General features: G+C 48.4%; 1 protein-coding gene across 2 annotated transcripts; it reads right to left on the bottom strand.

The window, feature by feature from the left end:
* Window positions 1-19,545: 19,545 nt before the first annotated feature.
* On the bottom strand, window positions 19,546-47,203 carry FLAD1 (flavin adenine dinucleotide synthetase 1). 2 transcript variants are annotated; one of them, XM_069768776.1, is made up of 9 exons: window positions 46,636-47,203; window positions 35,719-35,914; window positions 23,606-24,365; window positions 23,135-23,282; window positions 22,966-23,064; window positions 22,387-22,576; window positions 22,239-22,312; window positions 20,684-20,815; window positions 19,546-20,602 (listed from the first exon to the last, which is right to left on the bottom strand). In XM_069768776.1, exons 2-9 carry the CDS (start codon window positions 35,893-35,895, stop codon window positions 20,590-20,592), a joined length of 1,593 nt encoding a protein of 530 aa, XP_069624877.1. In that variant the 5' UTR covers window positions 35,896-35,914; window positions 46,636-47,203; the 3' UTR covers window positions 19,546-20,589. The 2 variants fall into 2 exon arrangements, with proteins under 2 accessions (XP_069624877.1, XP_069624868.1); XM_069768767.1 differs by having other exon boundaries at window positions 20,679-20,815; window positions 46,636-46,768.
* Between the last annotated feature and the right edge of the window lie 24,886 nt (window positions 47,204-72,089).

Here is a 72,089-nt window from a genome sequence, read left to right as displayed (position 1 = left end):
GGTCTTCTTTCTCTTCTCAATGCTCAATGTGGTACACACAAGGACACAGGACAGCGGTTGAGTCAACTTTAATCCATGTCAACAGGCTGCAAGTGTGATTTAGTTATTGCCAACACCTGTTAGGTGCCACAGGTAAGTTACAGGTGCTGTTAATTACACAAATTAGAGAAGCATCACATGATTTTTCGAACAGTGCCAATACTTTTGTCCACCCTCTTTTTATGTTTGGTGTGGAATTATATCCAATTTGGCTTTAGGACAATTCTTTTTGTGTTTTTTCATTTAAGACAAATTAAATGAAGATAATAATGCCAAATAATTTGTGTTTGCAATCAATTTCAAGAAGAAAATGAGTATTATCTGAGAATTGCAGGGGTGTGAATACTTTTGGCCATGACTGTATGCCCAATCCAGGTTCCCCCATATATTGCAGACATGTGCCCAATCCAGGTCCCCCCATATATTGCAGACATGTGCCCCATCCATGTCCCCCCATATATTGCAGACATGTCCTCCATCTAGGTCCCCCCATATATTGCAGACATGTCCCCCATCCAAGTCCCCCCCATATAATGCAGACATGTCCCCAATCCAGGACCCCCCATATACTAGACAGGTACCCCATCCAAGTCCCCCCAATTTCTATGAAGAGGTAAGTTCCGGACTGGACCAAGGGAACCCAGTGTACGTAGTGTATATGGATTTTTCAAAAGCTTTTGATACGGTGCCACACAAAGGTTGATACATAAAATGAGAATAATGGGGATAGGGGAAAATATGTGTAAGTGGGTTAACAGCTGACTCAGGGATAGGAAACAAAGGGTGGTTATTAATGGAGCACACTCGGACTGGGTCACGGTTAGCAGTGGGGTAACACAGGGGTCAGTATTGGGCCCTCTTTTTAACATATTTATTAATGACCTTGTAAGGGGCATACAGAGCAGAATTTCAATATTTGAGAATGACACTAAACTCTGCAGGGTAATCAATATAGAGGAGGACAATTTTATATTACAGGATGATTTATGTAAACTAGAAGCTTGGGCTGATAAATGGCAAATGAGCTTTAATGGGGATATATGTAAGGTCATGCACTTGGGGTAGCACGGTGGCGCAGTAGTTAGCACAGCAGCCTTGCAGCGCTGGAGTCCTGGGTTCAAGCCCCACTAAGGACAACATCTGCAAAGAGTTTGTATGTTTGCTCTGTGTTTGCGTGGGTTTCCTCTGGGTACTCCGGTTTCCTCCCACATTCCAAAGACATACTGATAGGAAATTTAGATTATGAGCCCCAACGGGGACAGCGATGAAAATGTGTGCAACCTGTAAAGTGCTGCGTAATATGTTAGCGCTGTATAAAGATTATTATTATTATGTATAACTATGTGCTTAATTCTAAAACTCTGGGCAAAACCGTCAATGAAAAAGATCAGGGAGTATAGGTGGATGACAAACTCACATTTAGTGGCCAGTGTCAGGCCATGTGCACACGTTCAGGTTTTTTCGCGTTTTTCGCGCTAAAAACGCTATAAAAACTCATTAAAAATGCATACATTATGCATTCTATCATTTAGAATGCATTCTGCATGTTTTGTGCACATGGATGCGTTTTTTTCCGCGAAAAAAACGCATCGCAGGAAAAAAAAATGAGCATGTTCATAATTTTCGCGGATTTTCTGCGTTTTTCCCGCAATTCTATGCATTTGGGAAAAAACGCACAAAAAACGCACCAAAAACGCATCAAAAACGGAGTAAAATCGTGGTTAAAACGCATGCGGATTTCTGGCAGAAATATCCGTTTTTTGTCAGGAAAATTTCTGCAAGAAATCCTGACGTGTGCACATACCCTCAGGCAGCTGATACAAAGGCAAATAAAATAATGGGATGCATTAAAAGAGGCATAGATGCTCATGAGAACATAATTTTACCTCTATACAAGTCACTAGTTCGACCACACTTAGAATACTGCGCACAGTTCTGGTCTCCGGTGTATAAGAAAGACATAGCTGAACTAGAGCGGGTGCAGAGAAGAGCGACCAAGGTTATTAGAGGACTGGGGGGTCTGCAATACCAAGATAGATTATTACATTTGGGGCTATTTAGTTTGGAAAAACGAAGACTATGGGGTGATCTTATGTTAATGTATAAATACATGAGGGGACAGTACAAAGACCTTTCTGATGATCTTTTTAATCACAGACCTGAAACAGGGACAAGGGGGCATCAACTACGGCTGGAGGAACGAAGGTTTAAGCATAATAACAGACGCGGATTCTTTACTGTAAGAGCAGTGAGACTATGGAACTCTCTGCCGTATGATGTTGTAATGAGTGATTCATTACCTAAATTTATGAGGGGACTGGATGCCTTTCTTGACAAGTATAATGTTACAGGTTATATATACTAGATTCCTTGATAGAGCGTTGATCCAGGGAACTAGTCTGATTGCCATATGTGGAGTCGGGAAGGAATTTTTTCCCCAATGTGGAGCTTACTCTTTGCCCCATGGTTTTTTTTTTACTTCCTCTGGATCAACATGTTAGGGCATGTTAGGTTAGGCTATGGGTTGAACTAGATGGACTTAAAGTCTTCCTTCAACCTTAATAACTATGGTACTAATATACTAGACAGGTACCCCATCCAGGTCCCCCCATATATTGCAGACATGTGCCCCATCCAGGTCCCCCCCCCCATATATTGCAGACATGTCCCCCATCCAGGTCCCCCCCATATTTTGAGGACATGTCCCCCATGCAGGTCCCCTCCATATTTTGCAGACAGGTACCCCAACCAGGTCCCCCCCATATATTACAGATAAGTGCCCCATCCAGGTCCCCCCCATATATTGCAGACATGTCCCCCATCCAGGTCCCCCCCATATTTTACATAAAGGTACCCCATCCAGGTCCCCCCCCATATATTACAGACATGTCCCCCATCCAGGTCCTCTCCATATTTTGCAGACAAGTACCCCATCCAGGTCCCCCCATTTTCACATAGACCTAACAAAGAAGAAAAAAAAAGATTCTTCTCACCTGTCCTCTATTCCCTCGGCGTCCTCTCTGCTCCTGTGGCCCGCAGGCACATCGACCCCTTGATGATCGCAGCCTGGTCCAGCAGCCGCTGACATCTGTGCTGTAGTGCAGTGTATTGCCGCGCAGAGACCGGCTCTCTGCACAGCAATACTAGTGTCAGCCGCCGACCTATCAGAGGCCAGCAGCTGATATCTGCGCCTCGGCGCAGCGGTGTATGATGTCACTGCCATGCGTAGATGTCAGCTGCTGGCCTCTGCTGTGCAGAGATATATAACCTACAACAAAGGCTGTTCCTGGGGCTGTGGGAGAGGGACACACCTGGTCACAGCTCGGTCACCTCGTGGCTGCGCTATATCGATGATGCATTATTTATCTGGTAGGGCTTCACGTCGCAACTCGATTTATTCCTTGGTCATCTTAATGACAACTCACTTAATATCAAACTGACCTGGAAATATAGCCAAACTGCAATTGATTTTTTTGGATCTCCAAATTCTAAAATCCAGTGATGGAACTGTCTGTACAGACATTTTCAGAAAGACCACCGCGACTAATGTGTTATTGTATTTTACATCCTCACACCCACCCAAACTTAAGAGCTCTATTCCCATAGGACAATTCCTGTGAGCCCGTCGCATTTGCTCAAATGATGTGATATTTCACAAACAAGCAAAAGATCTACAGCGTAGATTTAAAAAATAGGGGATATCTGACTAAAGACATTGCTAGGGGCTACTCCCGTGCCCTACATGAAAACAGGTCTAACCTGTTATCTAAATATACCCAAAAGAAAACCACATCTACAGATACACGACCGAGATTTACTACTCACTTCAACTCTAAAGGTACCTTCACACTCAGCGACGCTGCAGCGATACCGACAACGATGTCGATCTTTGCAGCGTCGCTGTTTGGTCGCTGGAGAGCTGTCACACAGACAGCTCTCCAGCGACCAACGATCCCGAGGTCCCCGGGTAACCAGGGTAAACATCGGTTTACTAAGCGCAGGGCCGCGCTTAGTAACCCGATGTTTACCCTGGCTACCAGCGTAAAAGTAAAAAAAACAAACACTACATACTTACCTACCGCTGTCTGTCCCCGGCGCTCTGCTTCTCTGCACTCCTCCTGCACTGGCTGTGAGCACAGCGGCCGGAAAGCACAGCGGTGACGTCACCACTCTGCTTTCCGGCTGACCGACGCTCACAGCCAGAGCAGGAGGAGTGCAGAGAAGCACAGCGCTGGGGACAGACAGCGGTAGGTAAGTATGTAGTGTTTGTTTTTTTTACTTTTACGCTGGTAACCAGGGTAAACATCGGGTTACTAAGCGCGGCCCTGCGCTTAGTAACCCGATGTTTACCCTGGTTACCAGTGAAGACATCGCTGGATCGGCGTCACACACGCCGATCCAGCGATGTCTGCAGGGAGTCCAGCGACAAAATAAAGTTCTGGACTTTCCTCAGCGACCAACGATCTCCCAGCAGGGGCCTGATCGTTGGTCGCTGTCACACAGAACGATTTCCTTAACGATATCGTTGTTACGTCACAAAAAGCAACGATATCGTTAACGATATCGTTATGTGTGAAGGTACCTTAACTGGGCTGAGATTAATCAGATCTTTAGGAAGTACTGGTCAATACTGTTAACCGATAAAGACCTACAAGGACAAATAACACCTTATCCCTCTATCACCTGGCGCAAATCTCAGATGTTGGGCGACATGTTGTGTAGGAGTCACTACATACCTCCTAAAAATAATTCCTTTTTGAGCAATAGCAAAGGGCCTCCTTGGGGATGTTTCCCCTGCGGAAACTGCTCGGTTTGTCGCTATATTATCAGGACAAAGGAATTTTTTAACTCAAGGCCAAGGGGAGATAAAACATATAAAATAGTACATCATGTCACATGTAACACAGAGGCAGTGGTTTACCACGCCAGCTACCCCTGTGTTTACATATACATTGGGATGACAACCAGACCCCTTAAAATTCGGACACAGGAACATATCAGAGACATAAAAAATGCGATGGACTGTTCGGAATCACACCTCCTGAAAACTATCCCGAGACACTTCTTTGAAACCCATCAATACAATCCAAAAGGGCTCATAGTTCGGGGTATAGACCATGTCTATATGGGTATCCGCGGTGGGAATCTCAAACAAAGGCTTCTACAAAAAGAAAAACGCGGGATAGTTATACTGAACACCATGAGACCTAACGGCCTTAATGAAGCTAGTCTTTTCTCTAATCTTTTTCTTTAAATCTTATATGTGCGCTATTTTAATCGGGTTATGGATTTTTTGGTTCTTAATTGTTTACTTGTGAAATTAACTATTGTCTTAAATTCCCAGATACGTTTTCCCTTTTACTGGTATGACGAATCATCATCATACGATGTCCCTGGATCAAGTATCAGCATTAACCATCATCCATGGAAAATTTGAAGAAAATAGTCTAGGACATATAATACACTGACATATGACATATTATGACATGTGTTTTGGATATGTGTAAAATTAATGTTACTGCGATATAATCAATATACAATAAATAAATAGTTATATAAATTAAGAGTTGTTTAAAAGGGAACCGGTCACCCCCAAAATCGAGGGTGAGCTAAGCCCAACAGCATCAGGGGCTTATCTACAGCATTCTGGAATGCTGTAGATAAGCCCCGATGTAACCTGAAAGATGAGAAAATAGAATTAGTTCTTACCGGTAATGCGGTTTCTAGGTCCCTCCACGACAGCCACTTCGGAGGTTGTCTTCCCCGCCCTAATAGGGGACAGGAACACAAAGAGGTTAAATACCCCTCCCCTTCCTGCACCGCCAGTGTTTTCCTGGACACAGTAGCATGTATAATTACCACAAAAGTGCAGGAATCATCCAATAAGAATATCAGATAGGGAGGGAAATTAGTGCTGTCGTGGAAGGTTCCTAGAAACCAAATTACCGGTAAGAACTAATTCTATTTTCTCTAGTCACCTTCCACGACAGCCACTTTGGAGTAGTACCAACAGCTAATTTCTCTAGGGAGGGACCATGGCCTGCAGAACACGTCTGCCAAATGTTAAATCCCTATTGAAATTTAGCCGGTAATGTCTGGTGAACGTATGGATGGATGACCAGGTGGCGGCTCTGCATATCTGCTCTGATGAGGCATTCCCCCTCTCTGCCCATGATGTTGCCATCGCTCGGGTAGAGTGTGCTTTCAGAGAGGCAGGTGGATCCAGTCCCTGTGATGAATATACCTGACAAAGAGACTGTTTGATTCAGTTTGCGATAGTGTTTTTTGCCGCCTTCTTTCCCTTGTTTCGTCTCGAGAACTGGACGAATAAATTTTGATCAATTCGCCAGGCTTCAGTCTGTTGTAAGTAAGATAGGACCACCCTGCGAACATCCAAGGTGTGGAAGGTCTGTTCTTTAGGGTTGGAGGGGTTTGGGCAAAATGAAGGTGGTAGAATGTCCTGATCTCTGTGGAAATTTGAGACTACCTTAGGTAAAAAGGATGGGTCTAGTTTTAGTATAATGCTATCCGTAGTGAACGTTAGATAAGGTTCCTGAATTGACAGGGCCTGTAACTCACCAATACGTCTAGCCGTAGTGATTGCGACTAGAAAGACTGTTTTCAAAGTTAAGTTCTTTATGGTTATAGCATCCAGGGGTTCAAATGGATCCTGGGTTAGTGCGTTAAGTACTGTATTGAGGTCCCAGGAAGGCACCCTACTACGGAGCGTAGGATGAATTCGTCGAATCAAAAAAAGCTACTAAGGGTCGATACTTGCACTTTGAGTGTGCTAGGGGTAAGCCCTATTTCCAAGCCCTTCTGTAAAAATTGTAAGATTTTTGCTATATCGGGATTGAAGGGGTCTGGAACTACTGGGGAGCACCAGGACGTAATTTTTTTCCAGACTTTATAGTATAGATGGCATTGGTTTCCGCCTTTCTGCTTTTTTGAAGGGTCTGAATTACGTCATCCGAGAGTCCTCTAGCTTTTAAGATTGTGGCTTCAGTAGCCACGCTGTGCCAAATTCAACCTGTTTAGGTCTGGATGTAGTAGGGGAACCTGGTGTAGGAGATCTAGTTTTTGAGGTAGAAGGCAGGGACCTTCCAGGGCCATATCTAATAGGGCGCCATACAAACTCCTCCCGGGCCACAATGGGGCAATCAAGATTGTGGTCACTCCGTCTGTCCTGATCTTTTGCAGAGTTTTCGCCAGCATGGGAATGGGAGGAAAGGCATATGCAAGGTTGAACTTCCACTGCTGTGAGAAGGCATCTATTCCCTGTGCCCTGTCTTTGTGATGAAAGGAGAAAAATGTTTCTACCTTCGCATTTTGCCTGTTGGCGAATAGATCCACCTCTGGAGTACCCCATTTTGAGGTTAGGGACTGAAACACTGTTTAGTCTAGGGACCACTCTCCTGGATGAACGTCTTTCCTGCTGAGGAAATCCGCCTGAGTGTTGTCCAACCCCCTCAGATGTACCGCTGGGACCGATAGAAGGTTTTTCTCTGCCCAGAAAAATATTCTTGCAGCTACTTCCTTTAGAGAGGCATACTTCGTTCCTCCCTGGTGTCGTAGATAGGCTACCGTGGTCATATTGTCCGAGTAAATACGAACGTGATGATTTTTGATCAGTGTAGATGACGCCTTTAGGGCTTCCTCTACAGCTTTCAGTTCTCTTAGATTCGAGGAGCTGCTGCTGACATTCGATGCCCATTGTCCCTGAAAGTGGAAACCCTCTACCACCACATCCCGGCCTCTTTTGCTGGCATCTGAGCGGAGAGTTTTTAGGGGAAGGTGATTCCAGCTGACTCCTCTCTGGAGATTTTGGTAATCTAGCCACCATTTTAGAGCTGATTTCACGTGGCCAGGGAGAAGAATCTTTTGACTCAATGGAGTCTGTCGTCTCCTGGAATGTAGGAGCACGTACGTGTGGAGAGCTCGTGTGTGAGCCTGGGCCCAGGAAACTGATTGTATGCATGCAGTGAGGGACCCTAGTACAGACATCGATTCTCTGAGGGTATGTGCACACGTCAGGATTTCTTGCAGAAATTTTCCTGACAAAAAACGGACATTTCTGCCAAAAATCCGCATGCGTTTTTTTCGCGTTTTTGACGCGTTTTTGTGCGTTTTTTCCCATTGCGGGAAAAACTCAGAAAATCCGCAAAAATAATGATCATGCTCATTTTTTTACCGTGATGCGTTTTTTTCCGCGAAAAATGTGCACAAAACATGTGCACAAAACATGCAGAATGCATTCTAAATGATAGAATGCATAATGTATGTGTTTTTAATGAGTTTTTATAGCGTTTTTAGCGCGAAAAAAACTGAACGTGTGCACATGGCCTGACACTGACCACTAAATGTGAGTTTGTCTTCCACCCATACTCCCTGATCTTTTTCATTGACGGTTTTGCCCAGAGTTTTAGAATTAAGCACATAGTTATACATAATAATAATCTTTATATAGCGCTAACATATTAATAAATATGTTAAAAAGAGGGGCCAATACTGACCCCTGTGGTACCCCACTGCTAACCGCGACCCAGTCCGACAAGGTTGATTTGATGATCTTTGGGCAGAAACGATGTTCTTACTTCCGAGTCCAGTAGCACCCCCAGAAATTTCCTTTTTGTGGAGGGATGGATCTCTGATTTTTCCAGATTTGGGATCCAACCCAGGGTTTGTAAAATCTCTAGGATCTTTGACACGTCTGTTTCCAGACGGGGGCAGATGGAGCCATAATAAGGAAGTCGTCTAAATACGGGACGATGCATATTCCTTGCTGACGGATGAAGATTATCGCGTCCACCATAATTATCGTGAAAACCCGTGGGGCCGATGAGATGTCGAAGGGGAGAACATTGAACTGGAAATGTTCGATCCGGTGACCCCTGGAGACTACGAATCTGAGGAATTTCCTGTGCTCTGGGTGGATTGGCACATGGTAATACACATCCCTCAGATCCACAGTCGCCATCATCCAATTTTGACCGATGAGGGGGATTACTGATTTGACTGTCTCCATTTTGAATCTGTACTGGACTGATTCATTTAAGGGTTTCAAATTTATGATAATTCTGTTCTTCCCCGATGGCTTGGTTATCAGAAAAAGGCGTGAATAATGACCACGTCCTTCCTCCAATTTCGGTACCTGCGAGATCACATTTGATTGCAGTAGTTTTTGTAGATCTTGTAACAAGGAGTTTTGGAGGTCTGGGTTTTGAAGGGAGGTTATCCTTAAGCATTGTGGGGGTGGTCTCACGAATTCTATTTTTAGTCCCTCTTGAACGGTAAGAAGGACCCACTGATTTGTGGAGATGGTCTGCCACTTGGTGAAAAAGCGTGAGAGTCGAGCCCCGACCGGAGCACAGTCATTGCTTATCTGGGGTTTGCTGGGCCTGAGGGGCCAGGATATTTTTGCCCCTGCCTCCCTTGGGATAGCTCCACCTTCCCGTTTTGCCTTTCCTCTCTGTGAAGATTGATTACGGGAGGGACAAAAAAGCATTTTTTAGGAATCTTCTGCTCAGGGAGAGATTTCTTTTTATCTGCCGCCTTATCCAAAATATCATCCAGAACGGGTCCAAATACATTATGACCCTGAAAGGGTATGCTACATAATTTGGACTTGGAGACAAAATCGCCTCCCCAGGACTTTATCCAAAGTGCTCTCCTGGAGGAGTTAGAGAGGACGGCAGCTTTTGCGGCTACTCAGACCGATTCAGCAGAAACATCGGCTAGGAACCCGTAGCAAGGGTAGGGAGTCTAAAATCTCCTCTCTTGGGGTGCCCTGTGTCAAGTGATCCTCAAGCTTGCATAACCAGACAAATAGAGATCTGGCCACGCAAGTGGAGGCTATATTGGACTTTAGTAAATTTGTGGAGGTGTCCGAGGACTTTTTTAATAAACTCTCTCTTTTACGATCCATCGGATCCTTGAGTTGAGAAGAGTCCTCAAAGGGAAGGGCTGTCTTCTTAGTTACCCTGGACACCTGTACATCCACTTTCGGGGTCTCCCACAAGGAGTTATCCCTGTCCAATGGACACCAGTTTTTTAGCTCTGATGGTACAGTCAGACCCTTTTCAGGGAGGTCCCATTCATGCAGAATTAGATCTCATAAATTCTTATGTACTGGAAACCCTTTTTGATCTTTGGGTTTCAGACCCTCAAACATCTCATCCTGTACTGTGAGTGTAACTTCTTCATCCTCTACCCCCATGGTGCCGCTTACTAAACTGATTAGGTCACCCATGTCCTCAGAATTAAAATAGTATTTTTGGTTTTCTGGTTTAAAGGTGGGGGTAGAAGTGGAGCCTTCATTTTCCCAATTATCCTCCGAACCCAAGGACTGGATCTCTCCCGAGTGTAACAACTCTGCTGGCATCACAGCATGGCCTCACATCTCTCACACAATCTTACCCACTGCTCCAGGCCATGATGTGCTTTCTCTTTAATGCCAGCTCCATGTTCTGTGTCTCTGCTCTCTGCATGCCTCATGGCTATGTGTATAGGAGGCCGGCGCCTGAACTCTCTGGTTCTTATAGGAATCAGGTGCATCTGTCTAATCAGTTTCTGACCAATTACCAAGAGGCCTCCTGTATATAGTGCAGCTCCACCCTGTGGTCTGGCCTGTGCAATGTGTTAGCTCAGTTAGTGTTTAGCTGCTGAGTTTGCCTGGCCTTGCTCTGAGTTACTCCCTCTCTGGAGGCTTTTCTCTGTGCTATTGCCTTGATCCTGTAGTCCGCCCTCCAGGAGGCAGAATATCCTGGTCCCTGTGTCTTTGTCCCTGTGTCTTGTTCTATTGCCTTGTCTGTACTTTGTCTTTTCTCGGTCTCCTTTTCTGTGGCTTCCTTCCCTGCTTTCTTTCCTTGTGTTTTCTGTCTGCTTATACGCCGCACTCTTGCGGCTCTGCACTCAGACCTTGCTTCGCACTCTCTGGCTTTGCTCTGTGGCTCCACTCTTTGCGGTTCTATCTAGCTCCGCTCTTTGCGGTACTATCTGGCTCCGCCTCCTGTGTTTCTGCACTTGGCTCCGTCTCCGCTCTTGGCTCCGCCTCCAGCGTCTCCGCTCTTGGCTCCGCCTCCAGCGTCTCCGCTCTTGGCTCCGCCTCCAGCGTCTCCGCTCTTGGCTCCGCCTCCAGCGTCTCCGCTCTTGGCTCCGCCTCCAGCGTCTCCGCTCTTGGCTCCGCCTCCAGCGTCTCCGCCCTTGGCTCTGCCTTCTCCTTCTCAGTTCCACCTTCTACTTGTTACTTGGTCCTCCTGTGTGTACAGGTCCCTACCTGTTTCTTCATACCTCATTCCTTTCTGCTTGTTTCCTTTCCTGCACCTCCTGTGTGAACAGGTCCCTACCTGTTCCTTCATTCTCCTCTCCTTCTGGCTTGTTTCCGTACCTGCATCTTCTGTGTGTACAGGTCCCTACCTGTTCCTTCATCACACTCACAATAGGACTGCACTCGGGTGTCATCTGAGTGCAGCCTGATTCATACACCACATCAACCAGTCCTGTGTATCCTGTGTTCCTGCCCGTCCTGCCATTCCTGCCCTGCCTTCCAGTCCTGTGTTCTCTGCAGTGCCTCCCAATCCTGTGTTCCTGCCAGTCCTGCCCTGCCTTCCAGTCCTGTGTTCCTGCTGTCCTAGCCAGTCCTGTTTCCTGCCGTGTCTCTGCCAGCCCTGTCTCAGCCGTGCCAGCCTACTCGTCTGTGTTCCAGCCGTGCTCTTCTGCCAGTCCTGCCTGATGCCCGCACCAATCCAGGTGTTCCTGTCTCCCAAGTGGGATCAGCAGCCACTCAGACACCACCCTGGAGTAGCACCTGGCAGCTGCCTGCTGTACAAGCCTGTCCTCACCATCAGAGGCTCCAGTGAAAACCCAGGCAGCTGTCATAGTCACGCCCCTTCCAGGGTAGTCTGGTTTGTGGCAGTGGGGCCACAAACCCCCCGAGCTCACGCCCACCAGTCAGGGCGTGAGCGTGACACCGAGTCTAGGTCGGATTCTACCAGGTCTTTTTTCCTCTTTTTTGGAGGGGGTGGCTAAGGCACCGACATCTGTGGAAAGGTGGCCATAGAAGAGTGGACCTCATCTTTAATGAGGGATCTGATGCTATCCAGCAGCGAGGGTTGTTCAGCGCGTAGGACCTCATCTGTACAGGACTGGCAGAGCTTTTTCCCATATGTTTATGGGAGTTTGGCCGTATACACTTTACATTTGCGGCTTGACTTTTTAGGATCAGAAACCTTTTCTCCCTATAAGAGAAAGAGGGTTTGCTAAGCCACTTAGGCTAGGTTCCCATTGCGTTAATGGGACAGCGCTAACGAACAGCGTTGCATGGCGAAATTAACGCCGTGCAACGCGTCCGTTAGCACGCCCATTAACAGCAATGGGGACACGCATCACTAGCGCGTGCCATTTTCGGCACGCGCTAGCGATGTGCCGGTGTTTTGTGGCGCGCCCCCGTTGCGCACATCACCGCCCCGCATTACCCCACAAGGGAGCGCAGGAGGGGCGGGAAGGTCCCGAGTCCCTCCGAAGCAAGGAGACGGGAGCAGCGTTCTTGAGGAGGGAACGTCCGACCACCAGGCTGCCCGGTTTAATCTCGGTAAGAGGAGCTCCGTTCGCCGGCCACGGCAGCCCCTTCAGAATCTCCTCATGCCCCATAGGGGACAGGAAAACACTGGCGGTGCAGGAAGGGGAGGGGTATTTAACCTCTTTGTGTTCCTGTCCCCTATTAGGGCGGGGAAGACAACCTCCGAAGTGGCTGTCGTGGAAGGTGACTAGAGAAAAAGAGGTTAGATCTGCGCAGAGGCGTAGCTAGAGCTTTTGCCGCCCGGGGCTGATCCCGAGTTTGGCTCCCCCCCCCCCCCCCCCCCCCCCAGCTCAATACACACAAAGGTTACCAAAAATGGTTTTCCTGTTTTGTAGAACTTAAACTGGGCCTAATGGTGTCACCCCCACATGCCACACCTGTGACTTAATACCACCACACCATGACCAGGCCACATAGTGACCGAATAATACTACATACAAGGGACAAATACCACCGCACCATTTCCAGACCACATATTACCACCACATAGTGACTGAATACTACAATACTGATCAGTAATAAAAAAAAAACCCACAATACTATCACCATAAGTGCCAGTATTCACAGGAGATCTGTACTTAGTATGCAGTGTCTGTGTAGAGGTAATACAGAGATCACTGGTGACATTATACACAGGACCTCTATATAGTATACAGTGTATAGTGTCAGTGTATAGGTAACACTGACTCACCAGTGACGTCTCTAGGTGAAGTCCTTCATCTTTCATCCAGCACAGACCGCCATCATTCCTTCCAGCCAGGACTCGTTTCTGCAGGAAATAACACAGTTATCTCGAGCTCCGCTTGCAGAACACATTACTTAATTTTTCACAACTTCTACATTACACCACATGAAGAAAAAAAGGTGATATAGTGTCACTCTGCACAGTAACAGGACCGCCCCCCCATTTAAAACAGTATACTCAAAAAATAAAATAAATACATCACTGCAGTAATAATATCCCTTAATTATCCCCTATGGTAATAATATTCCCCACCCTGGCCACGTTTATCTCATTCCTGGCTCCAGCCATATGTTGTCGTATCCTGCCCTCATGAGTATCCATTCTACCCCATATGATCTCCCCATCCTGCCCCACCAGCCTCCATCGTATCCGTCCTGCCCCATGATCCAATCCTGCCCCGTGTCTCCAATCATGCCCCGTATCTACATTCTGCCCATGCCTCAAGTCCTGACCCCAGTGTGTCCAGCATATTACCCCCATGTTGTCCAGCAATCTGCCCCAGTGTGTCCAGCATATTACCCCCATGTTGTCCAGCAATCTGCCCCAGTGTGTCCAGCATATTACCCCCAGTGTGTCCAGCAATCTGCCCCAGTATGTCCAGCATATTACCCCCAGTGTGTCCAGCAATCTGCCCTCAGTGTGTCCAGCAATCTGCCCCAGTGTGTCCAGAAGTCTGCCCCAGGGTCTCCAGCATTGCCTCAATGTGTCCAGAAATCTGCCCCAGGGTCTCCAGTATTGCCCCAGTGTGTCCAGCAATCTGCCCCAGGGTCTCCAGTATTGCCCCAGTGTGTCCAGCAATCTGCCCCATGGTCTCCTGTATTGCCCCAGTGTGTCCAGCATTCTGCCCCATGGTCTCCAGTATTGCCCCGGTGTGTCCAGCAATCTGCCCCATGGTCTCCAGTATTGCCCCAGTATGTCCAGAAATCTGCCCCATGGTCTCCAGTATTGCCCCGGTGTGTCCAGAAGTCTGCCCCAGGGTCTCCAGCATTGCCTCAATGTGTCCTGAAATCTGCCCCATGGTCTCCAGTATTCAGTGTGTCCAGCATTCTGCCCCATAGTCTCCTGTACTGCCCCAGTGTGTCCAGCATTCTGCCCCATGGTCTCCAGTATTGCCCCAGTGTGTCCAGCAATCTGCCCCATGGTCTCCTGTATTGCCCCAGTGTGTCCAGCATTCTGCCCCATGGTCTCCAGTATTGCCCCGGTGTGTCCAGCAATCTGCCCCATGGTCTCCAGTATTGCCCCAGTATGTCCAGCATTCTGCCCCATGGTCTCCAGTATTGCCCCAGTGTGTCCAGCATTCTGCCCCATGGTCTCCAGTATTGCCCCAGTGTGTCCAGCATTCTGCCCCATGGTCTCCAGTATTGCCCCAGTGTGTCCAGCATTCTGCCCCATGGTCTCCAGTATTGCCCCAGTGTGTCCAGCATTCTGCCCCATGGTCTCCAGTATTGCCCCAGTGTGACCAGCAATCTGCCCCATAGTCTCCTGTATTGCCCCAGTGTGTCCAGCAATCTGCCCCATGGTCTCCTGTATTGCCCCAGTGTGTCCAGCAATCTGCCCCATGGTCTCCTGTATTGCCCCAGTGTGTCCAGCAATCTGCCCCATAGTCTCCTGTATTGCCCCAGTGTGTCCAGCAATCTGCCCCATGGTCTCCTGTATTGCCCCAGTGTGTCCAGCATTCTGCCCCATGGTCTCCAGTACTGCCCCAGTGTGTCCAGCAATCTGCCCCATGGTCTCCAGTATTGCCCCAGTGTGTCCAGCATTGCCCCAGCCCCAGACAGTCAGACATAAAGAAAAAAAAAAAAAAAGTAAAATCCTCACCTCTCCCGTTCCCAGCGCAGGTCCGGTGCAGTCAGCGTCTCTCCGGCTCTACGAAGCTCAGGACAGAGAGGCAGAGCGGCGCGCACAGTAGTGACGTCATCGCGCCCTCTGCTCTGAGACGTCGCAGAGTCAGAGGACGCTGCAGCTGCCGGCGCCGCAGGAACCAGGAGAGGTGAGTATAGAGCGGGGGGCGGGGGCGGGGGCGGGACCCGGGGGTGGGGGGAGCTGGCCCTGGTCGTGGCGGCGGACGGCGCCGCCCGAAGATTTAAAGGGGCGTCTTTTTTTTTTTTTTTCATCTTCTTCTCCTGCAGCGCCGGCCGCCCCCAGCATTGTGCCGCCCGGGGCGGACCGCCCCCCCCGCACCCCCCTTCCTACGCCACTGGATCTGCGAGAGCGGGGATGTTTAACGCGACCCATTTATATCACATTACGTTAGCGCTAGGTGCTAAACGGATTGCACTAACGCAATCTGAACCTAGCCTTAGGGGTATATAGCTATATATACATGCATGCATATACGTATATACGGGATAGCTGGGCCCGACACCTGCTACTTACTTTGGTAGGAGGGGGAACGCTGGCATCTGCAGAGCAAGGGGGTCTGTCACAGTCCATGTCCATCAGGTAGTGTAACAGTCAGACAGCTTACCTTGCTACCCGGATCTCTTTATGTAGGATCGATGGGCCAGCGTCATAGTGCTCCTCCTCCCTTGTTGCCCGATTGGGGTAGGGTCCTTGAAACGCCCCCGAAACGCTTGCTGTATTGCGTGTGCTGCTCGGACGCCATTGCCGGCTGGCGTGCGCTCCATCCTGGAATGCACCTGAGTGAACCGGAAGTGACGCGCGTTAACCCGGAAGTGACCCAGCCATCGGCCGGCCAGACTACAGGACGCACGCCACCTCCAGCGCTGCAGCCAGGGAGGAGGAAACCGGGGGGCTGCAGGAGGCCCCCGTTGCGCACATCACCGGCCCACATTACCCCACAAGGGAGCGCAGGAGGGGCGGGAAGGTCCCGAGTCCCTCCGAAGCAAGAAGACGGGGGCAGCGTTCTTGAGGAGGGAACGTCCGACCACCAGGCTGCCCGGTTTAATCTCGGTAAGAGCTCCGGTCGCCAGCCACGGCAGCCCCTTCAGAATCTCCTCATGCCCCATAGGGGACAGGAAAACACTGGCGGTGCAGGAAGGGGAGGGGTATTTAACCTTTGTGTTCCTGTCCCCTATTAGGGCGGGGAAGACAACCTCAGAAGTGGCTGTCGTGGAAGGTGACTAGAGAAAAAGAGGTTAGATTATACTCACCCAGGGGCGGTCCCGATCCAATGGGTGACGCGGTCCGGCGCCTCTCATCTTCATCACATGACGTCCTCTTCTTGTCTTCACGCTACGGCTCCGGCGCAGGCATACTTTGTCTGTCCTGTTAAGGGCAAAGTACTGCAGTGCGCAGGCGCCTCTGACCTTTCCCAGCCCCTGCGCACTTCAGTACTTTGCTCTGCCCTCAACAGGGCAAAGTACGCCTGCGCAGAAGCGTGAAGACCAGAAGAGGATGTCATCCTATGAAGATGGGAGGCCCCGGACCGGATGCCTACCGGATCGGACCGCCCCCCCCAGGTGAGTATAATCGAACCTCTTTTTCTCATCTTTTAGGATACATCGGGGGCTTATCTACAGCATTACTGAATGCTGTAGACAAGCCCCTGATGCCAGTGGGTTTAGCACACCCTCGATTTTGGTGGTGACAGGATCCCTTTAATACTTTTTAAATATCTCATGCATGTAGCTTTTCGCCATTTGGGCTTGGAAGGCACTCTTTTGGCATAAATGGAGGACTAGTGAAATTTTATAACGTTTATTAACTATACCAGTATTAGGATATTGCTACTATGGACAGCATTGATTATGACATTTATATGATTTATATATTTGACATAGTAACATTATAGTAGTCATCATTTTTATATATTTATAGTTTATGCTGCTAAAAGACCCATTAGATTATATCTAGGATTATTCTAGATTGTGATTGACAGTCATTGTTTATTTACTTTTTACTGTGACTGTTTTATTCTGGCCACTATTTAGTCATCTCTGGTATATTCATTAGACGCCCATATACTATAACATAATGACACCCTGGGGCCCCTATCTGTGAGGTCAGTCGATCCGTACTGGTATAGTGATTTGCTGGGCCTGTTGTTGCAATTTGAGAGATGTACTGCTTTTTTTGCCATAATTAGTACTTACTGATCTGTCTTAGCGAAGTGACAGTGATTCATGCACAGAGGCCCTTCGTGCATGCGCTGCTCTTCCCTCACGGCGTGGCAGATCTGGACACGTCGCCATGGCGATGTGAAGTGATGACGCACGTCCTCCTTCCCATCGTGCATGTCGCACGCCGGCCTGCCTCTCCGGGGGGTGGGGCACGATTGCACGCCGATTTGCTGATGGATCCTTACCATTCCATACATATACCACTGACCCTAACCTTTCAGCTACGCCTCCTGACGAAGCCGTGGGCGGTGAAACGCGCGTCGAGGCTCCTGTGTGTCTCACGGGCATTATAGCACAGTGTGATCATCATGTCACAAGATAAATTACTATGTATTAAAACTTCGGTATTTTTCCTGAGTACTACAGATAGATTGGCCGATTACGGCTATAGCACATAAGACTCCTGATTGTTTCAATGTGTGGCTATTTTAGGCACAGCTAATATATTAACCCCTAAACCTGACCTATCAATCAGCATAACATGATATATTAGACTTAGGCTGGTTTCACATTTGCGCTTTTTGGCGCTGCATTTTAGCGCAAAAAAAGCATGCGTTTTTTTCCTATATTTAACATTAAAAACGCATGCGTTTTTTTTTGTATGCGTTTTGCCGCGTTTGACGACGCATGCGTCGTTTCTCTGCTTGCGTTTTGTTGCAGAAATGCAACATGTAGTAATTTCTAGAGGCTTTTTTTGCGGCAAAAAAAACGCATGCTTTTTTTGCGGCAAAAAAACATATTGCTGTCTATGTAAACGCATGCATTTTTAGCACATGCATTTGGTTGCGTTTTTGAACAAATGCGTTTCCATAGAAAAAAACAAGTCTACACACTGATAAGCCACCCTCCACCATCAAGGTGATAAAAGGGATCCAAACCCTAACCCCCCACCATCAAGGTGATAAAGGGATCCAAACCCTAACCCTAGGGATCCACACCCTAACCCTAGGGATCCAAACCCTAACCCCCACCATCAAGGTGATAAAGGGATCCTAACCCTAGGGATCCAAACCCTAACCTTAGGGATCCAAACCCTAACCCTAGCTATTTCTATTTATAGTGGGTGTTCTAGTTGATTTTGATGATTGGCAGCTGTCACACACTTCTCATCATGCGTTTCAAAAACGCAAATGCAGGAAAAAATGCATGTAAACGTGTCAAAACGCCGCGTTTTTTTTACCGCATACGAAAACGCATGCGTCTAAAAAACGCAGCGTTTGCACGCGTTTACATGCGTTTCTTTCACCACCTGCGTTTGCGTTAACGCTGCGTTTTTAAACGCAAATGTGAAACTAGCCTTAGCCTTTCTTTCTCTTACCACCCGACACAACAAGTGCATAATAGTGCCTATTGAGACACAATTGTTTCTCAATCTCCTGGCATTATATTTTTCAACCTTCACGGTGCCAGTGATTTTATAGCTGCTTCTCACATACGAATGCCCTCTGTAATTTTGTCTGTTTGATATGTTTAATGTGTTTAATAAAAGTTATATTTTTTTCACTAAAAAATCCCCTTATTTTTTATCGTGATCCCTAGACTACAAATTTAAACATGGCTTGATAATATAGTATGATATCTTTACCATAAAGATCAGAGTTTTTGTTTTTTGGTGTAAATTGCTGTGCAGAGAGCAGGTCTCTGCGCGGCAATACACTGCACTACAGCGCGGATGTCGGTGGCTGCTAGAGCGAGTGCGATTGTTACGAGGTCTATGTGCCGGCGGGCCGCATGTGGCCCGCGCGTTTGAGACCCCTGCTACAGACGATATGTAGCTCTTTGTCGCCATCTGCTGTTTACTTTCACACAGACAGGCAGACTACACCTGTATATGCAGCATCACAAGCTCAGATCCCACAGTTCGGAGATTATAACCGCGCTGGACTGTAATAAGAGGATCAGTGAACACATATAGGTGGTCTCAACCCTGGACATTTGCATTTATGGGTGGTTCATACACTCCTTGCTCCTTCCCCTAGTAATAGACCACACTCACCGGCTGCGGTCCCTTCTCTAGTCTGGAGTTGGGCAGTGTCGGACCTTGGGGTGTTAATGATGGCGTCACTTCCCCGCATTACACAGTTCACACACACAGACAGTGGTCATGTTCTGAAGAGGCTTTATTACAACATAATGAGGGCCCGATGTCAGTGCAAGGTCTCCATAGTGCGGGCGTGGTGTCGGTGCAGAGTCTCAATAGTGCGGGCCTGATGAGGTGCAGGAGCTCCATATGGGCAAGCCTCGTGTCTGTGCAGGGTCTCTATAGGGCGGGCTCGTGTCGGTGCAGGGTCTCCATAGTGCAGGCCTGCTGCGGTGCAGGGTTTCCATAGTGCAGGCCCGGTGTCGGGTCTCCATAGGGCCTGTGCAGGCTCTCCATAGTGCGGGCCCAATGTCAGTGCAGAGTTTCAATAGTGTGGGCTTGTGTCGGTGCAGGGTCTCCATAGTGCGGTCCCGGTGTCGGTGCAGAGTCTCAATAGTGTGGGCCTGGTGCGGTGCAGTGTCTCCATATTGTGGGTCCAGTGTTGGTGCAGGGTCTCCACAGATCGGGCCCAATGTCAGGTCAGAGTCTCAAGTGTGGGCCCGTATCGGTGCAGGGTCTCAATTGTGCGGGCCCATGTCGGTGCAGGGTCTCCGTAGTGAGGGCCCGGTGTCGTTGCAGGGTCTCCTTGGTGAGAGCAGCACACGCATACCCACTAGTCCAGCAGCTCCTTTATACACCAGCAGCACAGCAGGAAGTACAGGCACTCCTTCAGGCTCTGCAGCACGTTGTACCCGAGGTTCATGCCCATCACGTTCTTGTAGCGAGGCACCGGCAGCGTCATACTCTGAAGCATCTGTCCCATGGAAAACGGAGCAAATGGGATCACGGACCGATGCGGCTCGGCCTGGCACAGCGGGGCCACAGCACAGTGCTGTCTCTTTCGAGGGATCATCATCTGGCTGACAGCAGTGAGGGGGCAATATATCAGCTGAGGGCAGAGTGAGGGCTCAGCAGCAGGAAAGTGCCAGTGTCTGCGGAGGGAGGAGCCCCTCGTGTGCCGCCGCTGACACAGTGCTGACACAGCGGCATTACCCCGGGTCAGCGAGCAGGTCCCTGGCATGTGACATGCACCCCACCCCCGCTGCGTAGGTTCCTGGGGTGGCATCTATTCCTGCAGACTGGGGAGAGATCACAGAGCGAGAGTGAGGCCAGGCAGCGGGCGAAGGCGGCACACACAGGCAGCAGCAGGCATACGTTACTTTCTGGCCGTGCGCTCCTCCTCCTCGTTCTCCAGCATGTAGGCTGGGTGGAAGCTCTCCACACCCGCCGGGGTGATGTACCGCAGAGCCGGGTTCTTGGTGGTGTTCGCTGTGCTACCCAGAGATGTGTACCTGGCAGAGAGAGGAGGGGTCAGAATCGGAGAGGTGCGGGCAGGGTCGGAGAGGTGCAGGCAAGATGGGAGCAGCACAGGCAAGAACGGAGAAGGCAGGAGCGGAGAGGCACAGGCAAGAGTGAAACAAGTGAGACCGGAGCAGGCAAGACCGAAGCAGGCAGGAAAGAGAGAAGCTTGCAGTTCCGCAGCGGCGTAGGTATGAACAGAGCAAGCAGGAGCCACGCAGACAGGACTGGAGCGGTGCGGGCGGGTCTGGAGCGGAGCAGGCATGATAGGAGAAGGCGCAGGCAGAACCAGAGGGTGCGGGCAGGAACAGAGCGATGCTGTCTGGCCTGGAGGGGCATAGGCATGAATGGAACAACCAGTTGCGATGCAGGCAGGACTGGAGCGGTGTGGACTGGTCCAGAGCGAAGCAGGCAAGACCGGAGCAGGCAGGAACAGAGCGATGCTGGCAGGTGGGGAGCGGCGTAGGTATGAACAGAGCAAGCAGGAACGATGCAGGCAGGACTGGAGCGGAGGAGGCAGGACTGGAGCTATACAAGCAGGTCCAGAGCAGGCATGATTGGAGCTGAAAAGCGCAGGCAGAAACGGAGCGGTGTGGGTAGACCTGGAGCGGCATAGGCATGAATGGAACAAGAAGGAGCAACGCAGGCAGGACTGGAGCGGTGCAGGCAGGTAAAGAGCAAAGCAGGCATGATTGAAGCGGAGCAACACAGGCAGGAACGGAGTGGCGCAGGCAGGTCTGGAGCAGAGTAGGCATGATTGGAGCGTAGAGGCGCAGGCAGGACTGGAACGGGCAGGAGCAGAGCATGCAGGACTGGAGCGGTGCGGACAGGTCCAGTGCAGGCAGGACCGGAGCGGGCAGGAGTGGAGCAGAGAGATGCTGGCAGGTCTGGAGCGGCATAGGATTGAACAGAACAAGCAGGAGCAATGCAGGCAGGACTGGAGCAGTGTGGGCAGGTCTGGTGCAGTGCGGGCAGTTTCAGAGCGGAGCAGGCATGAATTGAGTAGACAGGAGCAGGCAGGACCACAGCGGTGAGGGCTGGAGCAGAGCAGTGCAGGCAGGATGGGAGCAGAATAAGCAAGAACAGAGAAGGCAGAAGCGGAAAGACGCAGGCAGAATCGGGGTGGTGAAGGCATGAATGGAGCAGGCAGGACAAGTCTGGAGTGGCGCAGGCATAAACGGAGCGAGCAAGAGCAAAGCAGGCAGGAACAGAGCGATGCTGGCAGGTCCAAAGTGGCGTAGGTATGAAGAGAGCAAGCAGGAGCGAAGTAGGCAGGACTGGAGCAGGAATGAATGGAGCAGGCAGGATCGAAGAGGTGCAGGCAGGTCTGGAGCAGAGAGGCACAGGCAGGACAGGAGTAGTGTGGGTAGGAACAGAGCGACGCAGACAGGAATGGAGCGGGCAGGAGCAGCTCACCCTTTATCGTACAGGATACAGTAGGGGATGTAGAGCGTCCGTAGGAACTCCCAGATGTCGCGGTACGACCAGTCCTGCAGAGATGCACACGTCAGTCACACGTAACAAAAAGCTCCCACCACATGGCCAGCAGCGGCCGCTCACTCACCAGCAGGGGGTTCACACGCATGTACTGGGGCCAGCCGGGATCCGTCATACACATTGGGGTCAGGGAGCGAGAGTAAGGATCGGTGCGGCGGGTCCCCATCAGAATGGCCTCCAGCTGCGGCTGCTCCGCCTTCAGGTCCATCAGTGCCTGCTTAATATCCCCCTGAATGGTGTAGATCTGCAGACTATACCTGCGGGGAAGGGGAAAGTGAGCAGCTCAGCCGAAGGGGAGCGGAGCGTTAGTGGATACAGAGGGTGCACAACAACGACCAGCACAGCAATAGCAACGTCCTGCACATGCAACACACAGCACCAGCACCACCAACATGCAGCACTGCAACAGCAAAATGAGCACCAACAACACGCAGCACAGCACCAGCACGAGCACCAACAACACGCAACACACAGCACCATGCAGCACCGGTCAACACGCAGCGCAGCACCGGGCAACACGCAGCGCAGCACTGAGCAACACAGCAACATAGCACCAGGTAATAAGCAGCACAGCACCAGCAACACGCAGCTCAGCTCCAGTTAACTGGACTGCGATATGGGGTTGTGATGACTCCGATGCACTGACCGTTTGGTAGTGTCCTGCATGAACTGCTCCATCTCTGGGAAGGCCGATACGATGCGAATGTACAGAGCCTGCAGCTTGTCCCTATGCTCCGGATAGCGCCTGCAGATGAAGCAGAGGCGGGTGAGCTCCTGGCGAGTCTCAACATCCTCCCGCTGAGCCTCCCTCTCACCTCTGCACAGCGGCGTGGTACAGGTGCAGCAGCACGGTGCAGTCCTTGCCGCCATTGAACGCCACACACATATTATCCAGGCAGTACTGATCCAGTGAGTCCTCCACCGTCTGGAGCGCAGCCCGGACCTTCCCTCCAAGAGGAGACCCTGTCCACACAGAAAGGGTTAACAGCAGAGACCCCAGGCCCGTCAAGCTCAATCAGAAGCACTACCAACATTTCAGCAGCTTTTTAGAAGAGTTTTTGCTCTACCTGAAAGACCTGTATTTGCTGTCAGCAGGAAGAAACACAAGGAACAGTTCTTCCAGCTGAAGGATTGCCACATTGTAATAAACCAGCTGGGCACGGGACAGAAACCATGTATGGGTCTACTCCACAGAACTTCCCATCCTAGGATGAGGATGGGTCGCCAGCCCTTTAGTAGTTCGGATGGGGAGTATATAAAACACAGCAAGGGTGGGGCACACCTACCTGACTGCGCCAGCTGGTATACCTCTGCTGACGCCTTGGACATGGGGTCTCTGACAAAAGGCACCACCACACCGGGGGGGAGGCGCTGGATTAGGAAATTATAGGCCTCCTCCAGACGGGGCTCTGAATCCGAGTCCAGGGTGAGCTGCACTCTGTAGTAATTGTTGCCCCAGTCGGGGTAAGAGCCGAGGCTGACGTGCCTACGGTAGCAGGTGTTGGCTTCCTCCAGGACAGCGGTAATGGACAACTCATCGGCATTGACGAAAATCTCACGGCAGTAGAAATGCGTCTTGTCATTACGGAAGAGGTGGTCCAGTCCCTCCAGAGCACGCTCCATCAGGGAAGGGATGCCGGGGAAGACGTAGACATTATGCACGCTGATCAACGGGTACTTGAAGCAGTCGCCGGTGCGCTTGTCCGTGCCGTAGTTCAGCTTGGAGGAGATGGGAATCCGCGCCAGCTTCATTTCAGGGCACCAGGCCTCTGACTTCCCGAAGAATTTCTGCACCAGGGAGACCATCTCTGGGTGCGGGAAGACCCCCTCTCCGAAAGCCTTAGCTACAGCCTCGAAGGTGACATCATCGTGTGTGGGGCCGATCCCACCGGAAGTCAGGACGTAGGTGTAGCGGGAGGAAAATGCCGAAATCTCCCCCGCTATGATGTCCACATCATCTGGGATAACCGAGATCCTGCTCACCTGCACCCCAATGGAGCGAAGCTTCTTACATATGAAGTAGGAGTTTGTGTCCTGAGTGTGGCCCTAAATGAGGCGAGAAAAGGGGGCAACATTACTAAGTGGTAGCACAGCAGCATCCAAAACTCAGCCCGGCCTCCAGGAAATGTCAGAGCTGCGCACGGCTGAGGGACTGAGGGGAGTGTGAAGAGCAGCGGGCTCTAAATGAGGTCAGCACGAAGAGCCAAAAGCTAGGGCGCGGACAGCTTTAGATCAGGGGAGCGGGTGGAGTGGCAGGCTCTAGATGAGAGGAACGCACTGAGCGGTGGGCTCTAGACGAGGGGAACAGCTGGTGTGGCGGATTCTAGATAAGGGAACTGAGGAGTGGCGGGCTCTAGATGAGGGGGAGCCGTTGGAGTGGAGGGCTCTAGATGAGGGGAGCGGGTGGAGTGGAGGGCTCTAGATGAGGGGAGGCGCAGAGCGGTAGGCTCTAGATGAGCAGGTGGCGTGGAGGGCACTAGATGAGGGGAGCAAGTGGAGTGGTGGGCTCTAGATGAGGAGAATTCACTGAGAAGTGGGGTCTAGATGAGGGGAGCAGATGGAGTGGCAGGCTCTAGATAAGGGACTATGTGAGGAGAGGTGGGCTCCAGATAAGGGAAGTGTGCAGAGCGGCGGGCTTTCGATGAGATAAGCATGAGGAGCCAAGAGCTAGGGGAACACGCAGCGTGGATGAGTGTAGCGCACTGAGCGGAGGGCTCTAGATGAGGGAAGCGAGGTGAGTGGCAGACACTAGATGAGGGGAACGCACTAAGCGGTGGGCTCTAGATGCGGGGAGCGAGTGGAAAGCTCTAGATGAGGGGAGTGGGTGGAGTGGCGGGCTCTAGATGAGGGGAGTGAGTGGAGTGGTGGGCCCTAAAAGTGGGAAGCGCGTGGAGCAGTAGCATCTAGGTGAGGGGAGCGAGGAGTGGCTAGCACTAGATGAGGGGAACGCATTAAGGGGAACGCATGGTGGGCTATAGATGAGGGTAGCAGCTGGAGTGGTGGGCTCTACATAAGGGAGTGTGAGTAGTGGCGGGCTCTAGATGATGAAAGTGTGCAGAGTGGTGGGTCTAGATGAGGGGAACACGCAGAGCGGTAGGCTGTAGATGAGGGGAGCGAGTGGAGAGGTGCACTCTACATGAAGGGAGTGGGGGATTCTAGATGAAGGAACCACATGAAGAGGAGGGATTCAGATCAAAGAACCAGCCGCTCTAGATAAAGGGAGTGCGTGGCTCTAGGTGAGGGGACCACAAGTAGTTTCCACAGGAGGATTGGTGAGTTCTAGATGAGGAGCGCTCGCAGAGTGAAGGGCTCTCGAGAGGGCTTTAGATAAGGGGAGAGGGTGGAGCAGCGGTCTATCAACGAGGGGAGAGGGTGGAGCAGAGGGCTTTACATGAGGGAGCTGGTGGAGCGGCGGGCTCTAGATGAGGCTAGCGGGGAGTTCTAGATAAAGAGGGTGGAGCGGCGGGCTCTAGATGACGGAGCAAGCAGAGAGACGGATTCTAGATGAAGACACAAGGGTGGAGCAGTAGCTCTAGATGAGGGTGCCACACAGAGAGGCGGGCTTTAGATGAGGGGAGCGGGTGAAGCGGCAACTTCTAGATGAAAAAGAGAGAGTGGAGCAGTGGGTTCTAGATAAAAGGTAGAGGGTGGAGAGGCGTGCTCTAGATGAACGGAGCTGTAGACTATATGAGGGGAGTGGCGGGCTCTAGATGAGGGGATAGGGTGGAGAACAGCGCTCTAGAGGAGGGGACCATGTGGAGCGGGCTCTAGATGAAAGAAGCATGCAGTGCAACGGGTTCCAGATGATGAGAGAAGGTGGAGCGGCGGGCTCTGGAAGAAGAGAGTGGGTGGAACAGCGGGCTCTGGATGAGGGGAGTGGGTGGAGCGGCAGGCTCTGGATAAGTGGAGCGGGTGGAGTAATGGGTTCTAGTACAGCCCCTTCCTAGTATTTAAGTGGGCACCAAGTTGTTTTCCTCCTCTTCCCCCTCGGGTCCGGGGGGGGTGCTTGTGCAGCGCTGTCTAGAGAAAGAAGATGGCAAACTCCTTCACTGAGGTACTGTGTACCAGAGCAGAGCAGGAAGGCAAATACTGGCTGCAAGCCCTCATCGCAGGGCTCAGTGCTCACCTTCCTGTCCTGCCGCTTTCTATCCCCCTGCCATTGGTGTTTGCGTTTCCCCCCCATCACTAGCTAATTACCGCCCGTCCCAGCATATACACACTAGTCGCCGGCAGCTAGGGATCAGCACGAAGACCGGGAGGTCTGTGAGGCACTCCCGTCCTCTTGAGCGCCTGAGAGAGCACTTCCCAGCTCCAGCCAGAAGCACTCGCAGGCGCCATGTGCCCGCCCACTCTGTCCCCGCCCCTAATCAGCAAATTGGTGGCAATTTTCAAATCTCTACGCCATTACTGATCCCTGCACTCCCACATCAGCCGCAGCAGCCATCACTCAGCTCAGCCCACCATAAAACCACATAGCCAGCTATATTTACGGCTCTGGTCCCTGTATCACCTGCCATGGGATCCAGAAACAGCAGCTCCACATCAGGCTCTGGTGAGGACCCCAGTAACCCGCTGCCTGTAGAAATAAATACAGCCCCTGCAGCTTCTAGTCAGCCCTATTGCACTGTTCTCACACCAGCGCTTCCCATGCAGTGATGTCCAAGCACACAAGCATTCATTAACCCCTTCTGCTGCTGCCCCGTCCTAATATCCCTATTGATGGTAACCTTGTTGCCGCTACCTCTTCCACCCCTCCCCATAGACAGGACAGGTGTAGACCATCCCTCGGAGTCCTTCCACCATCCATTGGAGTCCTTCCTCCAGCTGCAGACATGGGTGAGTGCCTTGTATCAGGCTCAGAAAACAAATGATAGTGCTGATTTGGTAACTTAGGAGAGCAATTATCCACGCCTTCCGGCTCAGTAATGACCACTAATAAAGTGATTTCCCCGTTAGCTAGCATGCATAAAGACGCATTTTTTGCGGTAATATCCCACTTGGCTCTCACTTAGATGAAGAGGGCAGAAATAAAATCTGGAATAATGATCATATCGATATCTGGTCTCTAATTCCCGTGGATCCACATACTGTGGACAAGGAAAGGAGGTCAGTCCAGAGGCCGTTTCATAGACATAGGCAAAAGGTGGAAAAACAATAACCAATTGGTTGCCATCATTTGCAGTTCTAGGCTGTGTTATGGGTCAGAAGCCCCCGGAATGTTGCTCAGAACTAGTCATATATCAGGACATGATATACAACTCGTATAAAGCCCATGACGGCACCGCCTAGTGGTGATATGACAAGGAGCTCCGAGGCGGTTTGCCCTACAACCAGAAACTGGCTGGAGGGTAAAGGCAATCGATGTATGGCTGCGCCTTATGTTGTCCCAAAAGCACTTTCCCTTTCCAGCAGCGACTACTGGACAACCCACAACAGGCCAAAACTCAGTGGTCGTATGCCTGTTGGTTGTTCAACGAGGGACACTGTCGCTTCTATTTACTGTGCAAATACAAGCACGAATGCTCCGCATGTGGGGGATCCCATCCCGTGGAACGGTGTCCTCGCCCCGCAGTAAAACTACCAACCAAACCCCCTCAAGGACCCCGTTGAGCGTAGTCGCGATGGGGTCCGTAGTTAGACCAGTATCCTAACAAAGGCGGCCAGTCAGTTACGCTTTGGCTTTACGTACGGTTTCTTCATCCCGTTTAAACTACCGCAAATAATTTGATTATTTGTGCAAAAAATGTAAAATCTACTCGTGAACACCTGGATATTCTCTGTAATAAGATTGATAAAGAGGTCACACTGGGTAGAATGGCCACTCCTTTTCAAGACCCTTTTTCCAAACTTTAGAATTTCCCCGTCGGGTGTCATTACAAAAAAGACTCTTCATGTTTGGTCTTATTCATCATCTCTCGTATCCTAAAGGGGATTCTGTCAATGTCGGGATTTCAATGGTGGAAGCTTCAGTGTCATATGCATCCTTGGACAGAGCGGTGCACTGGTGTGGAAGCTGGAGCACAGCTAGTGGAATCTGACATGGAGTCTGCCTCTCGCTTATTACCAGTAGATCCTTGGACAGAGCGGTGGCACTGGTGCAGGAGCACAGCTAGTGGAATCTGACATGGAGTCGGCCTCTCGCTTATTACTAGTACATCCTTGGACAGAGTGGTGGCACTGGTGCAGGATGCAGGAGCACAGCTAGTGGAATCTGACATGGAGTCGGCCTCTCGCTTATTACCAGTAAATCCTTGGAGAGAGCGGTGGCACTGGTGTGGGATGCAGGAGCTGGAGCACGGCTAGTCCTCTCGCTTATTACCTGTACATCCTGACAGAGCGGTGGCAATGGTGCGGGATGCAGAAGCTGGAGCACGGCTAGTGGAATCTGACATTGAGTCGGCCTCTCGCTTATTACCTGTACATCCTGACAGAGTGGTGGCACAGCAGGAGCTGGAACATGGCTAGTGAAATTTCTGTCAACTGGTCTGACTGTTTTTTTAGGGTGACACAGTCTTTTCTAGGAATAAAAATCGACACCATAGTAAAGGTTTTCCGCCTGCCTATTGATAAAATCTATAAAAAAAAAAAAAAACTTAATGTGATGGAGGGTTTCTGTTCCATGTGGAGGGTGGCCCTCTCGCAGATGTAGTCTTTGCTAGGGTCACTGGAAGACCGGTAAACCGCAGGTGTAAAACCGCAGTGGAATCTGCACAACAACCACAGTAAATCCACGGTAATTCCACAGGAAATCCGCAGGTAACACACAGTGCCTTTTATCTGCAGTTTTCACAAATCCTCAAGAATACGTGTGCACATACCCTAAGGATCAACAGGTCCTATGTGCTGATCTAGAAGTTTGGAAGACTTTCTTGGCTTCATTTAAATGGTCACATATGCTTTATGTGACCAAAAATTAACATTACTCACAGGAGCCGATGTATGTGGGGGTTTTGTAGTGGTTTTCAGCAAACAGTGGTGTGCGGGCACATAGCCAGCATACTGGAAAAAACAAGGACTATGCCAAAACCAAGACCTTCTCAAACTTTTTTCTATAGTCGCAGCAATAGAACTTTGGAGTTGGCACCTGACAAATATGAAAGTTTGTTTTCAGATGGATGACGTCAATGTCACCCGTTACATAAACAATGTCTTCTTCTTGGCTTCCTGCACTGGGTCTTCTCTGCAGATTAGCACTGCTATGTAATAATGTACAATATATGGCACCGGGCTCGCCATGTACCGGAGGCTAATAATGCCATTGCTATTGCACATTTCGATTAGCAGGTGTTCAGAGAACTCTTCCCCATCGCCCACCCGTCGGGTTCCCCTTGCCCCCATCTCCCCCTGGGAAGCGATAGTGAACAGTTGATGACACTAGTTTGTCCTTCCGTTGCCCCGCTGACCTGGCATATGGTGAGGCATGGGAGTCGTCCTCTTGGTCGGAGACAGGCCTGTGGACAGTAGTTAAAAATCCAGACTGGATGTTACCATTGATTTTCGTTTGCAGCTCACTAATAAGGGTATATCGGGAACATCAGCGATTATCGGGGGTGACGTTTTACTTCCAATTGTTAGGTTGGGCAAATGTTACAAAAGCTTTCATTATTAGACAGACGTGGAAAGGGTGAAGACGAACACAACCTAGCAGGGGATGTAGCCGCCCCATGTCTTTATCCTTCCTGGGTCGCATAATTTCCCTCAAAGCTGATATACACGCTGTTCCCAATTTGAGGAGACACTCGCGTCTGACGCGTTTGGGGTACCCTTTTTGGAGCGCTACGGATTAGTACAAAGAATAGCACGAGCGGTGGTTTATTGTGTGAAGACGCCGTCATGGCCAATAATGTGATACGTCTCCGTATACGCAAATCAAAACCAGAACAAACGAGCAGGGGCACCCAGGTACTACTACACCCAGTGGATGGCTCAGTGTGCCCAGGTAAATTCATTAACACTTAATGGTTAGAGACAGGGGCAGTTTTTCTTGTCCAATTTAGATGGCTCCCCATTATTAAGGTACCGGATTCAAGCATTATTCTGGAAATGTTTAACCCCTTCATGACCCAGCCTATTTTGACCTTAATGACCTGGCCATTTTTTTGCAATTCTGATCAGTGTCCCTTTATGAGGTAATAACTCAAGAACGCTTCAACGGATCCTAGCGATTCTGAGACTGTTTTTTTGTGACATATTAAGCTTCATGTTAGTGATAAATTTAGGTCGATAATTTTTGCGTTTATTTGTGAAAAAAAACGGAAATTTGGCAAAAATTTTGAAAATTTTGCAATTTTCACAAATTTTTATTCTGTTAAACCAGAGAGTTATGTGACAAAAAATAGTTAATAAATAACATTTCCCACATGTCTACTTTACATCAGCATAATTTTGGAAACAAATTTTTTTTTTTTGCTAGGAAGTTATAAGGGTTAAAATTTGACCAGCGATTTCTCATTTTTACAGCAAAATTTACAAAAACATTTTTTTTTTAGGGACCACCTCACATTTGAAGTCACTTTGAGGGGTCTATATGGCTGAAAATACCCAAAAGTGACACCATTCTAAAAACTGCACCCCTAAAGGTGCTCAAAACCACATTCAAGAAGTTTATTAACCTTTCAGGTGCTTCACAGCAGCAGAAGAAACATGGAAGGAAAAAATAACATTTAACTTTTTAGTCACAAAAATGAACTTTTAGCAACAATTTTCTTTATTTTACCAAGTGTAAAAGGATAAACTGGACCCTGAAAGTTGTTGTACAATTTGTCCTGAGTGCGCACAACAGGGCTCGGAATGGAAGGAGCGCCATTATACTTTTTGAATGAAAAATTGGCTCCAATCTTTAGCGGACACCATGTCGCGTTTGGAGAGCCGCTGTGTGCCTAAAAATTGGAGCTCCCCCACAAGTGACCCCATTTTGGAAACTAGACCCCCCAAGGAACTTATCTAGATGCATAGTGAGCAATTTCAACCCCCAGGTGCTTCACAAATTGATCCGTAAAAATGAAAAAGTACTTTTTTTTTTCCCACAAAAAAATTCCTTTAGCCTCAATTTTTTCATTTTCTCATGGGCTACAGGATATAATGGATCCTAAAATTTGTTGGGCAATTTCTCCTGAGTACACCGATACCTCACATGTGGGGATAAACCACTGTTTGGGCACACGGCAAGGCTAGGAAGAGAAGGAGCGCCATTTGACTTTTTGAATGAAAAATTAGCGCCAATCGTTAGCGGTCACTATGTCATGTTTGGAGAGCCCCTGTGTGCCTAAATATTTGAACTCCCCCACAAGTGACACCATTTTGCAAACTAGACCCCCCAAGGAACTCATCTAGATGTGTGATGAGCACTTTGAACCCCCAAGTGCTTCACAGAAGTTTATAACGCAGAGCTATGAAAATAAAAAATCATTTTTCTTTCCTCAAAAATTATTTTTAGCCCACAATTTTTTATTTTCACAAGGGTAAAAGGAGAAATTGGACCCCAAAAGTTGTTGTCCAGTTTCTCCTGAGTACGCTGATACCCCATATGTGGGGGTAAACCACTGTTTGGGCGCATGGCATAGCTCGGAAGGGAAGTAGTGACTTTTTGAAATGCAGACTTGATGGAATGGTCTGCGGGTGTCATGTTACGTTTGCAGAGCCCCTGATGTGCCTAAACAGTAGAAACCCCCCACATGTGAACCCATTTTGTAAACTAGACCCCCCAAGGAACTTATCTAGATATGTGGTGAGCACTTTGAACCCCCAAGTGCTTCACAAAAGTTTATAACGCAGAGCCATGAAAATAAAAAATAATTTTTTTTCCTCAAAAATGATTTTTTTAGCCGGCAATTTTTTATTTTCAAAAGGGTAACACGAGAATCTGAACCCCCAATAGTTGTTGTCCAGTTTGTTCTGAATACGCTGATACCCCATATGTGGGAGTAAAGCACTGTTTGGGCACACGTCAGGGCTCGGAAAGGAAGTAGTGACGTTTTGAAATGCAGACTTTGATGGAATGGTTTGCGGGCGTCACATTGCGTTTGCAGAGCCCCTGATGTACCTAAACAGTAGAAACCCCCCACAAGAGACCCCATTTTGGAAACTAGACCCCCCAAGGAACTTATCTAGATGTGTGGTGAGCACTTTGAACCCCCAAGTGCTTCGCAGAATTTTATAACGCAGAGCCGTGAAAATAAAAAATCTTTTTTCTCCACAAAAAATAATTTTTTAGCCCCCATTTTTTTTTTTTCAAGGGTAACAGGAGAAATTAGACCCCCAAAATTGTTGTACAATTTCTCCTGAGAACGCCGATGCCCCACATGTGGGGGTAAACCACTGTTTGGGCACACGTCGGGGCTCGGAAGGGAGGGAGCACCATTTGACTTTTTCAATGCATGATTGGCTGGAATCAATGGTGGCGCCATGTCGTGATTGGAGACCCCTGGTGTGCCTAAACAGTGGAAAGCCCTCAATTCTAACTGCAACACTAACCCCAACACACCCCTAATCACAACCCTAACCCCAACACACCCCTAACCCTAATCCCAACCCTAACCCTAATCCCAACCCTAACCCTAATCCCAACCCTAACCCCAACCCTAACCCAAACACACAACCAACCCTAACCCTAACCACAAGAATAACCCTAACCTCAACACACCCCTAACCCTAATCTTAACCCTAATTCCAACCCTAACTAGTTCCAGCCCTAACCCTAAGGCTATGTGCCTACGTTGTTGATTCGTGTGCGGATTTTTCCGCACTGTTTTTGAAAAATCTGCAGGTAAAACGCACGGAATTTTACTTGCGGATTTACTGCGGAGTTCTAGTGTTTTTTGTGCTGATTTCACCTGCGGATTCCTATTGAGGAGCAGGTGTAAAACATTGCGGAATCCGCACAAAGAATTGACATGTTGCGGAAAATACAACCCAGCGTTTCCGCATGGTATTTTCCGCACCATGGGCACAGTGGATTTGGTTTTCCATGGGTTTACATGGTACTGTAAACGTGATGGAAAACTGCCACGAATCCATAGTGGCCAATCCGCTGCGGATCCGCAGCCAAATCCGCACTGTGTGCACTCCCGACTCCAAGACTTCTCCCGTGCTGCGCCAATCCTCTGGAATGCTCTACCCCAAGATATTAGGACCATCCACAATTTGCATAGTTTAAGGCGCTCGCTCAAAACACATTTGTTCAGAGCGGCCTATCACGTTCACTAATCAAAGTGTGTGTGATCCCCTGAAGATGGCTGGACCATCATTGTAAATACATCATTGTAAATACACACCTGTACTTTGTATCTCCCCCACCTCATTGTAGATTGTAAGCTCTCACGAGCAGGGTCGTCTTATTTCGCTTTAATTATTGTATTGTCAACGTTGTTACTTATGACTTTTGTGTTTGAAACTGTTAAACTGTAAAGCGCTGTGGAATATGTTGGCGCTATATAAATAAAGATTATTATTATTATTAATTCTAACCCTAATTGCAACCCTAACCCTAGTGGAAAAATTAAAATAAATATATTTTATTTATTTCATTATTTTTCCTACCTATGGGGGTGATAAGGGTGGGCTTTAATTACCATTTATTTTGATCACTGTGATATAACCCATCACAGTGATCAAAATGTACCTGTAACGAATCTACCGGCCGGCAGATTCGGCGGGCGCACTGCGCAGGCGCCCGCCATTTTGGAAGATGGTGGCGCCCATTGAAGGTGCCCGACGGAACTCCGGGACTCCAGCGGTACGGAGGGTGGGATCGGACAGCGGGGGGGGGGGGGTCAGGGCACTGGAGTGGAGAGGAAAGCAGCAGAGCACCGAACGGAGGGTTAGATCGCGGTCTCCAGCAATGGCCGATGATATTGCAGCATCGGCCATGGCTGGATAGTAATATTTCAACAGTTTTCATAGGTGAAATATTACAAATCGCTCTGATTGGCTGTTGAAAGTGAAACTGCCAATCAGAGCGATCGTAGCCACGAGGGGGGGGGGGTGAAGCCACACACCCCCCCCATCCGGGCTGAAGTACCACTCCCCCTGTCCCTGCAGATCGAGTGAAATTGGAGTTAACCCTGAAGTTGTTGACATTGCAAGAGAAGCAATGGGTCCAGTAATCCTGGTAATGACCCGAGCTCATACAAGGCAGCGGAGCTGATGACCATGATGAGGTTTGACATGGAGCGCTTTCATTCTTGAACCCGTCCTCGTGTGGTTTGAAATTGTCCCTAGGGCAGTTTGGCAAGGAGCCAGAAACAGCACGGCCATCAAGCACACTAGGAGGACAATCAACGCTCGCATATCAAAATTCTAAGGGAGAGATTGGGCGTCGTCATACGTCATCGGCAACTGGAAGGAGAAAATGCCGCACTGCTACAGCCTGACAGCGTGCATTTAACAGATATATTCCTGTCCGGGCTCCAGGATGGAGTCATACAGGCACTGAGGTTGATGGCTGGGGGTCACAGTCCAGTGTAGGGACACATAATCCTCCGTGGCATTAAATGAAAGAAAAGACACATGGTTACGTTATGGCTTGTTAGCTGACTTGCCTGTGAACATACAACAGGGCATTTGGCGATGAGCGTGGTGTAAGAAAGTTAAGTGTCTTTCTTATTGTTAAAGGAAAATAAAAGTTAATAGGGCTGTGAACAACCTTCACCCATCAGTTAGCGTACTTGTAATATTGTTATTACACAGTAATTGTGGGTGGGAAGACGCAAAGGTGACATATAGCGGGGTCCTTGCAGTCTACAGACTGCCCACTCATGAACAGAACGTCTAACATTTCCGTGTGGACTGACACAGGCAGGGGGCGCTCCACCCTCTGGACTGACACAGGCAGGGGGCGCTCCACCCTCTGGACTGACACAGGCAGGGGGCGCTCCACCCTCTGGACTGACACAGGCAGGGGGCGCTCCACCCTCTGGACTGACACAGGCAGGGGGCGCTCCACCCTCTGGACTGACACAGGCAGGGGGCGCTCCACCCTCTGGACTGACACAGGCAGGGGGCGCTCCACCCTCTGGACTGACACAGGCAGGGGGCGCTCCACCCTCTGGACTGACACAGGCAGGGGGCGCTCCACCCTCTGGACTGACACAGGCAGGGGGCGCTCCACCCTCTGGACTGACACAGGCAGGGGGCGCTCCACCCTCTGGACTGACACAGGCAGGGGGCAGAGGGTGATACTGTCTATGCTGCACAGAAGGCAAGGGATCGGCCGTGCACGGTATATGGTAGAGCAGTTGTGCACAGAGGAGCGGACATGTACAGTGGAGCTCCTCTCCACTCTCACATCTCCACCCACTGGACAGTCTGAGTACCTCGACACCTGGGCCTCTCCTGTTACTGCCCGGGGCAGATTAAGGTGTGACATATGTGACTGCCGCCACGCCGGATAGGCACTTACCTTTAGGATCTCATCACCGATGATGATGATGCCAGCAGTGACAGCCCCATTTTCAAGCACGCTGCCCTCCACTGAGGTCAATGGCTGGCAGAAGTTGTTAGAAGACATAAGATGAGCCTGCACCCGCCCCAACCGGCAGATCTCTCTGCTGAGCCGCACACCACCGCAGCCCCACATAAGCCACCACAATGGGCCCCTGGAAAGGAAAAAAGAGCTAAAGAACAAAGGTCCGGAGGTGGAGGAGGCAACCCCTTCATCACCAGACACCAGCTACAAGTATATACTGTACTGGGGAAATATTGTAAAAATAAATTACGTACAGGTAAAGTCTACAGGGCCAATATACAGTCAGTATATAGAGTACAGGGGCAGTATACAGCCAGTACAGTAGAGTAGAGGAGAGGAGCAGCATACAGTCAGTGTAAAGGGTACATGGGCAGTAAGCAGCCAGTATATAGAGTACAGGGGCAGTATACGGTCAGTATATAAAGTACAGGGCAGTATACAGTCAGTGTATAGTGTGCAGTATACAGTCAGTATATAGAATACAGGGGCAGTATACAGCCAGTGTATAGTGTACAGGTGCAGTATACAGTCAGTATATAGAGTACAGTGCAGTATACAGTCAGTATAGGGTACAGGGGCATTATACAATCAGTATATAGAGTACAGGGGCAGTATACAGTCATAGTAACATAGTTATTAAGGTTGAAGGAAGACTTTAAGTCCATCTAGTTCAACCCATAGCCTAACCTAACATGTCCTAACATGTTGTTCCAGAGGAAGGCAAAAAAAAAAACCCATGTGGCAAATAGTAAGCTCCACTTTGGGGAAAAAAATTCCTTCCCGACTCCACTTACGGCAATCAGACTAGTTCCCTGGATCAACGCCCTATCAAGGAATCTAGTATATATACCCTGCAACATTATACTTTTTCAAGAAAGGTATCCAATCCCCTTTTAAATTTAAGTAATGAATCACTCATTACAACATCGTACGGCAGAGAGTTCCATATTCTCACTGCTCTTATGCCTAAACCTTCTTTCCTCCAGATGTAGAGGATGCCCCCTTGTCCCTGCCTCAGGTCTATGATTAAAAAGATCATCAGAAAGGACTTTGTACTGTCCCCTCATATATTTATACATTAAAATAAGATCACCTCTAAGGCCGGCGTCACACTAGCAGTAGTTGGTCAGTATTTGTAAGCCAAACCCAGGAGTGGAACAAATACAGTAGAGGACAAGTATAACAGAAACATATGCACCACTTCTGCCTTTCTCACCCACTCCTGGTTTTGGCTTACAAATACTGATGTAAATTACTGACCAAATACTGCTAGTGTGATGGCAGACTTAGTCTTCGTTTTTCCAAACTAAAAAGCCCCAAGTGTAATAACCTATCTTGGTATTGCAGACCCCCCAGTCCTCTAATAACCTTGGTCGCTCTTCTCTGCACCCGCTCTAGTTCAGCTATGTCTTTCTTATACACCGAAGACCAGAACTGTGCACAGTATTCTAAGTGTGGTCAAACTAGTGACTTGTATAGAGGTAAAATTATGTTCTCCTCATGAGCATCTATGCCTTTTTTAATGCATCCCATTATTTTATTTGCCTTTGTAGCAGCTGCCTGACACTGGCCACTGAATATGAGTTTGTCATCCACCCTGGTCTTTTTCATTGACGATTTTGCCCAGAGTTTTAGAATTAAGCGCATGGTTATACATCTTATTACTTCTACCCAAGTGCATGACCTTATATTTATCCCCATTAAAGCTCACTTGCCATTTATCAGCCCTAGCTTCTAGTTTACATAAATCATCCTGTAATATAAAATTGTCCTCCTCTGTATTAATTACCCTGCAGAGTTTAGTGTCATCTGCAAATATTAAAATTCTGCTCTGAATGCCCCTTACAAGGTCATTAATAAATATGTTAAAAAAGAAGAGGGCCCTGTCACGATATGGTATGAAATATCATATAAGTAGTTTCTCTTGTTAGCAGGCTACGGGCTAAAAAAGCACCCCCTTCCCTTTTCCCTTTCACTCAGCCAAGAGCTGCCGTGTCAATGTACTGGGGGAAGTTTTATGGCTGAAAGATATTTACGACTAGGCTCAAATCTTCCTCTAGCAGAGAACTGTTTAGAAGTGTCTAGAAGTTTCCAAAATATTTAGAATTGAGAGTCCTCAGTGGTTGATACCTTTTAATGGCTAACTGAAAGATATATTTCTTTCCTGTATCAAAATAGAAGTTTCCAGAAATCCATGGAAGTTCTTTGTTCTGTTTTTGTAAGATATTATGCAAACCGTTTACGTTAAGAACACGAAAATATATATTCTTACTCTCCCTCGGTGGATCTGTCCATCCCTCTAAACACGGGCTTCTAACTCTATCTGGTAAAGAAGTAGGGATTTCTATGTAAATATGTATCCCAGATAGGACATATTTGATCTCAGTAGAATGCCCACGTTAATCCGAGATGAATGCTGGGTTTGTTATGACTATGACATGTTTTGTAGCGAAGTTATAGAAAGTAGATAAAATAGTTTAAAGTTTAGTTAGACTGAAGAGGTAGGAGGGACGATGTGATCCAACCCCTTTCTGGGATGTCACAGGCTGAAGCTATAACTGTCTGCCAAGATCCCCAGCTCAGTCTTCTTGATTTCTTGTCTTCTCCTGGAAGAGCCCTGAGCACGTCCAATGAACTGGGACGTATGGTTGCCTGCAATGCAATGAACTGAGAACATGTGAGTGTTATCTTTTCTCCTTTAAAGGGAACCTGTCACCCCGAAAATCGCGGGTGAGGTAAGCCCACCGGCATCAGGGGCTTATCTGCAGCATTCTGTAATGCTGTAGATAAGCCCCCGATGTTACCTGAAAAAGGAGAAAAAGATGTTATATTATACTCACCCAGGGGTGGTCCCGCTGCTGGTCAGGTCGGATGGGCGTCTCCGGTCCGCTGCGGCGCCTCCCATCTTCATTACAAGACGTCCTCTTCTGATCTTCAGCCACGGCTCCGGCGCAGGCGTACTTTGCTCTGCCCTGTTGAGGGCAGAGGATAGTACTGCAGTGCGCAGGTGCCGGAAAGGTCAGAGGCCCGGCGCCTGCGCACTGCAGTACTTTGTCTGCCCTCAACAGGGCAGAGCAAAGTACGCCTGCACCGGAGCCGTGGCTGAAGATCAGAAGAGGACGTCTTGTAATGAAGATGGGAGGCGCCGCAGCGGACCGGAGACGCCCGTTTGACCTGACCAGCAGCGGGACCGCCCCTGGGTGAGTATAAAATAATGTCTTTTTCTCCTCTTTCAGGTAACATCGGGGGCTTATCTACAGCATTACAGAATGCTGTAGATAAGCCCCTGATGCCGGTGGGCTTACCTCACCCGCGAATTTCAGGGTGACAGGTTCCCTTTAATCCCCTTTATGTTATAATTACCTTGTACATATTTGCAATTGTCTCATTTGTAACATCTTTATAAAATATTTTGATAAAACACTGCCTGAAACTTTTGATGGGGTTTATTATTTAATACTAGTTTGTTCTCCTGTTCTAAACTGTACCCTAAGTCTCCTGAAGGGAAATACGGTACTGTGTTGGGTTAGCTTCGGACCCGTTTAATCGAAGCTGGTGGCAGCGATAGTGTGCAGGCTTTTGGGGTGATGTTGTAGCGACTGCGGCGTTGATAATTATTGTTCCTGCCTGAGTGGGAGTAGTTTATCGCGTCGCTGCAGCGTGCCCAATAGCCAGTACATAGCAGGCAGCCTTTCTGGTGACTAATTACCCCAGGTGCAGTACCACATCTGACCTGAGTGTAAGTGGGGCGCCAGAGAGCTGCAAGTGTTAAGGGGAACTGTAAGCGGGATATACATAAATCGCTGCAGTTCGTGGTATATTGCAGAGCAGTGGGATACCTAGAATAAGCCCCTGCTGTAAACTAAGAGGTCAATAGCCTTGTGTGTGTTTTTTCATCACATTGTGAAGTGGAGGGATAACTAAGATAAGCCCCCCTGCACATGTGATAGCCGTCTGTTGGCTTAAAGTCACCCCGATCCGTGACGTAGGGGCGACGGTCACAGTGTGAATCGTGACAACTTGGTGGCAGCAGTCAGGGAATCCTGACAAATTGGTGGCAGCGGTCAGGGAATCCTGACAGGCCCAATACTGACCCCTGTGGTACCCCACTGCTAACTGCGACCCAGTCCGAGTGTGCTCCATTAACAACCACCCTTTATTTCCTATCCCTGAGCCAGCTCTTAACCCACTTACACATATTTTCCCCTAATCCCATTATTCTCATTTTATTTATCAACCTTTTGTGTGGCACCGTATCAAAAGCTTTGGAAAAGTCCATATACACTACGTCCACTGGGTTCCCTAGGTCCAGTCCAGAACTTACCTCTTCATAGAAGCTGATCAGATTAGTCTGACATGAACGGTCCCTAGTAAACCCGTGCTGATACTGGGTCATGAGGTTATTCCTTTTCAGATACTCCGACATAGCATCCCTTAGAATGCCCTCCAGGATATTACTCACAGTAGAGGTTAAGCTTACTGGCCTATAATTACCGAGTTCAGTTTTTGTCCCCTTTTTGAATATTGGCACCACATTTGCTATACGCCAGTCCTGTGGTACAGACCCTGTTATTGTGGAGTCTTTAAAGATTAAAAATAATGGTCTATCAATGACTGTACTTAATTCCTGCAGTACTTGAGGGTGTATCCCATCCGAGCCCGGAGGTTTGTCAATTTTAGTGATTTTTAGACGCAACGTACTTCCTGCTGGGTTAAGCAGGTGACATTTAATGGGGAATTTTTATCACTAGTCATTTTGTCTGCCATGGGATTTTCTTGTGTAAATACTGATGAAAAAAAGGCATTTAGCATATTGGCTTTTTCCTCATCCACCATTTCACCTAGACATTTTGTCTGCCATGGGATTTTCTTGTGTAAATACTGATGAAAAAAAGTCATTTAGCATATTGGCTTTTTCCTCATCCTCATCCACCATCTCACCCAGACTATTTTTAAGGGGGCCAACACTATCATCTTTTAGTTTCTTACTATTTATGTAGTTAAAGAATATTTTGGGATTATTTTTACTCTCTCTGGCAATGAGTCTCTCTGTCTCAATCTTTGCTGCCTTGATTTGCTTTTTACAGAATTTATTTAATTTTCTGTATTTATTTAATGCCTCCTCACTACCTACTTCCTTTAATTCTCTAAATGCTTTCTTTTTTGTCACTTATTGCGCCCCTTACAGCTCTATTTAGCCGTATTGGTTTCCTCCTATTTCTAGTATGTTTATTCCCATACGGTATATACTGTGCACAGGTCCTATCCAGGATGCTAATAAACGTCTCCCATTTTCTTTGTGTATTTTTGTGTCTCAGGATATCGTCCCAGTTAATTGCACCAAGATCCTCTCTCATCCGTTGGAAATTTGCCCTCCTGAAGTTTAGTGTCCTTGTAACCCCTCTACTACACATCTTATTAAAGGATACATGAAAACTTATTTTGTGATCACTATTCCCAAAGTGACCCCCAACCCTTATGTTTGATATGCGGTCTGGCCTGTTGGTTAATATTAGGTCTAGCAGTGCCCCCCTTCTTGTTGGGTCCTGAACCAGTTGTGAAAGGTAATGGTCTCTCATAGTTGTCAAAAACGGTTACCTTTGCTGGAACTGCAGGTTTCTGTTCCCCAATCTATTTCAGGATAGTTGAAGTCCCCCATAATAATGACTTCCCCTTGAGTTGCAGCTTCATCTATTTGCTTTACGAGGATATTCTCCATTGCTTCCATTATTTTTGGAGATTTATAACAAACCCCTATCAGTAATTTATTATTTTTTCCCCCTCCCCTTATCTCCACCCACAGGGACTCTACATTTTCATTAGATTCACCTATATTATCACGCTGGATGGGTTTTAAGGACACAGACACATCCCTCCCCCTCGCTTATCCATTCGGTCATTTCTGAACAGACTATAACCCTGCAAGTTAACAGCCTAGTCATGGCACTCATCCAGCCATGTTTCAGATATCCCCACCATGTCATAATTATGCTCCACCAACATTAATTCTAATTCATCCATTTTGTTGGCGAGGTTTCTGGCATTAGTATATATGCACTTTATGTATCTCTCTGAACCTCTATTCTTTCTTAAATTATTAACTGTTCTAAGCCCACCCCTCATGCCACCGCCACCCCCAACTTCCTTATTTGTGCCCAGGTCTCTGTCTGCACTATCTTCCCCTCCTGTAAATTGAATACCCTCCCCCCCAATCCCTAGTTTAAACACTCCTCCAACCTTCTAGCCATTTTCTCCCCCAACACAGCTGCACCCTCCCCATTGAGGTGCAGCCTGTCCCTAGCGTAGAACCTGTAGCCAACTGAGAAGTCGGCCCAGTTCTGCAGGAACCCAAACCCCTCCTTCCTACACCAATTCTTGAGCCACTTATTAACCTCCCTAATCTCCCGTTGCCTCTCTGGCTTGGCACATGGTACAGGCAGTATTTCGGAAAATACTACGTTGGAGGTCCTTGCTTTCAGCTTGCAGCCTAATTCCCTGAAATCATCTTTAAGAACCTTCCACCTACCTCTAATTTGGCATTTGTGCCAATGTGCACCATGACCGCTGGGTCCTCACCAGCCCCTCCCAGTAATCTGTCCACCCGATCAGCGATGTGTCGGACTCGAGCGCCCATAGGCAGCACACCGGTCGACGATCCCTGTCTTTGTGACAGATTGCCCTATCTGTTCCCCTAATAATTGAGTCCCCCACTACCAGCACCTGTCTCACCTGCCCTGCTCTCCTATTTCCCTACTTACTGGAGCAGTCACTCCTCAGGCTTTCAGAGGACATGCCTGGCTGCAGCAGTGCTACCCCTGTACTGGCACCCCCCTCATCTGCCAACTTAGCAAACTTATTGGGGTGTGCCAGATCAGGACTAGCCTCCCTGGCACTCTTCCCTCTACCCGGCCTTCTAACTGTCACCCAGCTTGCTACTTCACTGTCCTGCAGCTCCATCCTACCATCCCCTCATCTATCCCATTGAGCGTCTGCTCAGTGAGCAGAAGACTCCTTTCCATATTGTCAATGGATCTCAGTGTTGCCAGCTGCACATTTAGATCCAGAATCTGGGCGTCCAAATGCACAACGTGCTCACATCTCGCACAGCAGTATGCACCCTTGACCGGCTGCTCAAGGATTGCATACATGTGGCAAGATGTGCACTGGATGGCATTAACAATAGTGGAGCACATTTCCTAATGGGGATTGCACCACACAGACACGTTAAATAAAAAAACAAAAAAAAAAATGCAAAGTATTAATAAAATACAGACAGCAATTCAGTAATTCCTCCCTTGGAAACTCCCTGAATCCAAAGTCACTGAATCACAAGTCACTCTTACCGCCATTCACACTTATGCTCAGATCACACTCAGCTTGTTGACACTCGCTAAGCTGAAGATTTAAAGATTTTTTTTCCCCCTCAGCTGCAATCCACCTTGCTGTTCAATGCACTTCCAAAAAAGACTTGAACCCCAAACAGCTGCCCCTTCTAAACCCCTAATTATAAGTCCCCTAAGTTAACCCCTTGTGAATATAGCTACTCCCAATTCAGCAATTCACACAGGTATTCGTTAAAGGCTTTCCAAATACCTCTTCACTGAATCACAAGTCACACATACCGCCGTTCACACTTACGCTCAAGTCACACTCGCTAAGCTGAAGATTTAAAGATTTTTTTTCTTTTTCCCCTCAGCTACAATCCACCTTGCTGTTCAATGCACTTCCAAAAAAAGGAAGTCAGTATATAAAGTACAGGACAGTATGCAGTCAGTGTATAGTGTTCAGTATACAGTCAGTATATAGAGTACAGGGGCAGTATACAGTCAGTATATAGAGCACAGGGGCAGTATACAGTCAGTGTATAGATCACGGGCAGTATACAGTCATTATATAGAGTACAGGGGCAGTATACAGTCATTATATAGAGTACAGGGGCAGTATACAGTCATTATATAGAGCACAGGGGCAGTATACAGTCAGTGTATAGAGTACAGTGCAGTATACAGTCAGTGTATAGAGCACAGGGGCAGTATACAGTCAGTGTATAGAGTACAGTGCAGTATACAGTCAGTGTATAGAGTACAGTGCAGTATACAGTCATTATATAGAGTACAGGGGCAGTATACAGTCATTATATAGAGCACAGGGGCAGTATACAGTCAGTGTATAGAGTACAGTGCAGTATACAGTCAGTGTATAGAGCACAGGGGCAGTATACAGTCAGTGTATAGAGTACAGTGCAGTATACAGTCAGTGTATAGAGTACAGTGCAGTATACAGTCATTATATAGAGTACAGGGGCAGTATACAGTCAGTGTATAGAGTACAGTGCAGTATACAGTCAGTGTATAGAGCACAGGAGCAGTATAGTCAGTATATAGAGCACAGGAGCAGTATACAGTCAGTATATAGAGCACAGGGGCAGTATACAGTCAGTATAGAGCACAGGGGCAGTATACAGTCAGTGTATAGAGCACAGGGGCAATATACAGTCAGTATATAGAGCACAGGGGCAGTATACAGTCAGTACATAGAGCACAGGGGCAGTATACAGTCAGTGTATAGAGCACAGGGGCAGTATACAGTCAATATATAGAGTACAGCAGCAGTATAGTCAGTATATAGAGCACAGGAGCAGTATACAGTCAGTATATAGAGCACAGGGGCAGTATACAGCCAGTGTATAGAGCACAGCGGCAGTATACAGCCAGTGTATAGAGTACAGTGCAGTATACAGTCAGTGTATAGAGCACAGGAGCAGTATACAGTCAGTATATAGAGCACAGGAGCAGTATACAGTCAGTATATAGAGCACAGGGGCAGTATACAGTCAGTGTATAGAGTAAAGGGCAGTATACAGTCAGTGTATAGTGTGCAGTATACAGTCAGTGTATAGAGCAGAGGGGCAGTATACAGTCAGTGTATAGAGCACAGGGGCAGTATACAGTCAGTGTATAGAGCACAGGGGCAGTATACAGTCAGTGTATAGAGCACAGGGGCAGTATACAGTCAGTGTATAGAGCACAGGGGCAGTATACAGTCAGTGTATAGAGCACAGGGGCAGTATACAGTCAGTGTATAGAGCACAGGGGCAGTATACAGTCAGTGGATAGAGTACAGTGCAGTATACAGTCAGTGGATAGAGTACAGTGCAGTATACAGTCAGTGGATAGAGTACAGTGCAGTATACAGTCAGTGGATAGAGTACAGTGCAGTATACAGTCAGTGGATAGCATACAGTGAAATATACAGTGTATAGATCACAGGGGCAGTATACAGTCAGTGTATAGATCACAGGGGCAGTATACAGTCAGTATATAGAGCACAGGGGCAGTATACAGTCAGTGTATAGAGCACAGGGGCAGTATACAGTCAGTGTATAGAGCACAGGGGCAGTATACAGTCAGTATGTAGAGTACAGGGGCAATATACAGTCAGTATATAAAGCACAGGGGCAGTATACAGTCAGTATATAGAGCACAGGGGCAGTATACAGTCAGTGTATAGAGCACGGGGCAGTATACAGTCAGTGTATAGAGCACAGGGGCAGTATACAGTCAGTGTATAGAGCACAGGGGCAGTATACAGTCAGTGTATAGAGCACAGGGGCAATATACAGTCAGTATATAGAGCACAGGGGCAGTATACAGTCAGTACATAGAGCACAGGGGCAGTATACAGTCAGTGTATAGAGCACAGGGGCAGTATACAGTCAATATATAGAGTACAGCAGCAGTATAGTCAGTATATAGAGCACAGGAGCAGTATACAGTCAGTATATAGAGCACAGGGGCAGTATACAGCCAGTGTATAGAGCACAGGGGCAGTATACAGTCAGTATATAGAGCACAGGGGCAGTATACAGTCAGTGTATAGAGCACGGGGCAGTATACAGTCAGTGTATAGAGCACAGGGGCAGTATACAGTCAGTGTATAGAGCAAAGGGGGGATTACACAGTCAGTGTATAGAGCACAGGGGCAGTATACAGTCAGTGTATAGAGCACAGGGGCAGTATACAGTCAGTGTATAGAGCACAGGGGCAGTATACAGTCAGTGTATAGAGCACAGGGGCAGTATACAGTCAGTGTATAGAGCACAGGGGCAGTATACAGTCAGTGTATAGAGCACAGGGGCAGTATACAGTCAGTGTATAGAGCACAGGGGCAGTATACAGTCAGTGTATAGAGCACAGGGGCAGTATACAGTCAGTATAGAGCACAGGGGCAGTATACAGTGTATAGAGCACAGGGGCAGTATACAGTCAGTGTATAGAGCACAGGGGCAGTATACAGTCAGTGTATAGAGCACAGGGGCAGTATACAGTCAGTGTATAGAGCACAGGGGCAGTATACAGTCAGTATGTAGAGTACAGGGGCAATATACAGTCAGTATTTAGAGCACAGGGGCAGTATACAGTCAGTGTATAGAGCACGGGCAGTATACAGTCAGTATAGAGCACAGGGGCAGTATACAGTCAGTATAGAGCACAGGGGCAGTATACAGTCAGTATAGAGCACAGGGGCAGTATACAGTGTATAGAGCACAGGGGCAGTATACAGTCAGTATAGAGCACAGGGGCAGTATACAGTCAGTATATAAAGTACAGGAGGCGTAGCAGTATACAGTCAGTATGTAGAGTACAGGGGCAGTATACAGTCAGTATATAAAGTACAGGAGGCGTAGCAGTATACAGTTAGTATGTAGAGTACAGGGGCAGTATACAGTCAGTATATAAAGTACAGGAGGCGTAGCAGTATACAGTTAGTATGTTGTGTGCAGTCAGTAAACAGCTGCAGTCAGTTTATCGGGTGTACCGCTCTGTGTCCTGCACGATTTCCAATCCTCACCTAGTTCCGGGGATCCACTGAGGACTCCGAGCCAGGTAGTGAAGTGACTAGAACGGAGTTGAATTTTTGAGGTATTTATGTCACCGGAAGGGGCGGGGCTTTCTTTAGTCCAGTGACAGTGTCAGGCTGTCAGAATGAGACCTGATAGCAGGAGGCTGCGTTCACGTTGTGTTGAGCCTTGCTGGAGAGGACGGAAATGAGGGGCTGCGTCATGGAGCAGTGTGAGGAGAGGACCGAGGGGCTGCAGCATGGAGCCGTGTGAGTAGAGGACCGAGGGGCTGCACCATGGAGCCGTGCGAGGAGAGGACCGAGAGGCTGCACCATGGAGCCGTGCGAGGAGAGGACTGAGGGGCTGCAGCATGGAGCCGTGCGAGGAGAGGACCGAGAGGCTGCACCATAGAGCAGTGCGAGGAGAGGACCGAGGGGCTGCGTCACGGAGCACTGTGAGGAGAGGACTGAGGGGCTGCACCATGGAGCCGTGCCAGGAGAGGACGGAGGGGCTGCAGCATGGAGCCGTGCGAGGAGAGGACCGAGAGGCTGCACCATAGAGCAGTGCGAGGAGAGGACCGAGGGGCTGCGTCACGGAGCACTGTGAGGAGAGGACTGAGGGGCTGCACCATGGAGCCGTGCCAGGAGAGGACGGAGGGGCTGCAGCATGGAGCCGTGTGAGGAGAGGACCGAGGGGCTGCACCATGGAGCCGTGCGAGGAGAGGACCGAGGGGCTGCATCATGGAGCCGTGCGAGGAGAGGACCGAGGGGCTGCAGCCTGGAGCAGTGTGAGGAGAGGACCGAGGGGCTGCACCATGGAGCCGTGCGAGGAGAGGACTGAGGGGCTGCAGCATGGAGCCGTGCGAGGAGAGGACTGAGGGGCTGCAGCATGGAGCCGTGCGAGGAGAGGACGGAGGGGCTGCAGCATGGAGCCGTGCAAGGAGAGGACCGAGGGGCTGCACCATGGAGCAGTGTGAGGAGAGGACCGAGGGGCTGCACCATGGAGCCGTGTGAGGAGAGGACCGAGAGGCTGCACCATGGAGCCGTGCGAGGAGAGGACCGAGGGGCTGGAGCAGTGTGAGGAGAGGACCGAGGGGCTGCACCATGGAGCCGTGTGAGGAGAGGACCGAGGGGCTGCACCATGGAGCCGTGTGAGGAGAGGACCGAGGGGCTGCACCATGGAGCCGTGCGAAGAGAGGACCGAGAGGCTGCACCATGGAGCCGTGCAAGGAGAGGACCGAGAGGCTGCACCATGGAGCCGTGCGAGGAGAGGACCGAGGGGCTGCAGCATGGAGCCGTGCGAGGAGAGGACCGAGGGGCTGCACCATGGAGCAGTGTGAGGAGAGGACTGAGGGGCTGCACCATGGAGCTGTGCGAGGAGAGGACCGAGGGGCTGCAGCCTGGAGCAGTGTGAGGAGAGGACCGAGGGGCTGCACCATGGAGCCGTGTGAGGAGAGGACCGAGGGGCTGCACCATGGAGCCGTGTGAGGAGAGGACCGAGGGGCTGCACCATGGAGCCGTGCGAGGAGAGGACCGAGAGGCTGCACCATGGAGCCGTGCGAGGAGAGGACCGAGAGGCTGCACCATGGAGCCGTGCAAGGAGAGGACCGAGAGGCTGCACCATGGAGCCGTGCGAGGAGAGGACCGAGAGGCTGCACCATGGAGCCGTGCGAGGAGAGGACCGAGAGGCTGCACCATGGAGCCGTGCGAGGAGAGGACCGAGAGGCTGCACCATGGAGCCGTGCGAGGAGAGGACCGAGAGGCTGCACCATGGAGCCGTGCGAGGAGAGGACCGAGAGGCTGCACCATGGAGCCGTGCGAGGAGAGGACCGAGGGGCTGCAGCATGGAGCCGTGCGAGGAGAGGACCGAGGGGCTGCAGCATGGAGCCGTGCGAGGAGAGGACCGAGGGGCTGCAGCATGGAGCCGTGCGAGGAGAGGACCGAGGGGCTGCAGCATGGAGCCGTGCGAGGAGAGGACCGAGGGGCTGCAGCATGGAGCCGTGCGAGGAGAGGACCGAGGGGCTGCAGCATGGAGCCGTGCGAGGAGAGGACCGAGGGGCTGCAGCATGGAGCCGTGCGAGGAGAGGACCGAGGGGCTGCAGCATGGAGCCGTGCGAGGAGAGGACCGAGGGGCTGCAGCATGGAGCCGTGCGAGGAGAGGACCGAGGGGCTGCAGCATGGAGCCGTGCGAGGAGAGGACCGAGGGGCTGCAGCATGGAGCCGTGCGAGGAGAGGACCGAGGGGCTGCAGCATGGAGCCGTGCGAGGAGAGGACCGAGGGGCTGCAGCATGGAGCCGTGCGAGGAGAGGACCGAGGGGCTGCACCATGGAGCAGTGCGAGGAGAGGACCGAGGGGCTGCACCATGGAGCCGTGTGAGGAGAGGACCGAGAGGCTGCACCATGGAGCCGTGCGAGGAGAGGACCGAGGGACTGCCCCATGGAGCCGTGCGAGGAGAGGACCGAGAGGCTGCGCCATGGATTTGTGTGGGAGCTGAGACAAAATTTTTCTTTGTCTGCTTAGCTTCCGCCTGACTGCGAGGGGAAGCTGAGGAGACTTTTAGGGTATGTTTCCACATTCAGGAAATGCTGCGTTTTTGACGCTGCGTTGAGCCGCAGCGTAAAAAACGCAGCGTCCAGAGAATACAGCATAGTGGAGGGGATTTCATGAAAACGCACATGCGGCGCGTCTTTTAAGAACGCAGCATGTCCTTACATTGCAGAAACAACGCAAGGACAGCGCAGGTGACCTGCCAGTGACCTCAGGTGCAGATTTGGTCAGGTTTTTACCTGCATAAAATCCTGATGCAATCCTGAACGTGGAAACATACCCTTAGAGCCCTGTGTTCAAGTGGGGAATGCATGACTTGCTATGCATCCTTTCTTAACCCTCCGTCAGGGGCAACTGATCTGACAGGCGCAGCTCACTTAGTTTCATTTCTCTATTTTCAGTGGTTTGTCTGGGAAACACCATCCTCCCAGTACCTTCATAACTTTAAGGCTATGTGCACACGTAGGAAATGTGGTGCAGAATTTTCTGCACTAAATCTGCATCTCCTGGCAGAATCTGCAGGTGCAGATTTTCTGCAGTCTTTGTGCATTTTTGTTGCAGTTTTAATGCAGTTTTTGTGCAGATTTTACCACTGCAGATCTTTATCATGGAGGGGTGCAGAAACGCAGCAGAACTGCACAAAAGAAGCGACATGCACTTCTTTGAAATCTGCAGCGTTTCTGCGCAGATTTTTCTGCACAGCTCTTTTTTCACATTGATTTACATTGTACGAGGCTGAAGTTGGTTTCTTATTCGTTCAGTTTCTTATTCGGAGCTGAAGTTGGTTTCTTATTCGTCAGTTTCTTATTCGGCAATTTTTTCTTTTCTGTTTTTTATAGGTTTAACAACTAAAAATAATCATCACAATAATAAAACACAATGCAGCGAGTTGCCCTGATGTGAATACGCTTAAAAACGGCTACCAAACCAATAAAACTGGCACAAAAATGGGCATCAAAGTGGGCACCAAAGAGCATTGAAAAAAGGGTTAAATGCCTTTGGGCCACTGATCTCACACTGCAGACATATAGAACAGGGCGCCCCACATCCAAACCAGTTATTTCCAGCCTGGCCCAAATGGGTTCTGGGCACCAGAACTGGCATTAGAGTGGGCAAACAGCCCATTTTCACACATTTGAATAAGTAACTGATGTTTTTAAGGGGTTAAATGCCTTTGGGCGCCTGATCTGACACAAAATACACAGATAGTGATGCCATGCATCAAACCCAGGTCTTTCCAGCCTGGCCCAAATGGGTTCTGGGCACCAGAACTGGCATCAAAGTGGGCAAACGGCCCATTTTTGCTGATTTGAATAAGTAACTGATGTTTTTAAGGGGTTAAATGCCTTTGGGCCACTGATATGACACTTAAAATACACAGATAGTGATGCCCTGCATCAAACCCAGGTCTTTCCAGCCTGGCCCAAATGGGTTCTGGGCACCAGAACTGACATTTTAAGTGGGCCAACAGCCCATTTTCACACATTTGAATAAGTAACTGATGTTTGTAAGGGGTTAAATGCCTTTGAGCCACTGAGCTGACACTTTAAATATACAGACAGCGATGCCCTGCAAGCAACCCAGGTCCCTCCAGCTTGGCCCAAATGGGTTCTGGGCATCAGATCTGGCATCAAAGTGGGCAAACGGCCCATTTTTGCAGATTTGAATAAGTGATGTTTTTAGGGGTTAAATGCCTTTGGGCCACTGATCTGACACTTAAAATACACAGAAATTGATGCCCTGCATCAAACCCAGGTCCCTCCTGCTTGGCCCAAATGGGTTCTTGGCACCAGAATTGGCATCAAAGTGGGCAAACAGCCCATTTTCACGGATTTGAATAAGTAACTGATGGTTTTAAGGGGTTAAATGCCTTCGGGCCACTGATACCACAGTGCATACATATAAAACACGGAGCTCCACATCAAAAACAGGTCCCTCCAGCCTGGCCCAAATGGGTTCAGGGCATCAGAACTGGCATCAAAGTGGGCAAACAGCCCATTTTCGCAGATTTGATTAACCCCTTTACCCCCAAGGGTGATTTGCACGTTATGGACCGGGCCAATTTTTACAATTCTGACCACTGTCCCTTTATGAGGTTATAACTCTGGAACGCTTCAACGGATCCCGGTGATTCTGACATTGTTTTCTCGTGACTAGAGTTGAGCGACCTTGACCTTTTTAGAGTCGAGCCGGGTTTCGCGAAACCCGACTATCTCAAAAGTCGGGTCGAGTGAAATCGGCCGATTATGACGTAAAGTCGGGATCGACCGAAACACGAAACCCAATGCAAGTCAATGGGGGAGCATAGTCGGCAGTGAGTGGGGGCCAGGAAAACACCTAGAGTGCCCATTTTAATGTCAAAACCATCCATTCTTCTTAATGAAGCTTGTCAAGCGTAATTTACCTTATAATAATTGGAAGGCATTTGAAATTGGGGGTCATTTGGCTAAAGTTGTGGTGGGTAGGGCTGGTTCAAGTAATTAGTGGGCCCAGGAAATCTGGACCACGTCACGGCAGTGGAGCAGGGAGAGGTAAGTATTTCAACTTTGCAAGTGCTGTGAACCTGAGCAAGCAGGGGGGGCCCACTCGTTGGCATTGGCACTGGCACAGGGCCCCTCAAAGTACAGCGGTGTGTTTGCACGGCGGGGGCGCCTCCCACCGGCAGCAACACTTTTGCGTACTATGAGAGGCCCTGTGCCAGTGACGTCGCCAACTAGTATTCCTCCCCCCCACCTGATGAAGGAACCTGCACTTTCATCTGCACCTTCCTCTTTGTCCCCGTGTAAGGTGGTATGGTATGCGGGAAGAGCAACCTGACTTTCAGCAGGATCACAATGTTGTGTAGCGTGCACGGGGAATGTTGCGTTATGGGTCAATGTACCAGCAGACTCATCTATCACTGGCTGGGCAATGGGCAGGATGAGGAGGAAACAGATATAGGCCCAAAGAATAAAGTTGGCTAAATGCAGTTCAAAATTGGTAACACAGGAATAACCAGGGGGCATTGCAGTGGAGGACAACTGGAATGAGAGGCTGACGCAGAGAGTAGGCCCAAATCAGTAAGTAGTCGAAATGCAGTTCAAAATTGGCAACCGTAGTAAACAGGCGGCACAGCTTTGTTCAGTGGAGGAGAACAGCAAGGAGTGGCAGACACCGATAGTAGGCCCCAACCCAACTAGTAGGCCAAATGCAGTCTAACATTAACAACTACTTAACGAGCGCCTGAAAACGGAATTTCAGGACAGGAAACCAGGAGAACAGCAAGGAGTGGCAGACACCGATAGTAGGCCCCAAACCAACTAGTACGCCAAATGCAGTTGTTCCGTTTAACCACAATTTAATGAGAGCCTGAAGATAGAAGTTCAGGAAAGGCAACCTGGAGAACACCTTGGAGTGGAACACACCATCTCTCTACACCCCATACCCAATTTGTAGGCCTAATGCAGTGTAGTTTCCAACAACTACTAAACGAGAGCATGAAGATCGAAGCATTGGCGAGGAAACCTGGGGAACACCTTGGAGTGGAACACACCATCTCTCTACACCCCATACCCAATTTGTAGGCCTAATGCAGTGTAGTTTCCAACAACTACGAAACGAGAGCCGGAAGATCGAAGCTCAGGAAAGGCAACCTGGGGAACACCTTGGAGTGGAACACACCATCTCTCTACACCCCATACCCAATTTGTAGGCCCAATGCAGCGTAGTTTCCAACAAGTACTAAACGAGAGCCGGAAGATCGAAGCTCAGGAAAGGCAACCTGGGGAACACCTTGGAGTGTAACAAACCCTCTCTCTACACCACGGAAGGGCTGATTCTTAGGAAGGAAGGCTGTCGGAAAGAAGCAGGGCGCGTCCGAGGGTGATTATATTCTTATTAATTATATACTCACCCTCGGACGCGCCCTGCTTCTTTATTTGTAATGAATGTTTATTTGCAATGTGGTTTTGACTTACTCTATTTTTTTGGTAAATAATGATTTTATTATTTTCATTGTTTTGCATCTTCTTGGCAATAATATAAAGAAGACGCGACAGGACAACACTCGGTGGATGCCATATCTGTGTTTAAAATTGAAAAAACCTTTCAGTTAACTACTTGCAGGAGAAAGTTATTGTAGCTGGTGGCCATTTTTAGTACTGTACCAGATTTTTGTTGTATGTGTTTGTTTTTAATGTTAAAATGTCTGCATTTGATATCTCTCCAGTATTTTCTTTTTTATAAGCAAAATACTTATTTTTATATTTTCTGATGTTGGTTCCAGGGGTACACGGGCAGCAGTGGTGTGGTCAGTGGAGGCCTAGTGGAAGGAGTGACCACAGACAGGCATCGAAGGCCTAAAATAATAACACATGGCTGTAGGCAATTTTAAATTGGTTCCAGGGGTACACGGGCAGCAGTGCCCTGGTCAGTGTAGTAGTAGTTGAAAGAATGGACCGCAGACAGGCATCGAAGGCCTAAAATAAAAAAATTGGGCTGGCTGTAGGCAATTTTAAATTGGTTCCAGGGGTACACGGGCAGCAGTGGTGTGGTCAGTGGAGGCCTAGTGGAAGGAGTGACAACAGACAGGCATCGAAGGCCTAAAATAATAACACATGGCTGTAGGCAATTTTAAATTGGTTCCAGGGGTACACGGGCAGCAGTGCCCTGGTCAGTGTAGTAGTAGTTGAAAGAATGGACCGCAGACAGGCATCGAAGGCCTAAAATAAAAAAATTGGGCTGGCTGTAGGCAATTTTAAATTGGTTCCAGGGGTACACGGGCAGCAGTGCCCTGGTCAGTGTAGTAGTAGTTGAAAGAATGGACCGCAGACAGGCATCGAAGGCCTAAAATAAAAAAATTGGGCTGGCTGTAGGCAATTTTAAATTGGTTCCAGGGGTACACGGGCAGCAGTGGTGTGGTCAGTGGAGGCCTAGTGGAAGGAGTGACCACAGACAGGCATCGAAGGCATAAAATAATAACACATGGATGTAGGCAATTTTAAATTGGTTCCAGGGGTACACGGGCAGCAGTGCCCTGGTCAGTGTAGTAGTAGTTGAAAGAATGGACCGCAGACAGGCATCGAAGGCCTAAAATAAAAAAATTGGGCTGGCTGTAGGCAATTTTAAATTGGTTCCAGGGGTACACGGGCAGCAGTGGCCTGGTCAGTGTAGTAGTAGTTGAAAGAATGGACCGCAGACAGGCATCGAAGGCCTAAAATAAAAAAATTGGACTGGCTGTAGGCAATTTTAAATTGGTTCCAGGGGTACACGGGCAGCAGTGCCCTGGTCAGTGTAGTAGTAGTTGAAAGAATGGACCGCAGACAGGCATCGAAGGCCTAAAATAAAAAAATTGGGCTGGCTGTAGGCAATTTTAAATTGGTTCCAGGGGTACACGGGCAGCAGTGGTGTGGTCAGTGGAGGCCTAGTGGAAGGAGTGACCACAGACAGGCATCGAAGGCCTAAAATAATAACACATGGCTGTAGGCAATTTTAAATTGGTTCCAGGGGTACACGGGCAGCAGTGCCCTGGTCAGTGTAGTAGTAGTTGAAAGAATGGACCGCAGACAGGCATCGAAGGCCTAAAATAAAAAAATTGGGCTGGCTGTAGGCAATTTTAAATTGGTTCCAGGGGTACACGGGCAGCAGTGCCCTGGTCAGTGTAGTAGTAGTTGAAAGAATGGACCGCAGACAGGCATCGAAGGCCTAAAATAAAAAAATTGGGCTGGCTGTAGGCAATTTTAAATTGGTTCCAGGGGTACACGGGCAGCAGTGGTGTGGTCAGTGGAGGCCTAGTGGAAGGAGTGACCACAGACAGGCATCAAAGGCCTAAAATAATAACACATGGCTGTAGGCAATTTTAAATTGGTTCCAGGGGTACACGGGCAGCAGTGCCCTGGTCAGTGTAGTAGTAGTTGAAAGAATGGACCGCAGACAGGCATCGAAGGCCTAAAATAAAAAAATTGGGCTGGCTGTAGGCAATTTTAAATTGGTTCCAGGGGTACACGGGCAGCAGTGGTGTGGTCAGTGGAGGCCCAGTGGAAGGAGTGACCGCAGACAGGCATCGAAGGCCTAAAATAATAACACATGGCTGTAGGCAATTTTAAATTGGTTCCAGGGGTACACGGGCAGCAGTGCCCTGGTCAGTGTAGTAGTAGTTGAAAGAATGGACCGCAGACAGGCATCGAAGGCCTAAAATAAAAAAATTGGGCTGGCTGTAGGCAATTTTAAATTGGTTCCAGGGGTACACGGGCAGCAGTGGTGTGGTCAGTGGAGGCCTAGTGGAAGGAGTGACCGCAGACAGGCATCGAAGGCCTAAAATAATAACACATGGCTGTAGGCAATTTTAAATTGGTTCCAGGGGTACACGGGCAGCAGTGGTGTGGTCAGTGGAGGCCTAGTGGAAGGAGTGACCACAGACAGGCATCGAAGGCCTAAAATAATAACACATGGCTGTAGGCAATTTTAAATTGGTTCCAGGGGTACACGGGCAGCAGTGCCCTGGTCAGTGTAGTAGTAGTTGAAAGAATGGACCGCAGACAGGCATCGAAGGCCTAAAATAAAAAAATTGGGCTGGCTGTAGGCAATTTTAAATTGGTTCCAGGGGTACACGGGCAGCAGTGCCCTGGTCAGTGTAGTAGTAGTTGAAAGAATGGACCGCAGACAGGCATCGAAGGCCTAAAATAAAAAAATTGGGCTGGCTGTAGGCAATTTTAAATTGGTTCCAGGGGTACACGGGCAGCAGTGCCCTGGTCAGTGTAGTAGTAGTTGAAAGAATGGACCGCAGACAGGCATCGAAGGCCTAAAATAAAAAAATTGGGCTGGCTGTAGGCAATTTTAAATTGGTTCCAGGGGTACACGGGCAGCAGTGGTGTGGTCAGTGGAGGACTAGTGGAAGGAGTGACCACAGACAGGCATCGAAGGCCTAAAATAAAAAAAATTGGGCTGGCTGTAGGCAATTTTAAATTGGTTCCAGGGGTACACGGGCAGCAGTGGCCTGGTCAGTGTAGTAGTAGTTGAAAGAATGGACCGCAGACAGGCATCGAAGGCCTAAAATAAAAAAATTGGGCTGGCTGTAGGCAATTTTAAATTGGTTCCAGGGGTACACGGGCAGCAGTGCCCTGGTCAGTGTAGTAGTAGTTGAAAGAATGGACCGCAGACAGGCATCGAAGGCCTAAAATAAAAAAATTGGGCTGGCTGTAGGCAATTTTAAATTGGTTCCAGGGGTACACGGGCAGCAGTGGTGTGGTCAGTGGAGGCCTAGTGGAAGGAGTGACCACAGACAGGCATCGAAGGCCTAAAATAATAACACATGGCTGTAGGCAATTTTAAATTGGTTCCAGGGGTACACGGGCAGCAGTGGCCTGGTCAGTGTAGTAGTAGTTGAAAGAATGGACCGCAGACAGGCATCGAAGGCCTAAAATAAAAAAATTGGGCTGGCTGTAGGCAATTTTAAATTGGTTCCAGGGGTACACGGGCAGCAGTGCCCTGGTCAGTGTAGTAGTAGTTGAAAGAATGGACCGCAGACAGGCATCGAAGGCCTAAAATAAAAAAATTGGGCTGGCTGTAGGCAATTTTAAATTGGTTCCAGGGGTACACGGGCAGCAGTGGTGTGGTCAGTGGAGGCCTAGTGGAAGGAGTGACCACAGACAGGCATCGAAGGCCTAAAATAATAACACATGGCTGTAGGCAATTTTAAATTGGTTCCAGGGGTACACGGGCAGCAGTGCCCTGGTCAGTGTAGTAGTAGTTGAAAGAATGGACCGCAGACAGGCATCGAAGGCCTAAAATAATAACACATGGCTGTAGGCAATTTTAAATTGGTTCCAGGGGTACACGGGCAGCAGTGGTGTGGTCAGTGGAGGCCTAGTGGAAGGAGTGACCACAGACAGGCATCGAAGGCCTAACATAACAAAAATGTCAATACAATGGTATTGTCAGTGGCAGGCATTGAAGGATGTCAGCGCATAGACTAAACATTGGTGGAGCTGTGAGATAATTTTGCAAGTGGTAGAGCACTGTTTGAGGTGGGGTGGGGGGAAACTGTCTTGTGGCCGGCGGTACAGGCCCAGGGCCCCTCATATTACAAAGGTGTGTGTGACGTTGGGTGCGCACCACCACCGCCAGAGACACTTTATTGTACTAGGAGGGACCCAGTGGCAGTGCCGTCGACCAAAAGCGGGCTCACCCACCTCTTCAGACAAACTGCACTCTCACGGGTGCTGTCGCCAAGTGTCGATACCACGGCCCCGTGTGGGGAGTTTGGCCATTTAGTGAGGTGTAAACATGTCGTATGCTGGACAATCAGGTGCAGAAAATTACGAGATTGGAAAAGGCATTCAGAATAGTCCACAGGCAAGACCTTTTCATAGGAAAGCTAGGTGTCAGCCGGGCAAGGTGGGGCAAAAGATTTCGAAATCCAGTTGTGGTTCATTTTAATGAAGGTTAGATCATCTACATTTTGGGTAGCCAGACGAGTCCTTTTTTCTGTTAGTATTGAACCTGCAGCACTGAATACTCTTTCTGATAGGACACTAGCTGCCGGGCAAGCAAGCTCCTGCAATGCATATTCTGCCAATTCTGGCCAGGTGTCTAATTTTGATGCCCAGTAATCAAATGGGAATGACGGTTGAGGGAGAACATCGATAAGGGATGAAAAATAGTTTGTAACCATACTGGACAAATGTTGTCTCCTGTCACTTTGAATTGATGCTGCAGTACCTGTCCTGTCTGCGGTCATAGCAAAATCACTCCACAACCTGGTCAGAAAACCCCTCTGGCCAACGCCACTTCTGATTTCTGCCCCTCTAACTCCTCTGGTCTGCTGGCCCCTGCAGCTCGTGTGAGAACGATCACGGGCGCTGTGTGCAGGGAATGCCAGAAGCAAACGGTCAACAAGAGTTGATTGTTTGGTTGCTAATATTAGTTCCAAGTTCTCATGTGGCATTATATTTTGCAATTTGCCTTTATAGCGAGGATCAAGGAGGCAGGCCAACCAGTAATCGTCATCATTCATCATTTTAGTTATGCGTGTGTCCCTTTTGAGGATACGTAAGGCATAATCCGCCATGTGGGCCCAAGTTCCAGTTCTCAAATCTGCGGTTGTGCTTGGTTGAGGGGCAGTTTCAGGCAAATCCACGTCACTTGTGTCCCTCAAAAAACCAGAACCCGGCCTTGCCGCGCCACCAATTTCCAGTGGCCCCGGAAAAGCTTCCTCATTAAAAATATAATCATCCCCATCATCCTCCTCGTCCTCCTCCTCCTCTTCGCCCGCTACCTCGTCCTGTACACTGCCCTGGCCAGACAATGGCTGACTGTCATCAAGGCTTTCCTCTTCCTCAGCTGCAGACGCCTGATCCTTTATGTGCGTCAAACTTTGCATCAGCAGACGCATTAGGGGGATGCTCATGCTTATTATGGCGTTGTCTGCACTAACCAGCCGTGTGCATTCCTCAAAACACTGAAGGACTTGACACATGTCTTGAATCTTCGACCACTGCACACCTGACAACTCCATGTCTGCCATCCTACTGCCTGCCCGTGTATGTGTATCCTCCCACAAAAACATAACAGCCCGCCTCTGTTCACACAGTCTCTGAAGCATGTGCAGTGTTGAGTTCCACCTTGTTGCAACGTCTATGATTAGGCGATGCTGGGGAAGGTTCAAAGAACGCTGATAGGTCTGCATACGGCTGGAGTGTACGGGCGAACGGCGGATATGTGAGCAAAGTCCACGCACTTTGAGGAGCAGGTCAGATAACCCCGGATAACTTTTCAGGAAGCACTGCACCACCAGGTTTAAGGTGTGAGCCAGGCAAGGAATGTGTTTCAGTTGGGAAAGGGAGATGGCAGCCATGAAATTCCTTCCGTTATCACTCACTACCTTGCCTGCCTCAAGATCTACAGTGCCCAGCCACGACTGCGTTTCTTTCTGCAAGAACTCGGACAGAACTTCCGCGGTGTGTCTGTTGTCGCCCAAACACTTCATAGCCAATACAGCCTGCTGACGTTTGCCAGTAGCTGCCCCATAATGGGAGACCTGGTGTGCAACAGTGGCAGCTGCGGATGGAGTGGTTGTGCGACTGCGGTCTGTGGGCGAGCTCTCGCTTCTGCAGGAGGACGAAGAGGAGGAGGAGGGGGTGCGAACGGCTACAGCCAATTGTTTCCTAGACCGTGGGCTAGGCAGAACTGTCCCAAACTTGCTGTCCCCTGTGGACCCTGCATCCACCACATTTACCCAGTGTGCCGTGATGGACACGTAACGTCCCTGGCCATGCCTACTGGTCCATGCATCTGTTGTCAGATGCACCTTTGTGCTCACAGATTGCCTGAGTGCATGGACGATGCGCTCTTTAACATCCTGGTGGAGGGCTGGGATGGCTTTTCTGGAAAAAAAGTGTCGACTGGGTAGCTCGTAGCGTGGTACAGCGTAGTCCATCAGGGCTTTGAAAGCTTCGCTTTCAACTAACCGGTAGGGCATCATCTCTAACGAGATTAGTTTAGCTATGTGTGCGTTCAAACCCTGTGTACGCGGATGCGAGGCTAAGTACTTCCTTTTTCTAACCATAGTCTCATGTAGGGTGAGCTGGACTGGAGAGCTGGAGATCGTGGAACTAGCGGGGGTGCCGGTGGACATGGCAGACTGAGAGACGGTGGGAGATGGTATTGTTGCCACCGGTGCCCTAGATGCAGTGTTTGCTACTACGAAACTGGTGATTCCCTGACCCTGACGGCTTTGGCCTGGCAAAGAAACCTGCACAGATACTGCAGGTGGTGCGGAAAATGGTGGCCCTACACTGCCGGAAGGGATGTTGCGTTGCTGACTAGCTTCATTGGCCGAGGGTGCTACAACCTTAAGGGACGTTTGGTAGTTAGTCCAGGCTTGCAAATGCATGGTGGTTAAATGTCTATGCATGCAACTTGTATTGAGACTTTTCAGATTCTGTCCTCTGCTTAAGGTAGTTGAACATTTTTGACAGATGACTTTGAACTGATCAATTGGATGTTGTTTAAAAAAATGCCAGACTGCACTCTTTCTAGCATCGGATACCTTTTCAGGCATTGCAGACTGAGCTTTAACCGGATGGCCACGCTGTCCTCCAACAGGTTTTGGCTTTGCCACGCGTTTTGGGCAAGATACGGGCCCGGCAGATGGAACCTGTTGCGATGTTGATGCCTGCTGCGGCCCCTCCTCCTCCGCTTCAGAACTGCTGCCGCCTGCACCCTGTTCCCCCAATGGCTGCCAATCGGGGTCAAGAACTGGGTCATCTATTACCTCTTCTTGTAGCTCGTGTGCAACTTCGTCTGTGTCACCGTGTCGGTCGGCGGTATAGCGTTCGTGATGGGGCAACATAGTCTCATCAGGGTCTGATTCTTGATCAGCACCCTGCGAGGGCAATGTTGTGGTCTGAGTCAAAGGACCAGCATAGTAGTCTGGCTGTGGCTGTGCATCAGTGCACTCCATGTCAGATTCAACTTGTAATGGGCATGGACTGTTAACTGCTTCACTTTCTAAGCCAGGGACGGTATGTGTAAAGAGCTCCATGGAGTAACCCGTTGTGTCGCCTGCTGCATTCTTCTCTGTTGTTGTTTTTGCTGAAGAGGACAAGGAAGCGACTTGTCCCTGACCGTGAACATCCACTAACGACGCGCTGCTTTGACATTTACCAGTTTCACGAGAGGAGGCAAAAGAGCTAGAGGCTGAGTCAGCAAGATAAGCCAAAACTTGCTCTTGCTGCTCCGGCTTTAAAAGCGGTTTTCCTACTCCCAGAAAAGGGAGCGTTCGAGGCCTTGTGTAGCCAGACGACGAACCTGGCTCCACAGCTCCAGACTTAGGTGCAATATTTTTTTTCCCACGACCAGCTGATGCTCCACCACTACCACTACCCTCATTACCAGCTGACAATGAACGCCCCCGGCCACGACCTCTTCCACCATACTTCCTCATTGTTTTAAAAACTTAAACAAACTAACGGTATTTGTTGCTGTCACACAAATTACACGGTGAGCTATAACTTCAGTATGATTTAGCTACCCCTTTACAGGTGAGTGAGACCACAACGAAAATCAGGCACAATGTTACACACTCTGTTGTTGGTGGCAACAAATGAGAGAGATGCCACACACGCAGGACTGTCACTGAAGCACAAATGTAAATATTAATCTCCCACTGATTTGATTTTTTTTTTTTTTTTCAGGGAGACTTTAGGAAAAAAAAAAAATAGAATAAAATGATTTTTTCAGGAAGAATTTAGAAACCACAGAAAATAAAATGATTTTTTCAGGGAGAATTTAGAAAACAAATAAAACAAAAAAAGGCTTTCTATGGCGCACTGAGTGAGAGATGACGCACACAGGAGTCTTGAGTGGCACACAAGCCCAGAGGCCAATATTAATCTCCCACTTTTTTTTTTTTGTTCCAGGCAAATTTTATAAACCCAATAAAAAAAATAATAAATAGGCTTTCTATGGCCCACTATCTGAGAGACAGAGAGAGATGGCACGCTTAGGACTGGCACACAAGCCCAAAGGCCGATATTAATCTCCCTTTTTTTTTTAAGGGAGAATTTATAAAACCAAAAAAAATAAATAAATAGGCTTTCTATGGCCCACTATTTGTGAGAGAGATGGCACGCTCAGGACTGGCACACAAGCCCAGAGGCCAATATTAATCTCCCACTTTTTTTTTTTTTTCCAGGGAAAATTTATAAACCCAATAAAAATAAAAATAAATAGGCTTTCTATGGCCCACTATCTGAGAGAGAGAGATGGCACGCTTAGGACTGGCACACAAGCCCAAAGGCCAATATTAATCTCCCACTGATTGATTTATTGATTTTTTCAGGTAGAATTTAGAACCGAAATAAAGCAAAAAAATAAAATAAAATGGGCTTTCTATGGCCCACTGAGTGAGTGATGATGCACACAGGAGTCAGGAGTGGCACACAAGCCCTGAGGCCAATATTTTTCTCCCACTGATTGATGTAGTGATTTTTTCAGGTAGATTTTAGAACCAAAATCAAGCAAAAAAATAAATAGGCTTTCTATGGCCCACTGAGTGAGTGATGATGCACACAGGAGTCAAGAGTGGCACACAAGCCCTGAGGCCAATATTTTTCTCCCACTGATTGATGTAGTGATTTTTTCAGGTAGATTTTATAACCCAAATCAAGCCAAAAAATAAATAGGCTTTCTATGGCCCACTGAGTGAGAGATGACACAGACAGGGATGGCACTCTAGCAGAAATGTCAATCTTAATCTCCCACAAAAAAACAAAAAAAAACAGGGAGTGTCCTTCAATTACTATCTCCCTGCAGTAATCTCAGCCAGGTATGGCAGGCAGCAATAAGGAGTGGACTGATGCACAAATGAAATAAAAAGTGTGTACAAACAAACAAGATAGCTGTGCAGAAAGGAAGGAACAAGAGGATTTGTGCTTTGAAAAAAGCAGTTGGTTTGCACAGCGGCGTACACACAGCAATGCAGCTATCAGGGAGCCTTCTAGGGCAGCCCAATGAGCTACAGCGCTGAGGGGGAAAAAAAAAAAAAAAATGTAGCTTCCACTGTCCCTGCACACCGAAGGTGGTGTTGGGCAGTGGAAATCGCTACAGCACAAGCGGTTTGGTGGTTAATGGACCCTGCCTAACGCTATCCCTGCTTCTGACGAAGCGGCAGCAACCTCTCCCTAAGCTCAGATCAGCAGCAGTAACATGGCGGTCGGCGGGAACGCCCCTTTATAGCCCCTGTGACACCGCGGACAGCAAGCCAATCACTGCAATGCCCTTCTCTAAGATGGTGGGGACCAGGACCTATGTCATCACGCTGCCCACACTCTGCGTTTACCTTCATTGGCTGAGAAATGGCGCTTTTCGCGTCATTGAAACGCGACTTTGGCGCGAAAGTCGCGTACCGCATGGCCGACCCCGCACAGGGGTCGGATCGGGTTTCATGAAACCCGACTTTGCCAAAAGTCGGCGACTTTTGAAAATGAACGACCCGTTTCGCTCAACCCTACTCGTGACATATTGTACTTCATGATAGTGGTAAAATTTCTTTGATATTACCTGCGTTTATTTGTGAAAAAAAACGGAAATATGGAGAAAATTTTGCAATTTTCCAACTTTGAATTTTTATGCAATTAAATCACAGAGATATGTCACACAAAATACTTAATAAGTAACATTTCCCACATGTCTACTTTACATCAGCACAATTTTGGAACCAAAATTTTTTTTTGTTAGGGAGTTATAAGGGTTAAAAGTTGACCAGCAATTTCTCATTTTTACAACACCATTTTTTTTTAGGGACCACATCTCATTTGAAGTCATTTTGAGGGGTCTATATGATAGAAAATACCCAAGTGTGACACCATTCTAAAAACTGCACCCCTCAAGGTTCTCAAAACCACATTCAAGAAGTTTATTAACCCTTCAGGTGTTTCACAGGAATTTTTGGAATGTTTAAATAAAAATTAACATTTAACTTTTTTTCACAAAAAATTTAATTCAGCTCCAATTTGTTTTATTTTACCAAGGGTTACAGGAGAAAATGGACCCCAAACCTTGTTGTACAATTTGTCCTGAGTACGCCAATACCCCATAAGTGGAGGTAAACCACTGTTTGGGCGCATGACAGAGCTTGGAAGCGAAGGAGCGCCATTTGACTTTTTAATGCAAAATTGACTGGAATTGAGATGGGACGCCATGTTGCGTTTGGAGAGCCACTGATGTGCCTAAACATTGAAACCCCCCACAAGTGACACCATTTTGGAAAGTAGACCCCCTAAGGAACTTATCTAGATGTGTGTTGAGCACTTTGACCCACCAAGAACTTCACAGAAGTTTATAATGGAGAGCCGTAAAAATAAAACAAAAATGTTTTCCCACAAAAATTATTTTTTAGCCCCCAGTTTCGTATTTTCCCGAAGGTAACAGGAGAAATTGGACCCCAAAAGTTGTTGTGCAATTTGTCCTGAGTGCGCTGATACCCCATATGTGGGGGGGAACCACCGTTTGGGCGCATGGGAGGGCTCGGAAGGGAAGGAGCGCCATTTGGAATACAGACTTAGATGGAATGGTCTGCAGGCGTCACATTGCGTTTGCAGAGCCCCTAATGTACCTAAACAGTAGAAACCCCCCACAAGTGACCCCATATTGGAAACTAGACCCCCCCACAAACTTATCTAGATGTGTTGTGAGAACTTTGAGCCCCCAAGTGTTTCACTACAGTCTATAACGCAGAGCCGTGCAAATAAAAAATCTTTTTTTTTCCCACAAAAATTATTTTTTAGCCCCCAGTTTTGTATTTTCCCAAGGGTAACAGGAGAAATTGGACCCCAAAAGTTGTTGTCCAATTTGTCCTGAGTACGCTGATACCCCATAATGTTGGGGTAAACTCCTGTTTGGGCACACGGGAGAGCTCGGAAGGGAAGGAGCACTGTTTTACTTTTTCAACGCAGAATTTGCTGGAATTGAGATCGGACGCCATGTCGCGTTTGGAGAGCCCCTGATGTGCCTAAACAGTGGAAACCCCCCAATTATAACTGAAACGCTAATCCAAACACACCCCTAACCCTAATTCCAATGGCAACCCTAACCACACCTCTAACCCAGACACACCCCTAACCCTAATCCCAACCCTATTCCCAACCACAAATGTAATCCTAACCCTAAGTTTAGCCCCAACCCTAACTGTAACCCTAGCCCTAACCATAACTCTAACCCTAGCCCTAACGGGAAAAAGGAAATAAATATTTTTTGCGTTACCACATTTTGAGAGCTATAATTTTTCCATATTTGAGTCCATAGAGTCATGTGAGGTCTTGTTTTTTGCGGGACGAGTTGACGTTTTTATTGGTAACATTTTCGGGCACGTGACATTTTTTGATCGCTTTTTATTCCGATTTTTGTGAGGCAGAATTACCAAAAACCAGCTATTCATGAATTTCTTTTGAGGGAGGCGTTTATACCGTTCCGCGTTTGGTAAAATTGATAAAGCAGTTTTATTCTTCGGGTCAGTACGATTACAGCGACGCCTCATTTATATCATTTTTTTATGTTTTGGCGCTTTTATACAATAAAAACTATTTTATAGAAAAAATAATTATTTTTGCATCGCTTTATTCTGAGGACTATAACTTTTTTATTTTTTTGCTGATGTTGCTGTGTGGCAGCTCGTTTTTTGCGGGACAAGATGACGCTTTCAGCGGTACCATGGTTATTTATATCCGTCTTTTTGATCGCGTGTTATTCCACTTTTTGTACGGCGGTATGATAAAGCGTTGTTTTTTGTCTGGTTTTTTTTTTTTCTTACGGTGTTTACTGAAGGGGTTAACTAGTGGGACAGTTTTATAGGTCGGGTCGTTACGGACGCGGCGATATTAAATATGTGTACTTTTATTATTTGGTTTTTTTTTATTTAGATTAAGAAATGTATTTATGGGAATAATAATTTTTTTTTTTCATTATTTTGGATTTTTTTTAAATTTTTTTTACACACTTGTAAAAAAATTTTTGAACTTTTTTACTTTGTCCAAGGGGAGGACAATACAGATCGGTGATCTGCCAGTTTGCACAGCACTCTGACAGATCACTGATCTGTCTCAGAGTGCTGCAGCGTTACCAAGTGCCTGCTTTGAGCAGGCACTTGGTAAGCCACCTCCCTCCCTGCAGGACCCGGATCCGCGGCCATCTTGGATCCGGGACCTGCTGCAGGGGGGAAGGTAGGAGACCCTCGCAGCAACGCGATCACATCGCTTTGCTGCGGGGGTCTCGGGGCGATGCTTCCCTGCACCGCCGGCACATCGCGATCATGTTTGATCGCGGTGTGTCGGGGGTTAATGTGCCGGGGGCGGTCCGTGACCGCTCCTGGCACATAGTGCCGGATGTCAGCTGCGATAAGCAGCTGACACCCGGCCGCGATCGGCCGCGCTCCCCCCGTGAGCGCGGCCGATAGCCTATGACGTACTATTCCGTCCTTGGGAAGTAAATCCCACCCCACATGGACGGAATAGTACGTCTAATGGCAGAAAGGGGTTAAGTAACTGAAGTTTTTAAGGGGTTAAGTGCCTTTGTGCCGCAGATCTGACACTTAAAATACACAAACAGTGATGCCCTGCAGCAAACCCAGGTCCCTCCTGCTTGGCCCAAATGGGTTCTTGGCACCAGAATTGGCATCAAAGTGGGCAAACAGCCCATTTTCACGGATTAGAATAAGTAACTGATGTGGGGTTAAATGCCTTTGGGCCACTGATACGACACTTTGAATACACAGAAGTAACCCATCCTTTTTCATCACAGGAAAGTGCTCTGGCCGGGGTTTAGGGGTCTGAGCGCTGTTGGGCTCACTCCTGAATTGGGATGACCTCGGCACCTGGAGTCGGGCTAATTCCAGCTGGTACTCCCGTCTGCTTGCCGCTGGGCTCTCTTGTGGTATTGCTGGATCAGCTGCAAACGTCCATCACGGTCGTCAACAGGGAGTTGTTCCAAGGCCGCCAGCAGGTTGGGGTCCAATCCTCCCTGGTTGCAAGTAGGGCCAGCATTCAGTAGTTGGACCTTTGCTGCAGCACCATTTTCGCTTGTGCTGGCTTCTGCGGCCACTGGGCTCTGAGAGCGGTCTTGGGTGGCTTCCCATTGCACCAGATCTGCGACCAGTTGGCTTTTGTTTTTGCCCGCAGAGTCAATCTGCTTCGCCATGCACAAGACAGCAAGAGTGTCCAGGGTCTGCTTCCGATAAAAGGCTTCTCCCAGCATAGCCATGGTTGCCAAATAAAAGATAGGATAGAAAAACAAAGAGGAAGGGAGGGGGTAATCGCAAATACACACGGTATCGTCTCAGGACTAGTAAACACTGAGCTTGTTCTCCAAAACATTTTTGCACACAGTTCTCACAAGAACTGTGCAAGTTTTTAGTGAGAGGTATGATTGTTCAAAAGTGATCACTAATGCTCTATTATCCCACCATGCTGCCACCAATATGTCACGGTTCACGGGAGGATACCTTTATCATCCCCACCACTCATACCAATTTGTCATGAACTGGGGTTGTTTGGTTGCCCCTGTTTCTTTCTGAAGGGGAGTTATCTATATCCCATTTCGCAGTTCCTGTTTGGAACTTGCAGCTCTCTGGCGCCCCCTTACTCTCAGGTCAGACCGGGTACTGTACCTAGGATAATTAGTCATCAGAAAGGCTGCCTTACTTTGTGCTGGCTAATGGGCACAGTGCAGCGAGGGCAATATAACTACTCCCGCTCAGGCGGGAACAATAATTATCAACGCCGCCGGTCGCTACAAAGCCTACCAAACGCACAGTATAAATTCTGCTGCCACCAGCTCCGATTTCCTAATTAATAACGGGTCCGGAGCTCACTGAAATTAGTAGCATAATTCACTTCAGATGACGTGACTGTACGTTATAGAGCAAGGAGAGTCAAAGCTGATAATTTTATATTTTACTCCAAAAAAAGGTAGGCAGTGTTTACAGAAGTATAAAAAAGATATTATAAAGTAGACAAGTATCGTATGTACAGTACAATTACAAATAAAATGGGATTAAAGTTGAAAAAACACATTTCCTTCAGATCATTTCATCTCCTAGCCCAGAGGTCCCCAACTCCAGTCCTCAAGGCCCACCAACAGGTCATGTTTTCAGGATTTCCTTTGCATTGCACAGGTGATGCAATTATTACCTGGGCAAGACTAAGGAAATCCTGAAAACATGACCTGTTGGTGGGCCTTGAGGACTGGAGTTGGGGACCTCTGTCCTAGCCGACCATGTGCTCAGGTGACACATCAAGATGCATATCACACATCTGTGTAGCAGCTAGTATCCGGACAAAAGACACTGGAAGACTGCTGCTTAACTCACTTATTTCCCAGCCTAAAACCAAGGCACTCCCCCTGTGATGATCACACTCAGGGGCTGAATCCTCCCCTTTCTTAGAGCTGTGACAAACCATTTTTATACTTAGCTCGCTGTATGAACCTCGCATATGAATGACACAATGATCAGGACGTGCACCACGTCGGGGGATTCTTTTAAGTGTAAACACGGCATAGTTACAGGACCCGTTTACGGAGAAACCCGCTCCTTGCACTCGCTGGGTTTTGCTTCTAGCGATTTCAGGGAGTTATAGATCTCTCGATGGACATCCGAAATGTATAATCCTTATATCTCTTGCCCTGATCGGTGCCAATATACATAACCTTAAAAGAACACTGGAATTCCATGCTTGCTTTACCAATTTTAGCCCGTTTCAGGCGGGAGGGGGGAATGAGGAGTATAGTGAGACTTGTCTGTCCCAGCAGAGCCATAAACATTCCTGGTCTCCCATTACAACTATATAGCAGGGGGGAGGGAGTTGCCTGCAGGCTTAGAATTCCAGCCTTCTGCTGGCAGGCACAGAAAACTGCAGCTGATAGCTCTCTATAATAATAATAATTTTTATTTATATAGCGCCAACATATTCCGCAGTGCTTTACAAATTATAGAGGGGACTTGTACAGACAATAGACATTACAGCATAACAGAAATACAGTTCAAAACAGATACCAGGAGGAATGAGGGCCCTGCTCTCAAGCTTACAAACTATGAGGAAAAGGGGAGACACGAGAGGTGGATGGTAACAATTGCTATAGTTATTCGGACCAGCCATAGTGTAAGGCTCGGGTGTTCATGTAAAGCTGCATGAACCAGTTAACTGCCTAAGTATGTAGCAGTACAGACACAGAGGGCTATTAACTGCATAAAGTGAATGAGAACATAATGCTAGGAACCTGTTTTTTTGTTGTTTTTTTTTTAAATAGGCCACACAGGGATCGTTAGGTTAATGCATTGAGGCGGTAGGTCAGTCTGAACAAATGAGTTTTTAGGGCACTCTTAAAACTGTGGGGATTGGGGATTAACCCCTTAGCGACTGCCGATACGTCTTTTAACGGCGGCCACTAAGGGTACTTAAACCACAGCGCCGTTAATTAACGGCGCTGTGGAAAAAGTGAATAGCGCCCCCCAGAGTCGGATTTTCTCCGGGGTCTCGGCTGCCGGGGGTAGCCGAGACCCCAGAGAACATGATTCGGGGGGTTTTGTACCGACCCTGCATTTGCGATCGCCGGTAATTAACCGTTTACCGGCGATCGCAAAAAAAAAAACGCGATCTCTTTTTAATTTCTCTGTCCTCCGATGTGATCGCACATCAGAGGAAAGAGAAAGGGGGTCCCAGATAGCCCCCCGATATTCACCTATCTCCCCCGGTGCTCCTCGTGGCTCCCGGTGGGCGCCGCCATCTTCAAAATGGCGGGCGCATGCGCAGTGCGCCCGCTGGCCGGCCCCGGGAGAATCTTTGGGATCTCGGCTGCCGGGGGTAGCCGAGACCCCAAAGAGCATGATTGGGGTCGGTTTTACCGACCCCTGTTTTGCGATCGCCGGTAATTAACTGTTTACCGGCGACCGCAAAAAAAAAAAAAGTCAAAGTGTAATTCTCTGTCCTCTGATGTGATCGCACATCAGAGGACAGAGAAATAGGGGGATTCGGGGACCCTGCCATACTCACCTGGGTCCTCCTGCTGCTCCTCCTGGCCGCCGGCAAAAGAAAATGGCGGGCGCAGTGCGCCCGCCATCTGTCTCCATCTGCCGGCCGGCAGGAGAACAGCAGTTGGGGCTAAAATTAGGGCTATGGTTAGGGTTGGGGCTAAATTCAGGGTTAGGGTTCTTTCACACTTACGTCGGTACGGGGCCGTCGCAATGCGTCGGCCCGACATACTGACGCACGTGAAAATTGTGCACAACGTGGGCAGCGGATGTAGTTTTTCAACGCATCCGCTGCCCAATCTACGTCCTGGGGAGGAGGGGGCGGAGTTACAGCCACGCATGTGCGGTCAGAAATGGCGGACGCAACATACAAAAAAACGTTACATTGAACGTTTTTTGTGCCAATGGTCCGCCAAAACAACTGATCCAGTGCACGACGGACGCGACGTGTGGCCATCCGTCACGATCCGTCGGCAATACAAAAAACGCATCCTGCGGGCACATTTGGAGGATCCGTTTTTTGTCCAAAACGACGGATTGCGACGGATGCCAAACGACGCAAGTGTGAAAGTAGCTTTAGGGTTGGGGCTAAAGTTAGGGTTAGATTTGGTATTAGGGTTAGGGTTTGGATTAGAGTTGGTATTAGGGTTAGGGTTGGCATTAGGGTTACCCTTGGGATTAGGGTTAAGGTTAGGGTTGTGATTGGGGGTGTATTGGGATTAGGGTTAGGTTTGAGGTTAGGGTTGAGATTAGGATTAGGGGTGTTGGATTTAGGGTTTTGATTAGGGTTATGGTTAGGGTTGACATTAGGGTTGTTTTGGGGTAAGGGTTGTGATTATCGTTAGGGTTAGTGATTAGGATTATGGGTTGGGATTAGGGTTAGGGGTGTGTTGGGGTTAGGGTTGGAGCTAGAATTAGGGGGTTTCCACTGTTTAGTTACATCAGGGGGTCTCCAAACACGACAGCCAATTTTGCGCTCAAAAAGTCAAATGGTGCTCCCTCCCTTCTGAGCTCTGCCGTGTGCCCAAACAGTGGGTTACCCCCACATATGGGGCATCAGCGTACTCGGGATAAATTGGACAACAACTTTTGGGGTCCAATTTCTCCTGTTACCCTTGTGAAAATAAAAACTTGGGGGCTACAAAATCTTTTTTGTGGAAAAAAAATATTTTTTTATTTTCACGACTCTGCATTCTAAACTTTTGTGAAGCACTTGGGCATTCAAAGTTCTCACCACACATCTAGATAAGTTCCAAAATGGGGTCACTTGGGGGTTTCCACTGTTTTGGCACATCAGGGGCTCTCCAAACGCGACATGGCGTCCAATCTCAATTCCAGACAATTCTACATTGAAAAAGTAAAACGGCACTCCTTCTCTTCCAAGCTCTGCGGTGCGCCAAAACAGTGGTTTACCCCCACATATTGGGTATCGACGTACTCAGGAGAAATTGCACTACAACTTTTGTCGTCTAATTTCTCCTGTTACCCTTGTGAAAATAAATATTTGGGGGCAAAAAGATCATTTTTGTAGAAAAAATGTGATTTTTTATTTTCACGGCTCAACATTATAAACTTCTGTGAAGCACATGGGGGTTCAAAGTGCTCACCACACATCTAGATAAGTTCCTTAAGGGGTCTAGTTTCCAAAATGGTGTCACTTGTGGGGGGTTTCCACTGTTTAGGCACATCAGGGGCTCTCCAAACACGACATGGCATCCAATCTCAATTCCTGTCAATTCTACATTGAAAAAGTCAAACGGCGCTCCTTCACTTCCAAGTTCTGCGGTGCGCCCAAACAGTGGTTTACCCCCACATATGGGGTATTGGCGTATTCAGGAGAAATTGCATAACAAAATTTATGGTTACATTTCTGTTTTTACACTTGTGAAAATAAAAAAAATGGTTCTGAATTAAAATGTTTGCAAAAAAAAGTTAAATGTTCATTTTTTCCTTCCATGTTGTTTCAGTTCCTGTGAAGCACGTAAAGGGTTAATAAACTTCTTGAATGTGGTTTTGAGAACCTTGAGGGGTGTAGTTTTTAGAATGGTGTCACACTTGGTTATTTTCTATCATATAGACCCCTCAAAATGACTTCAATTGTGATGTGGTCCCTAAAAAAAAAAGGTGTTGTAAAAATGAGAAATTGCCGGTCAACTTTTAACCCTTATAACTCCCTAACAAAAAAAAAATTTTGTTTCCAAAATTGTGCTGATGTAAAGTAGACATGTGGGAAATGTTATTTATTAACTATTTTTTGTGACATATCTCTCTGATTTAAGGGCATAAAAATACAAAGTTTGAAAATTGCAAAATTTTAAAAATTTTCACCATATTTCCGTTTTTTTCATAAATAATCGCAAGTAATATCGAAGAAATGTTACCACTGACATGAAGTACAATATGTCAAGAAAAAACAATC

Source organism: Ranitomeya imitator, chromosome 1, assembly GCF_032444005.1.
Source record: "Ranitomeya imitator isolate aRanImi1 chromosome 1, aRanImi1.pri, whole genome shotgun sequence".
Taxonomy (NCBI): domain Eukaryota; kingdom Metazoa; phylum Chordata; class Amphibia; order Anura; family Dendrobatidae; genus Ranitomeya; species Ranitomeya imitator.
Note: the sequence above shows the minus strand (reverse complement) of the source record. Positions and strands in the feature narration are given on the sequence as shown.

Coding starts and splice junctions, on each gene's coding strand:
- FLAD1 (XM_069768776.1), bottom strand. CDS start 35,895: ATGTGGGGCTGCGGTGGTGTGCGGCTCAGCAGAGAGATCTGCCGGTTG. Junction 22,577..22,965: donor ATGCAGGACACTACCAAACG/GTCAGTGCATCG, acceptor CCTTCCCCGCAG/GTATAGTCTGCAGATCTACA. Junction 20,816..22,238: donor TGTATCCTGTACGATAAAGG/GTGAGCTGCTCC, acceptor TCTCTCTGCCAG/GTACACATCTCTGGGTAGCA.